This window comes from Quercus lobata, chromosome 6 (genome assembly GCF_001633185.2).
Source record: "Quercus lobata isolate SW786 chromosome 6, ValleyOak3.0 Primary Assembly, whole genome shotgun sequence".
Classification (NCBI taxonomy): Eukaryota; Viridiplantae; Streptophyta; class Magnoliopsida; order Fagales; family Fagaceae; genus Quercus; species Quercus lobata.
Genome location: NC_044909.1, coordinates 25,500,325 through 25,572,413, shown reverse-complemented (window position 1 = coordinate 25,572,413; position 72,089 = coordinate 25,500,325). Strand labels below are relative to the sequence as shown.

Below are 72,089 nucleotides of genomic sequence, written 5' to 3'. Positions count from 1 at the left end.
ATCTGTCGAGGTTTATGAAAAACAAAATTTCAATTCTGTTTTGACTCTAATCCGTGATTATGTGTTTGGGCTTTCTTTTCTCACAACCCTAGACATATAAAAGTATTATTTTAAGGGCCGTCAAAGAGTTCACAAGTTGCACAAGTGTTGAGCAAAGTTTGTTCAAGCAATTTGTGACTGGAGACAAAGTTTTGCTCTAGTTCATCATTCTTGTAAAGTAGTTGCTGTGTTTGTGCACCGTAGGGTTTTGTGACCAAGCATCTTCTTGATCTTCATCGTTGGGATGAACTGAAGAACTTTGCAGCCAACAACCTTCTCTAGTTGGTGATTGAAGTCGTGTACTGGGATCCGCACAATTGGTTAGTCACGTACTCACTACAGAACAAGTCCAATTGGGTATTGAGGTAAGGGTTCAACTGTAGGTTGGTATAAGGCACTAGGGTTCCTTTACTTGTAACCGCTTATTGTGATAATAGTGGAATTTCGGGAGTGGTGATCTTAAAATCACCCAGTGGGGTTTTGCTGTATAGGTTTTCCCCATTTGTAAACAAATCGTCGTGCCAATTTATTTTTTGCTGCATACTTAGTTTAATTGGTGATTACTTAGTTTAATTGGTGATTTGTTTGTGCTACCATGCTTTGCATGTTAATTAACTTAATTAATTCACTTGGCTAAATTAATTGGTTAATTTATCACAAGGGGTCAATTCATTTTTTAGCCTATCAAGTTTTGTTAAAAAAAAGAAAAAAAGAATTTCTTTTGCCTAGCTTGAGGTTTTTGTTTTGAGTTCGTTATACAACTCTTGCTTAAATAATTTCATTGCTTTCATGCTCAATTTATTGCACATGCACGTAGCCACTTAGACACAACTTGTTGTTGAAGGATAAAAGTGATTAGAAAATGTTGAAGATAACAATGTGGAGACTGTAACCCTTGTGAGTTTTGAGCCAATCATTATTTTTGGATGGTTATTTTTTTTTTCTAATCTTAAAGTTCATTTGGAAGTGCGTAACATATTTCCTTTGTTGTAGTCTCATTGTTTTTTCTTTTGGCCAAGAAAAAAAAAATGATTTTATGCCACACTTGAATCTTTTGAAGTCATTGATATTGAATGAACTATACTAGTCCTTGAGAGATGAGATTCGGCCATTTTTGTCTACTTTGAGCCATATATGTGTTTTTCTTTTTTTTGTTACATTATCGCTAATCACCCCATTGAGCCTTTTAATTATCCTTTCTTTCTTAAAGCCCTTATCCATAGTGTTTCAAGATGGAATTTGATCAGCTTGTTTCAATGTAGTGGTTTATGCAAGAATTCAAAGAAGAGAGAAAAAAAAAAAAAGAATTGAAAAAAGAGAAGAAAAAAAAAAAGGAAAAGTGTCAAAGATAAGAAAATAAAAAGGGTTCTCATCAAATTTTGAGAAGTGAAATGGAAGGAAGGAGTACTACTTTGAAGAAGAAGAGGTGAAAAAAAAAATAGTTTAATGGAAATTTCAAAAAGAGTTGACATTCCGATTAATCTTGAAAACACTTCTTATATTTACCTTTTCCCATTTTTATTTCATTCCCATTGCTTTTACCCTACATTATGTCCTAATAAAGTCCTTATTTGATCTTGAAGATTGTGTAGTTCAGATATTGATATGACTGAATAAAAAGTGTGGTATAAATTCTTTTTGGCATCCTTTCATGAGACTACTTGTTCTTTCTTGATTAAGCATTTTTCATGTGATTTATATGTGAGGTGTTTGATTTTGCTTACAGTATTCCGCTCACATATATTGTTGAGAGTGTTACACCCCATTTCAAAGTAATTTCATTTGTTGAGTGATAACACTGGAAAGATTTGAGTTGAAGCATACTTTCAAATAGAGATTCGAGTCAAGTTTATTCTAAAACTGAGAGTATGTTTGGGTTGGCTACCACTTTTCACTCACATTGAGTTTTGATGGCATGAGAAATTTCTTTAGCATTTGTAGTGTTTTTGAACTTAAACTAATCCTCTTTGCAAAAGGCAATTGAAAAAACAAAAATTGTTTGATTTTCTTTGTTTTGTTTATTTTTTAGTATTCATTCTCAGAATTTTGTGGGTATATTCCCTGCAAACCCTCACGAGACTACAACTCGTCCACTAGTGTAAGCTAAGGGTTTAAAGGCTTGTTGCATACGCTAAATGCAATCGAAAATTCCAGCGAAAGTGGATTAGTTCGGATTTGTTTTTAATTTCTTCATTTTATTTTGCTCGAGGACTAGCAAAATGTAGGTTTGGGGGTATTTGATGTGCATGAAATATATATAATAAAATTCTCTCATATTTGCATTTTTTACCATACTTTTATGCTATCTTGTGATTGATTATATATTATCTTTGTTTAATAGGTGATAGGGGTTTTACATGCAAAGTGGAGCTAAGTCAATTACTAACCCAACTTGAAGGACCTGGAGGGCACGAAGTAAAGAAAAGAAAAGCAAGACAAAGAAAGAATAAAGAAGTAGAGTTATGCCAGAAGAAAAGAAATAAATGGAAGGAAGTTTGCTTTGGTAGAGACATCTATTTGTGGGCTTAAGGTCATGAATATCTTTTAGTGGACTTTCTTCTTACTTAGCAGAAATACAAATTAGAGAAGAAGAGAGACTTTTGGGCCATTCGGGTATTGCATGTGAAATCTTGAAGTTAGCGCGTAAAGTAGGGCCATGGAGTCCCTTGCATGTGCGTGGCTTTTGAATTCCTTATTCTGATTGTATTAGGAATATAGCATAGTGTAAGGCAGCTATTTTCATATATAAAGTCTCTAGGTTAGATTGTTTAAGGGGACGGCTACGACTGGAGCGTAGGCAGCAGAACTTGTTTTTTTTCTGTGGCTTTTCTCTAGCACTGTGACTATTTCTTTCTCTATTTTATTTGTCTAGTTTAATGTTTAGTATTTTATTCTTGTGTTTTATTTCAATTACTATAAGTAGCTAAATTTATAATTAGGGTTGAGGATGAAACCTTGTTAAGGATTATTACTAATATTTATATGATTTGATTTTTCCCACAATAGTTGTTCTTTAATGATTTAAATTGTTCTTGCTTCATATCAATTGACTAAGATGAGATTCTAGATATGGGTTCAATCATGTTTTTCTCATGATTTAGGATTTATCTTAATTAATTGAATGCTTGGTTTATTATTTCTTGATTATAAAATTGGATATCTCTTGTGATTTGTTTGGCTACAGATACAATTGATGATTTGATTTTATACTTAAGAAGCGAAGTAGAACATGCTTTAGATATTTAAATAGAAGTTTTAATGATAATATTTTCCATGGTAGCAAGATTGATTTCTAGATTATCATGTAGTGATTGGGAAAAATTAATGATCATAAATATCTGCTGATATGACTTACAAGGTGGATTCCAAAACCTTAATTCCTTTCTCTTGATTGTTTACATCTTTTTATTGTTTTATATCTTTTGCTTAGTTTAATTATTTGCTTATTTTATTTAATTTCAAAACAACCAATTTTTATTAAACTAGATTAAGATTATTTTGGTTAAGATTTAATTAATTTTCCTACGTTCATTCAAGTCCTTGTGGGTTCGACCTCGTTCTTGTGAAACTATACTTTAGTACAGTTCGTACACTTACGAGTACTTTAAAATTTCACAACAGTTGCTGTCTTACAAGAAAGGACTCATCATTTGAGGAAAAGGTCTATCACTCAAGTTTTAGTTCAATGGCAAAGTGAACGTGTGGAGGATGCTACCTGGGAGAGTCTGTACTTGTTGCGACAACAATTCCCTTACCTTGTGGGTAAGGTGCTTTAATGGGGAGGGTATTGTTAGGATTAGTACTGGTATTATACAATTAAGCCAGTGATTGGATGTAAGAGTGAGTGAGTGGCAATTGAAGAGTGATTAGCATAAGAGTGGTAGTTAGTTATAAGTGTACAGCTGGAGTGAGAGAGTTAGTTAGTAGTTAAAAGTTAGTTAAAGGGTAGGAAGATGTATAAAGGTGAGAATTGGTTGTACAGAGGCATGTAATGAGCAAAGTCTAATTTAGTTATATTCTTTTTCTCTATCTCAATTCTTCCTTGGGAGGACTAGTTGGCCTCAAATTCAGCTAGAAACAAAACCATCCTAACTCTGTACTTAACACAAATATAAGCAACAGCCAATTCTAGCAAAACATGAACAGCATGATGGGTGAGATCAATGATCCACAAGACGTACACATGGACTGGAAGAAGGCCAAGCCTTTAGGAGCTCTCAATATGATACTAGGGCAGATTTTTAGTGGTCTCATTCCCATAAGACCACTAAAAATCCATCTTGTGCACTCCCACATTATCCATGAAGACTAGCTATCACAAGCCTAGGATCAGAATTTTGCCAAAAATTAGGGTTGATCCATATAGTTTGCAAGCTCCTTTGTCAAGGCATCTCCAAAGGGTGGGAAGAACCCAACATCTCTCAAGCAAGATCAAACAGCTCAAGTTTCATTAGCATCAGCTTGCCTCAATAGGCTTTACCCTTGAGTCTTCTTTGGCCTTCAGGTAATCTGGGTGTTTCCTTCAAGTACTCCCCCAAGACAAAATCTTCTTTCCCCTTTTTAGGTAGAAAAGGGAGTTCCATCAAATTCACCTAAAAAATCTTCTCGTTTCCTTCGGGTATTCCCCAAGAAAAAAAAAATCTTCTTTTACCTTTAGGTGGATTGGGGTGTCTCCCTTAGGTTCCCCTTAAGAAAAAGATTTTTTTTTTTTTTTCTTTTTACCTCCGAGTAGTCTAGGTGGTTCCTTCAGGTCTTCCTCAGAAAGAACTTTCTCTCACCTTCAGGTCTTCCTAAAAAAAATCCTATCTTTCTCCAAGTATTCTAGGATGTCTTTGGGTATCTTGATATATGGATCCTCACACCCTTCAGTTGAAAATCTCACCGAGTTGTGAAAGTAATTGAGAGACCATGGAAAACGCCACATTGGGGTAGCTTTTTTCACATGGTCTCTCCCCTCCGAATGGACTTCTTTTCAATAGCCTTAACAGCATCGTGAAATTTAGCAAGGACCACAGTCGCAATTTCTTTACAAGACCATCAGAAAATCTTTTATCTTGCTTGAAGCATTCCTTGGAAGCCTGACTTCTACGTTGACAATAAAAAAATTTAAAAAAAAATAAAAAATAAAAAAAGGGCGAACCAAGCCTACATTCAGGGAGAATCATGAACTATCTCCAGTTTTATCGAATCTTGCCATGAGCAAAATATTCATTTAACTTGGACCATTTGCTTCTCAGGAACTTTCAAACAGTATTGGGACCACCTCAATCATGGTGATTCGCTTGACAAATCTCAAATCCATGAGAAATCAGCTCCAGCTACTTCAACAATACAATGTCAAAACTTGCTCGTAATGAGTGCCCACATGTGAACCATGAAGGAAGAGTAAAGGGATTAAATTTGGTCGAATGAAAGCCAAAATGCTTCCAATTTTATCAGGTTTTTCATAGCCCAGACATGTCGCTAACTCCCTTCAATCAATTTCCTTTTTAGGGACATGCTTTAATCAAGCCAAAGAGACATCATTCACATCGCATTCTTCAATGGATAGTGACAACTGAATATCTGAGCATTTGTGATAGAGCCATTCACCTGCTCAACACCCGGGCGATAGTGCCCCATCAAAATTTCAGGGAATTACATTAGCATCCCTTCTTGTCATACTCATATTGCCTTTAATAGGTCTCTAATGTGGCACATTGCCTTGACAGGTCATTTCGATGATTGACATGAAAATGAATTTTGTTACTTGTGCCTCACAAGAATCTTCACCACAGATTAGAAAATCTTCATCCCAAGAACTATGCCAAGCATGGAATCAATCACTTAATGCTTCTTTACAAGGGGAAGACCTCTATCCCCTAAGTGGATCTTTACTAAAGCTTTTGGATATTGCGAGTGCCATCCATTGGAACCCAAGTTTGACCTTGTCACTCATCCCAACATTATCTCAACAAAACCTTCTCCCATCTCGGTTGGCTTAGGTTTGTTGCAATCTTGTACACATTTGTCCAAAAAAAAAAAAAAAAAGAGATTTTTCAAAATAAGATCAAATCATAAATGTTCCAATCAAAAGATCAAATCATGAAAATATGTGTTTTAAAGTGCATGCATCTTCTAAGAGTGGCGAGTCAATGCCAAAACCCCTTTTATGGGAAAAGAGTTGTTTGAGTGAAGTGGTTGTCCCTTACCAGGGATAAGAAGCATGTGATCCCCAAACATTCACCTCATGATATCCCATCTTAACAACTCCACATTCTTGAAACATTCACCACTTTTGCAAAGTGCACATTCAATTCTTGACAATTAACCCCCCTGGGGAGGTCCCACCCAAGATTGGTGTGGACCCTGATTCAGTGAATGACCGTATGTTCAAGCTTCATTAACCAACTTATTAGATTTGAAATGATGGAGGCATTTGTTTCAACTATCCAAACTGTTATATCACTTGATAGACCTTTCGATCCAAAAAGAAAATGTTTTTCAAAAATCACCCGGATTTATAATTTGGCACATAAGCTCCTAAGGCTAAGAAGTAAGCGTTCAAGATGATGAAGAAAGGCATTCATTTCACTACCATCCCGCTTGCAGAGAAATATCCCTTGCTAGCTCAATTAAGCCTACTGAACTCTTTTCTTGATTTAACCCAGCCAAGGATTACCCCCCACACTAGGGCGGGTTAGATGGTTACAAGAACCTTATGCTATTTGAGTCCATCAAAGGAATCCATAATTTAAAAATAAATAAATAAAAGAAAAAAAAAAGAAGAAGGAATAAGAAAGGAGCCCAAATCAAATGACAAAAGTCATGAGCCAATCAAGTGTAATAAAGCCCTATACAAAGAAAGGGCAAAAGAAAAATTCAGCCCAAAAAAATCAAGCAATATGGGCCAAAGAAAATCAAAATGAAAGCCCAAAAAATGAAATGGGCAAAATTGAAGAGATGGACTCAAATTGAGGATATAGCCGAGCATGAGAGGCAACCAAAATGCTTTTGATGAAGTGTAATCCTTTACTTTAGGAAACCCTTCAAAGAATTTCACAGCCAAAATATCCTCATGTGAGCTAAGGAAACCCATATCCTTACATTACAATCCTAAGAAAGTCCTTCCTGATAGAGAGCGACTGCTTAGCCTATGGAGCTTATGCCAAATAATCACCACATGTGAAGATTTTGAGCTTATGCCACGTTACAACCTAATGAAAGACCTCTCTGATCACTGAGGATTGTTTGGTCGTAGCACATTGAACACTTGGTCATTAATGACAGAATCATCCGCTTATGCCAAGGCGTCATGCCTAAAAAAGGGTAGGGTCCTCTCCCAACCCACCCGATGAGTTCAAAAAGCCAAAGCACATCTTTCATGTTTTCCCTACATAGCTTAAAAAGGGACACCCACTCACTTGATAAGCACAAGCACCTTGCTCAAAATCCTTGCTTGCGAGCATGTTCCCTATCCAGGGTAAATGATAACCATCAAGCACGTACACTCACAAACCACATAGGAAACATGGCCTTGATGAGCCCCTCTTGTGGTACATGTGCTTAAATAGATTTTCATGATCATGAATGAATTTCCAAAAAAAATTGAACCTGGTTTTCAAAACCAATTGAAACAGAAGGGAAAAACAATGACCCTCAAAGATTTCAAATGATAAGGATTTTGGATCCTCCAAACTTTTCAAGTCCAAAAACAAATCCTTGAAGGTTATTCATTTCTTCCCAAGGAATTTCCAAAGAAATGAGGTTTAAAGATTGCAATAGCTTATGTAAGCCTCCCTTCATCGTTACTAGGCACCTTCAAAAAGACCTAAACCCGAAAGATTCAAATGCTCAACCCCAGGTTTTGAATACCATGTCAGCATGACTCCCCTAAAACACTTTTCAAGCCTCTCAAACTCATCCCAATAGAGGGTGCTGGAGTCATTGCTTCAGACATGACCCCCAATGCCCAAGGGTTAGCCCTAGTCTCAATCCTGATATTAAGTCAGTTTTATTTCTGATATTTCCAAAACCATAGATGGTATCCCCTTTATCCAGTGCGATTCAAAATATCCACAAAGAGGAGGAGAGATCTCTCCCTATGAGAGCCTGAATAGGCGCCCAGCATGCACAATTCATCAAAACCACACAGAAATCAGCATCGAGGTGATTCTTGTCTAGCTATGATAGAAAGTGTTAGCATTTCCAAGAGGGGGACCTTCCCCAAGATTCGAATCCAGAATTCAACAAATGAAGGAACCCGTTGTGGTATAATCATCCAGTATGAGCTCAAACTCATGTTAAATCTATCTGCCTATCCAGAACCATGCAAAATCCCATACTGGGGTAGCTTATTTTGCGTGGTTTAGCCCATTTTCTGCTTGTCAATCTTAAAGAACTGGTCCACCTCGCTAGGAACTTTTCCTCACATATCAAGAACCACACAAAACCTACACTGGGGCAGTTTATCTTTGTGCGTCCTGTCCAGAACCTACAGATGTCTTGAACCTCATTTTCTAAAAACTCGGTTCACTCGGTGCAGGGGTCGATTTAGCCCCGATAATCAGAATTCACAACAGAAGGACGCTAGAGCCCATTCTCAGCCATGCGGCAACTTTTTTAGCTTATCTTGAGGATGGAGGGAGATGTTTTCTGTGAGTTCATCCCAAGGAACTTGTCTTTGCATTAATAGCCTGCTCGGGTAATAACAGGAGCAACCAATGCATACCTCACGACATGTCTAAGGAGATCTCGTTCAGAATGTCCGCATTCATTTCCCGTGTTTTGGTATGGTCTATAAGGTTGAGGCCATTTTTAGCTAGTCTGCAAGCTTGGAACCCCGCAAAACCCTAAACTAAGGAAGCTTATTTTTCATGGTTCCATTCACTTTGTGCTAATCAGTATGCAATAACGGGTCCATCCCACCAAGAACTTTTCCTGTCATGTCAAAAAACCACACAAAACCTACATTGTGGCAACTTTTATTTTGTGTAGTCCCTCCCTTTTCTGTCTCCCTCAGTGGATTGATCACTATCAGATTGAATCGATAAATCCATGAAGATATGGTGCGATGCAAGTGCTACCAGTATCACACATACAATAGCTACCTTTTGAAAGGTGATTTCCAGGATTATGCATGTAAGTCCTACCTAGAGGCATTGTTTCTTGCATACAGCAACGGTCCTTTTAAAGGCAACATCCAGAATTGTACATATAAGTCCTACTTATAGGCATTGTTTCACACATATAGCAACAGCCTTTTGAAAGGTGATTTCTAGAATTGTACATGTAAGTCCTACTTAGAGGCATTATTTCTTGCATACAGCAGCGACCCTTTTAAAGGTGACATCCAAAATTGTACATGTAAGTCCTACCCAGAGGTATTGTTTCTTGCATACAGCAGCAACCCTTTTAAAGGTGACATCTAGAATTGTACATGTAAGTCCTACCCAGAGGCATTGTTTCATATGCATGATAGCAGCCCTCTCAAAGGCTATTTTTCTGTGGTTGTACATATAAGTCCTAATCAGAGGCATTGTTTCTCACGCACTTTTCTATGGTAATACGGTAGCCTTCTCAAAGGCGGTTTCCAGAATCATACATCAGCCCTCTCAAAGGCACTTTTCCTGAAGTCGTACATCAGCCCTCTCAAAGGCAATTTCTAGAATCATACACGTAAAGTCCTAACAAGAGGCATTGTTGCATGCATACATTGTGAAGTTACACATATGTTCAAGCTTGCCAAGAGGAAATCCACAATATACATACATGACTAGCCCACCATGGGGCAATGTCCATAAGATACATGAAGAATACATACATGCCCACGCGGGGGCTACATCATGCTACAATAGAAAGCTAACCCTACTGGGAACATCATCCCTAAAGGAGTCAATAGTCTCATCATCAGATGGAGTGTTCCCCTAGGACATAGCTTACATGGGGGCCTTCCCCCAATCTCCCTTAGAGCCAGCTCTTTGAGACATAACCTATAAGACAACAAGCAATTCAAACATAAGTGGTAAGCCCATGAGTTAAATGGCAATACAGATGAACTAACACTTTTTCCTAAACATGTTATGCAAGTCTATGTCAAGCATATGATCTCACAAAAGGCATATTATTGCACACATTTCATGGCAGGTGAACTAGCAACAAGCGCCTCTAGACTCGTATGCTACAGTGGATGAACCGACGACAGGCGTCCTCGGGCTCACATTTCATGGCGGGTGAACTAGTGGTAAGCATCTCTAGGCTTGTATCCTATAGTGGGTAAACCAGTGGAAAGCGTCTCTAAACTCACATTTCATAGTGGGATAACTAGCGGCAAGAGTCTCTAGACTCGTATCCTACAGCGGGTGACCAGCGACAAGCATCTCTGGACTCGCATTCTACAGTGGGTGAACCAGCGATAAGCGTCTCTGGACTTGCAATCTATAATGGGTGAATCGATGACAAGCATCCTCGAGTTCACAATCTTCAGTGGATGAACTAGCGACAAGCATCTCTGGACTCGCATCCCATAGTGGGTGAAACAGCAACAAGCGTCTTTGGACTCATAGTCTATAGTGGGTAAATCGACAACAAGCGTCCATGAGCTCACAATCTACAATGGGTGAACCAGCGATAAGCATCCTTGGGCAGACAATCTACAGTGGGTGAACCGGCGACAAGTGTCCTGGGCTCACATTCATTCAAAGAGTTTTCCAAATTCCTAATTTATAGTGAGCAAACTAGCGATTATGCCCTAGAATCACATTTCCACTATTCTCGACAACCAAGTAAGTCCCCTTCCCCATATCCTGCATTTTATTTTCAAATTTTAAATTCCTACATATTCACGCACTCATATATCAAAAATAAAAATACACACATATTTTCCTAAGATAGCATGGCATAAAATGATGGCAAAAAAAAATATATGATTTTGAAAATTCCAAAAATAAAATAACCACTAGCATGCACCTTTAGTAGTATTGCTACTAACATTTTGCAGATAATAACAAGAGAAGAAGGAAAAACAGACACTGGCCTTATGTCCAGAAAGTGTTTCAGAATCAGCAACAGCAGCTCGACCACATCAGGTAAAAACTGGTCTTGATCCATGAACAACCTTTGCACGCAATTTAGGGTTGAAAAAATTTGAAATCACGTTCTTTATCCGACACATCTCATTGCACTCAAGATGTCAGATAAAGAAAGGGCAACTGTTGATACTGTATTTTGTCTACCCTTGATTTGCATACCAGACCCCGAAAAATCCAAAAATATCATTTTCTCTCTACGGGGCCATGAGAACATCTAGAACGATGTGGCGTAACCGTTCGGGCACTAGAGCACCCGAAGTGCATTTTTTTCGGTAAAATGACCAAAACGCCCCTAGTCAACCCCAGGTTTGACCAAAGGTCAAACGAGGTCCAAACTTTCTCAAAAAAAAGAATTTCACATTTTTACTTCAAACCTGATCTTCTCATATATTTTTAGCCACTTTGACCAAGTTTGACCCGAAGTCGATCTTGGGTAGGCCCAAAAACCCTAATTTTGATCCAGCTACCAGAACGGGTTGAAACCAATGCCATTGTGAAGATTATCAAATTCTCATTCCAACGACTATTCATGGGTCGACATCGGAGTTAAAACGGTTGAGATATCGAGAAAATTGTGAAAATCGCGTCTACTAACTTCCTGGAGCCATAACTTTTGATCTAACCATTGGATTTTTGAGTTCCATACCTTTTTAGAAACTAAAAATGAAGATATAACCAACGGTGTCAAGATTAGCCTGATCAGAGGGGGTTTGAGGCTGGCGGCCCTTGAAGGGCCTCCGGCTTGAAAAATGCACCCAAGGCTATAAATAGCCCCAAGCACCCCACAGACAGTGGGGACACACATTTTTCTGAAATTTGCCTTCTGCCTAGCCTATCTACACATTTTTTTCTCTCTTCCAAACACATCAAAGCTTCTTGATTCTTCTCTCTTCACCAAAAACACAAGGTATTGTTCTTATACCCAATCTTGCTTTCCTTGATTCTACACATTGGATTTGAGGTTTAGGGGTGCGGATGTAGCTTTTCTAGCCATCATCCACACCCCTAACCTTCTAAATCTTTTTCTAGCTTTTATTTTGCTTTTATGCCTTAATTACATGATTTATTGCTTTCTTTAGCATGTTTCTTTGCTTTCTTTGTTTTTCTAGCTTAAACCTCCATGCTATTTATGTCTTATGCCATGTTTCATGCTTAGATCTACCGTTTTTACATGCTTATATTTTTGGAGCTACATTCTTACGGTTTTATGCCATGTTTTCCCTAATTTTATGCCTTTTTTTGGTTCTAGGTTGATGATTAGGGTTATGTGCTCATATGCTTGATATCATGTCTATGGTTAGGCCTTGCTTGCTTTTTTTTGGTTCTTTGCATTGTCCATACACCTAGGCTTTGCCATGCTTGATGCCCTTAGTTGGCTTGTGGTTGTGTGGTTACATCCGATGCCCATGAGGCCTTGTTTGGATGCAACCACTTGGGACGCATCGCCATGATGCCGGTTGCTTCATGCATACCTTTCCCCTTTTCCACTCCTTGCGATGATATGCTTGCCATGCTTATTTGTGCCACCCGGTGGCTTTATGTGCATCTTTACGCTCTTGCTTACATGTCCATGCATGAGTCTTGGTTGCTAGTGTGTCGTCCATACTTCAACACAATAAAGCTATGGACATCCGATCCAAACCTACATTTATCCCTCGTGGACACCAAATTTTGGTTGCTTTCTTGTTTGTTTGCCTTTTTGCTTGTTTGCTTGTTATCTTGCTTGTTTTCCTTCTCACTTGTTTGCTCGCATCCTTGTTTCTATGCTTGCCATGTCAATCATGTTTGTTTGCTTTATGCCTTTTCATATGCTCTTCGCACCTTTTCCTTCCATTGTTTCTTTGCTGGTTTCTTGTCTATGCCTTTGCATGTACACATATGGAGCAAAGACGTATGGAGCTAAAGCAAGGTCTCCTAGGTGCAAGCAAAAAGTGCAAGGATGCGAGCATGTTGATATGAGCCAAGCGGCTGCAGTCAGTAGGTTTAGGAGTTTAGCCTCTCCCATTTGGTTATTTGCTCCTTTAAACCCCTCTCTTCCTCCTCCCTTTCTCTCTTAGATGGGTTGTATTAGGTATATCATCCTGTGTACCATTCGTCCTTATTTCTAGAGTATGGTGACCCCTGTTTACTTTCCTGCACTTATATTTTGGGCCATGCTCTAGGGATATAAGCATTTAATTTTTTCTCTATGTGCTTGCATTGTGCATGATGTATGTATATATATATACATGCTCGCCCCTTCCAGTGTGATCGTCACGGTCTGTGTCATCTAAGGCAAGCGATGCCAAATTTCTACTGTGAAAGCAAGGTGACATGTCACCAGATTTTCACCGTGGAAATCTAGCATTTTGCTCGAATGCCATAGGAAAGCATAGATTGGGACCACACCCTTTCAAAAGCCAAACCTCAAAGCCCCCATGTATGAAAATCCCCAAAAACCAATGTCGAAATCATATTTTTTACTATCAATTTCCAAAAATTAAGGTTTAATTGAAACAAAGGACTGTCTTTAGACAGGCGTTATGGGGTACGTAACATCTTCCCCACACATAACCAAACTTCCGGAATCAAGATTTTTTGCCATCCACAGTAGATTAGGAAAAATGTCATTTTTCTTAACCTGGGATTGGTAATAAAATCAACTAGAAACAGGTGACTGATCAGACCTTAGAAAAAACCCAATAATTGGTGGCGACTTCACTTACCTTTGGTAATCACCTAAAATTTGGCCTAGATTCCTGCCATAACGCCAAAGGTAGACCTACCTTACTCCACCGAGAAAGAGAGAAAGCACTCGAAGCTCTGCTCAAACAACACAATATATACACATTTTGAAAAGGGCCCTCTAACGGGGCCCCGCGATGGCAGAGGTGCTTTTTCCACTACCACTCCCAATCGAGGCCGGGCGTCGACAGATGCCTTAGTCTTCCATCTAGTCATGTATTCAGAAAATGTCTCACCTACACCTTCTTTGGTAGTCTCTAAATCCTTTAGAGTCACATCAATCATGGTGTTGAAGATGAATTGGTCCACAAACAACTCCATTAGTTCATTCCACACCTTAGTTTTGCTTGGATCAAGGCTATAGTACCACCTTAATGCACCTCCCGTGAGTGAGAAAGGAAATGCATGCAAAGTTTGCTTCTCATCTAGCCCTTTCATTTCAACAATGCTTAGGTATCTCCTCACATGTTGCTTCGAATCTCCAGTCCCATTAAATTTTTTCGCATCGAAAATCTTAAACATGGGAGGCAATGCAAGAAGAGCCTTTGAGCTTACTCCCCCTATGTTATAGAGGTAATCATCCATTCCTTGTGCCTTGCGGAAGGCAAGTTGTATTTTCTCCATCTTTTCCCTCATAACCATGGTTTCTGCGATGAGCTTCTCAAATTGCTTGCTCCTTTCATATTCCACTCTGTCCTTTTCATCCCATTCTTCATCTTCCTCCTCATCATCATGGATTTCTACATGTGGAGGCTTCTTGAGCTTATACTCTTCCAAACTAGTTAGACACCCTCCCATTCTCTTTAGGGCCTCTCCATGTTCATCCAAAGTCTTAAGGATCTTTTGTGCCATTGGGTCTTCCATGGAGGTAGTTATTGTTTCTTATGGGGGTCGCTTCTTCTTGGTGTGTGTCCTCAATCTTAATCAAGCGCCTTCCTTTATTTTGAATCCAAATGGGAGTGAGGAAGTGTTTTCTTAACTTTGGTGGTGCAATGATGCCTGAAAAGAAGCCCCATTTTCATTATGTTCACATCCCAATTAAAAGGTTCCTTTTGCTTCTAGACGTTCTTAGAAAATTCTTAAATTCATTTTAATGGAGGCCCAATTACAATGTTGCGCCCTTCCCTTTCATGGATTTTTGCCCCTTGTTTCATTAGGCTTTGGTCCATTTACAATAAAGATCTCATCTTACTTTCATAGGCTTTCATTAGAATGCACTTAGAAATTTTCAACCCTTTGTCTCAAACATGGGCTTACAATGTATTTATCACTTTTGGGCTTTTCATTATTATTCATTATTTCATCATTTTTTTTTTCTTGAAATAGCCCTCTAGCTAGAATACTTTGTAGCCTTCCTCTCAAAGTCTATAAAATTCTCATCATTTTGGGCCTAGGCATGCAACAAAGAGACCTAAGATTAGAGACTTTATTTTGGCTTTAAAGGATTTTGGATGCTAAGTCCATAGTGTATTTGTTATCTTAGGCCCAAAGTCCTCTTTTTCAAAAGGGATTTTTCCACTTGGGCCTACGATAGCAATTAAGCTATGGTCTTATGAACCTTTCAAGTTAAGATATGCCTTTGGATTTAGGGACAAGTCTCTTATATGTGAGAACTTCTTTTCTTTTATCCCACGACATCTTAGGGTATACCATAACTTTAGGGCCATCCCTTCCATTTTTATACATTTTATTTGTCCTTTAGAATTAGGTGAACACATGGTATATGGTTGAACAAACAAGAGATATATAAAGGGTATCCTTTATGATAGGGTCCAAGATCTCTCTAGTGTGGGTATGCTCCCAAGGCTAAAGGGATAGATAAGTAGGTCACTCACAACTAGGTCGACTATGATTCCAACTAAGGGCCTAAGTGGACCCTATAGTGGATTGGTAGCAAACCTTTATCGTAATCAAAGCCCATTATAGGCAATGGAACCGATTGTAAGTTGGTGGGATGAACTTCAAAAAACTTGGGCCCAAATGAAGCCTTCCATTTTCCTACTCATCACAAACCAAGGTTAAGGGACAAAAGAGAACAAGTGATGTGTGTGCAAAACAAGAACTGAAATATTTTTTATTGGTTAAGAAACAAGACACATAGGAATTAAACTCTCAATCCCCAGCAGATTTGCCACTATGGGCACAAAGAGGGAGTCACCACCTCGTTTTTTCAATGGTCTAGGAACTATATATATAGCGTCCTTTCAAGGAAGGACCTTTTGATCCTACTACTAGAGATATGGGTTCGGAGTTTAGGTACGCTCTTGGGAAAGTGTTAGGCACCCAAAATCGCCGAAATTTAAGGTTGGCCTCCCATCTAATGGAAATATGCATGTGTGCAGTGGAAAATTAACAGATCTTCTTCATTCGAAATTGATAACATGTGCTATGTAAATTTCAGAATATGAAAACAAGAGAGTGTACCTTGGTGTGATGAATTTCAAAACAAAGATTGTAAGCACTTGGAAATACTTTTAATCTTCACTCCAATTCCACTAACGCCCAAGATGTGTGGTCTCTCAATCAGTAATGTGAATTTGTTCAAGAGAGAATTAGAGAGTGTCCAACACTCACATACACCATTTCATGCAAGTTGTTAGTTACAAAATTTTGTATGTTTCTCTCCTTATAACTGATTATCTAATTGGGCTAGCCTTTTGGGCCTTTCCAATTGGGCTCTAGTATTTGGCTTGGAGTGGGACCAAAAGGGACCAAAAAGACACTAGCTCCAATGGGCCTTGGACTTTTCTGTTAACTCTTGACAAGTACAAAGTTACCATTAACTATATTTAATACCACTATATAAATATAGTTGCACTCTAGACCTTATCTATAAATTATATCCCAAGACTTTATTGTACATGCAACCCCTTCATAAAATATTCGTAGTAATACAAAGTCATAAATGTAAACTGCCACTTTGTAGATTACTACATCTTAATCCTTGAATACCCGGTTTAATACTTTTAAGTTATTCACCATATATTTATGAAATCCAATTTCATAAATATATACTTTAGTAATTTCTTACTAAAGTGGTTAGGCCTAACTCTCTGAATAACTAAACCCATTAAACTTATCTCAAGGGAATATTTTATATCTCCGTTAAGAGACTATGAATTCCATCTTGAGAATATATATTCCATCAACACTAAATGTGGCTGCCCAACATACTGAGGTTTTGACCGTTACTTTAGATCTCACTCCTGATATATCAAAGCAACCTACATTCCATGATCAGGTCCATTATTCTCTCAGGATTAAGAGTTCATGTTAATATAAGTCGTGAGATTTATTATTCAATTGACAGTCGTTACAAGAATAATAAATCTGACGGCGGTCCAGTTCAATATGTCTTAACTCTTAAAACATATCAACATATCAACTAGAAGTCACCACTTCCATGATCAAGACAAATCATCTTAGTTGATATGTTATAGTCTTCGCAGATGAAACACCCAATTTCATCACCGACTACGAACTATATTCTAAGTTTATAAAGAACTTGTGATTTATATCTTCTGTGACTTTTCACATAAACCACATACTATGCATCTCAGGGACTATATGATAATGTCCGAATATTCATGTTACCATTATTTCAGATAATAATAAAACAACTTTATTAATTACAATATTAAGTCATACATCATGTCATACATAATATTATATATAACATCAAATAATAGGATTTAAGGGCACTAATCCTAACACCATCATTGTGTCTTATGCCTTAACCCTATTAAAAGATAGCTCAACACTTATGCCCAAGACTCACACACACGCTAACATGCATCTAGCATACAACATGGCATCTTTCATCCCAAACAAACATACTTATCTATCCACCAAACAAAAGAGAGCCAAACATACAAAAGAAACCCTAGCATTCATCTAAAATAATGCAGCAAGCATATCATCAAAAGTAAGCAAATCATTTTATAAACAAAGCATTAACTTCATATCTCAAAGAAGGATTAAACAAATAACATGCACGTTCATGTGAATGCATGACTTACCCTACTTACCTATGGAATTGATGAATGGGCATGTGAATGAATGACATGGTATCAAAGCTAAGACAAACCCTAATCTAGACATGTGATAGCAAACAAGCATGTGAAAGAGGTAGACAAGAACCTATAGAGCCTATAACATATAAAAAAGGGCTAAACAGAACAAACATGTGAAGGCAGAGACAAACCAAACAAACAAAAATTTAGGGTTTCTGGGTAACAACATCACGCGTGCTAGAACAGGCCTGCATGTGTATAATCAAGCCTGTGTTGGTAGGCAAGATTATGCATACGCAAATCCTTGCCCAGAAAACCTAAAAATGCAAAACCAGAGTAGAACTTTAAAATGAAAATCTAACAACCTAACATGCACAAAACATGAAAAGAACTGAGAAACTAACTTAAACAAACATACACAAACATAAACTATGCAAAAAACAAGATTAAAATGCAGAAAGAAAAAATCAGAAAAGAAAAAGAAATAAAGAGAAAGGGTTAGACCTAATACCTTAAACAAAAGCTTTCCAAGCTTGATTTTGACTGTTCCCCTCAGTCAAGTCTATTCACAAACCAATAAGAAAGTGATTAACAATGTTAAACTAAAAGGATTGAGGCCAGAAAAGGTCCTAATCAAATAAAATTGACTTGAGGGTCTTTTGTGAAAAAACTCCCTTTTGATTCACTAGTTTCTAGTGAATCTTATATTTTCCCGTGGGATTTCTGTGTGTCTTTTCAAAATGTACCAAGTAAGGTTTTTTATAGTTGAAAAAATGGGGTTTAGAACAACTCCCAGACGATGTGGGATTCATTCAAACCTTAGCCATTACTGCAAAAAACTTGCATTTCTTATGCTTTTGAAACCCTAGCTGCGTACGCTAGAATGTGCCTATGTACGAATGCTTTGGCCCACGTACCCAGGCCACGACCTAAGTACGCAGGCCAATGGCCACTTTGTTCATTTTATTTTCAAAAATAGATATTTGCTCATTTAAAATGTTATATTTTCCATTTTAACACTCCTCAAGTCAATTTAATGTCGAGGGCTAAGCTTCGTGTTTGACTTAGGATGATCAATTAAGTAACCTTGTTTGTTTGTATGATATTGTTTATTTGTATGATATTGTATGAAATTTTATTTCAAATGCCATGTTGTTTGTTTATAGATTTCTTTTAACTGTCATTGTGCATGTCGTCAAAAAAATTATGCATGAACCCATTTCAAAAATCTAGTAGTAGTAACCATAGATCACCAGTCTTCCTTAGAACCTAGTTATGGAAAACATTGAAACATTGAATTGCATTGCATATGGAGGTGTAATGTCCTAGCTATGGAAAACATTGAAACAACCAGCCCACCCTACAAAAGTAATGGCCCATAGAACCTATCCCTAAGCTGGTCCATGTTAAAATTGCATTGCATATTATGTGTGTTTGACCATTGTTTGAACCGTGGTGAGCCCAAGTTCAACACTTAGGCCCATCATAATTGTTTGAATGTTTGTGTGTTGTATAAATCTACTTTGTTTTCCTAGAAAGAAAGTATGTCATGTGCATATACAGTTCAACCCTAATCTTGCTAAGCCCAAAGTCCATCAAGCCCAATTCCATTAAGTTCAAGAGATTTTCATTAAGGATTAAGCCTACCAAGGTCCAGTTTACCTACTTTCACAATGGACCAAGAACAAGCAGTCCGACTTTACCTCCTTTCATAAGTAGTCAAGCCATATTTAGGTTATCAGGATCTTTGTTTATCTTAAAGTTTGTTGTTTACTACATATTTCTAATGAGAATATTTGTTGAGGTTTACTATATTTTTGTTGTTTACAAGTTTTGTGCATTTTGTTCATAAATAAAAAGTTTTCAAAAAAAATCCAAAAAAAAAAAAAATCCAAAATTTACCCAAAAAAAAATCGAAAAGGTTTTCAAAAAAATATTGAAAATTAAAAATAAAATAATAAAATAAAATAAAAAACTTTTGAACTAGAGGTATTGGGTCTTCAAGTCATTTCAATTCATTTTCAAAAAAATAAATAAATAAATAAAAAATCTCTAGACTAGGGGCATTGGCCTTCCTAGTAACCTTTTTATAAAAACTTTTTTTGGTTCTTTCAAAAACTCCAAGATTTTCCTAAGCCTTTCTTTCAAAGACTCCAATTTTTTTTTTTCAAAAGCCTTTTTTTCAAGAGAATGCAAGAAAATTCATTTGACAAAACTTTTCTCAAATCATGATGATTAATTGCTTTACCAATCAATTTGTGCTAAAGAGGGATTTAACTTCATTCAATCCATGTAAGAACTTTTACTAAACATTCAAAATATGAAAAGAAAATGTCCTAAAAGGCCATCAAAGAAATTCATCGATTCATCCAAATTTCCCAAAACACACACACTTAATCTCAGTCTCTAAAAATGTTGTCATATCATTGGAGCATTTGAACTCTTATTCCAAGAATAACTTATTAAAAGAGTTCAAGTCACTGTGCTAACAAGAAAGCATCACTAGGGATTGGAGGCCATCTTTGGTAACCTACATTATTCCTCGACACCCATTACAATAATTATCCATTGCTAGCTAACTTGAACCTTTAAACAATTAGCTTGTTTTTCAATGAACCCGCTAAAAACTTAAACCTTGGGTGGGAAAATTAAGTATGCATGCTTAAATCTCAAGTTAAGGAAGGGTTAACCTTATGGATTCAGCACTGCTTGGTAAGTTCCTTGTAGACACTCAATTTTGCACCCATAATTTAATCTTGGAAGTTGACTGAAATGACCATTTCAAGTACCCAAAAAAAAAAAATCATAGTTGCATTACATGCATTAAATCATTCATCACATATCATAAAAATGATCATTGATAGGCCAAAAATGTATTGACCCCTTTAGCAAATTAATTAATTAATTACCCAAGTGAATTAATTAAGTCAATTTAACATGTAATAGCGTGGTAGCACAAACAAATCACCAAATAACTAAATGTAGCAGAAATTAAATTTGACACAGGTGATTTGTTTATGAATGGGAAAAACCACTGAGGCAAAATCCCATCGGGTGAATTTAAGATCACCACTCCCCAAAATCCACTATTATCAAAACAAGCGGTTACAAGTAAAAGGAATCCTAGTACCTAATACCAACTTACAGTTGAACCCTTACCCTAATACCTAATTGGACTTGTATTATAGTGGCAATCTCTTCGCTCAATGCATGACTCCCAATACATGACTAACCAATGATGCACGGATCCCAGTACATGACTAAGACACCAACTTGAGAAGAATTGTTGGCTGCAAAGTTCTTCAATTCATCAATGATGAAGATCAGGAAGCTCTTTGGTCACAAAACCCTTGGCGAAAAGACGCAGTAGCTACTACAGAGAGAAAGATGAACTAGAGCAATTTCTATCTCCAGTCAAACAATATGCATGTAACAACAATTGCAACAACCTTGCATCCACTTGTGACGGCTCTTAAAATAATCCTTATACATGTCTAGGGTTGTGAGAAAAGAAACCCTACACAAATACTCAAGGATATGCATGTAATTAGATTTGGAATTTTTGATTTTGTAATTCTCGACAAATATAGCTTCTGTCAAGCTTCAGCAATAATTCTCGATAGAAAGGATTCTGTCGAGCTTTAATGAGCAGCACATTCTTCACGTGTTTCTTGGTCAGATTTGCATGGCTTTAATACTAAACATGAACACTTGTTTCTTGAAGTACTAAACTCATTCTAGATCTACCCAATTACAAGTAAAGTATGTTTTGTCAAAGGATTAGCCAATTACATCAAATATGTCCCTAACAATCTCCCCCTTTGGCAATCCATGACAAAACCACAAAAAAAAAAAAAAAACAAATGAACCATGAGAGAAGCTGTCAAGCTTGACAAAAGAAGGTTTTTCAAAGAAGGGAAAAACACATAGAGATGAATGCAACAAGCAAGCTACTCAAACATAGATCCAATCAACATATCAAGCTCTCAAAACATCTCTTAACATATACGCAAAGCATTCAAAGATCTAAAACACACACACACACTAAGCAAGTCTAACCAATTTTATATTTCAAAAACAAGTTAAGACAGTTTAGTGAACATATATTAACACATGTATTCCTTGTGATGGCCAAATCATATTGTACCTGCACATGTATCAAAAGTAGCAAAGATTTTGCATGTTATGTGTGAAACATAGCAAGAGTGCATAAGTGTCTCAAATTATGATGATTTAAGATGTGAGAAAAATTAAATATACTCACACACAATCATAACTGTTTGATGGAAACTATCACCTTTAAGGTACATCATATAACTCCCACATCTCCTAAAAACACGCTTACAACCATATTTAAAAGCATTTTGATTTTTTTTGCTTTTATATTCTTTACATATTTTTCTTTTGAGCATAGCATGCATGGGCATATAAGAGAGAGAAGAAGAAGCGCCCAATTATGTAAGCTTAAACATCATAATTTTGCTATGCCGAAGCACGCAGATGTTATACATGATTGGTAGGCTTTAGTGGTAAAATGGTTATTTATGCCTTTCTCTTAAGATTTTCTAGTCCTTCCCATCAAAAAGAGTGATATGAGTGTTAAGATATAAGAGACAATCTTAATCGTACTCATCATAAACACAAACCACAAAACTCACTTGCATAGTTGTGCACTGAGATGCTCATCTAAGCTATAAGAGATACAAAGTTTAGAAAAATTTGTTTCAATGGCCATCCAAGGTATACTAATACCAATATACACAAATGCATACTGTTTTTGTATTTTTATGATTTTTAAATTTTTTTATATGAAAAAAAAAAAAGCAAAAACTAAAAACATCCAAAACAAAAACAGGAAAGAAACACACAAAGCATAAAACTAGATTGACTCAAAACAAGAAAGTAAAAAAAAAACAAGTAATGCATAACCATAAGGAGAGAGGGAGAAAAAAAAAGTGACTAAATCACTTTGAGCCTTTTTCATTCCTCGCCTTGGAAGAATCTTTCCTTTGCGCAAACCTTTGATTCGGAGGTAAGGGGGAAGAATTGAAACTATTCAAGTTCAAAAGGAGCATGAGGGCCTTAAGAAGATCTCCAAGAGGGGCAAGAGATGATGGAAACTGATTCTGATACCCAGATGAGACCATACTATTGCTTTGTTAAGTGGCTAACCACTTATAGCAATTTGGACGAGTATCACTTATAGTCCTAGGGTTTCTAGCCTATTTCTTTTCAACCTTAAGGGGTGCTCCTAAAATAGATTTGTTTTTATCTAAGTTCTCACTAGCTGTTTCAGTTTTAGATTCATTGTTCTCAGAATTAACATTATCAGCAGGTGAGACAAACACAGTTGTGCTAAAGGAGACAATATTAGGAGAAGAGAAATCATACCCCAAACTAGTTTTATCAGAAGCAGCTTTCTGAAAGCTTAGCATCCCATCAAGCTTTGCAATGAAAGTCCTCTCAAATTGAGCTCTAACCTAGAACAATTCCGCTTCAAGATTCTTTGTCCTTTCAATAAGAAAGTTGTCATCGAACCGCAAAGCTCCAATGGTTTGATTTGCTTCATCAACCTTTGTAGAAAGCTCCTCTCGATCTAGCTCCACATCACTCAGCTTCTTAGTGGCCAGCCTATAGAGTTTCTCATGCTTGTCGGAAACCTTGTACAATTTTGCATAGGCTGAATGGATATCATCTTATTCATCCATGTTCTCAACTTAGATACCACCAAGTCCTCTTCATCATCTACTGTTTCTGTAACACCATAAGTAGGATCAACTATGGTAGTGAAGGCACTCAAGACTCCCTCATCATCACTGTCATCTGACTCAATCTCAGACTCGGTGTCACTCAAGGTAGCAGAAAGAGCCTTGCTTTTCCCAATTGTCTTGAGATATGTTTGACATTCTTGTTTCATGTGTCCAAAACCATGACATCCGAAGCACTTTGGTCTGAAGGGAATAGTGTACTAACCGCCATCCTTAGCATCCTTCTTTCCTTTGTCTTGGCTTTTGAATTGAGAAGAATTGGATTGCTTACGGTCCTTATCAAATCCTTTCGCATTGGCATTCTTCATGAACTTCTTGAACTACCTAGTGATGTAGGACTTCATCTTGGAATCTTCATCATCTAAAGACTCATCAATCTCATTACTTTTTTAAGAGCACATTAGCAAAAGGCATGAAGTAAGTATGAACGTGGCCTCTTATCTATGGGAATGGCCAAGTTGGAAAAGTGTGCAAAACCAAGCTAAGGTTGAGTTTGCCAAAGACGCACCACCTAATTGTCGTAGCAAGAGGGATGCCCAGCACAACTTGTAGCAAAGAGGGGAGATCCCCACCCATGGTAGGGAAGACGAGATTGTCAATCTCCAATTCACCCATGATGGCATCAAATTCTTCGATAGTGGGGCATTGTTCTACTCCATTGTAGTGGAAAACATGCCGAGTAGGGACCCAATAGTTAGCAGCATCACAAAGAAGAGGGTGTCATTGGAGAGGATGAGAGAATTTGGGAAAGGGAGAGAATTTCAAATGAGAGAGTATAAGAGGAAAGGATCAGATTGTGAGGAAGAATGAGAGAGAGAGAGAGAGAGGGTTTCGTAGAGAAAAGATGGAAGTAAGAAAGTTAGAGGGAATGTGAAGAGATGAGGGAGATGAAGAGAATGAAAGGAAAAAAAAAAACGGTCAGTAACCGTTGGAGAAAAATGAAGAGGCAGGAATGCATCTAATGGATAAACTACATGTGATAGAAAAATATATGTTTGTATCACATACAAAACATATGCAGTGGAAAAATTAACGGATCTACTTCATTCGCAATTGATAACATTTACTATATAAATTTCAAAATTCAAGAATAAGAAAGTGTACCTTGGTATGGTGAATTTCAAAACCAAAGATCAGAAGTTCTTGAGAACACTTTCAATCTTCACTCCAATTCCACTTGTGCCTAAGAAGTGTGGTCTCTCAATCAGTTTGTTCAAGGGAGAATGAGAGAGTGTCTAACACTCACATACAAAACATTTCATGTTCTTTCAAAAATCTGTATATTTCTCTCCTTACAACTGATTATCTAATTGGGCTAGCCCTTTTGGGCCTTTCCAATTGGGCTTTAATATGTGACTTGGAGTGTAACCAAAAGGGAACAAATAAGACACTAGCTCTAACGGGTCTTAGGCTTTTCTGTCAACTTTTGACAAGTCCAAAGTTACCATTAATTATATTTAATACCACTATATAAATATAATTGCACTTTAGGCCTTATTAATAAATTATATCCCAAGACTTCATTGTACATGCAACCCTTTCATAAAATATTCATAGTAATACAAAGTTATGAATATAGACTGCCACTTTGTAAATTACTACGTCTTAATCCTTGAGTACTTGGTTTAATCCTTTAAGTTATTCATCATATATTTATGAAATCCAATTTCATAAATATATACTTTAGTAACTATTTACTAAAGTAGTTAGGCCTAACATTCTGAATAACAAACTCATTAAACTTATCTCAAGAGAATATTTTGTATCTCTATTAAGATACTATGAATTCCATCTTGAGAATATATGTTCCATCAACACTAAATGTGGCTGCCCAACATACTAAGGTTTTGACCGTTACTTTAGATCTCACTCTTAATATAACAAAGTAACCTACATTTCATGATCAGGTCCATTATTCTCTCAGGATTAAGAGTTCATGTAAAAGGGAGTTGTGAAATTTATTATTCATTTAACAGTCATTAGGAGAATAATAAATCTCACAGCGGTCCAGTTCAATATGTCTTAACTCTTAAAACATACCAACACATCAACTAGAAGTCTCCACTTCCATGATCAAGACAAATCATCGTAGTTGATATGTTATAGTCTTCGCAGATGAAATGCCCAATTTCATCATCGACTACGAACTAAAATTCTGAGTTTACAAAGAACCTGTGATTTTTATTTTCTGTGACTTTTCACATAAATCACATATTATGCATCTCATGGACTATATGATAATGTCCAAATATTCATGTTACCATCATTTTAGATAATAATAAAGCAACTTTATTAATCACAACATTAAGTCATACATAATGTAATACATAATAACATACATAGCATCATACAATAGGATTTTAGAGCACTAATCCTAACAACATGTAGTTTGGGCCCCCACTAAACTATGAGTAGTTTAGTAAAAATAAAATAAAATAAAATTTTCAAATATCCCTATTGGGTTCCCGAAAGGTAATAAATGCAAAAGAAAATTCAAGAATGCATCAAAAATGGATGAAATACCCTCAGACACAAAGACCTTCAAAGCATCCCCAGTGGATTGAAAGTATCAAAAACATCCCACAGTGGATCAGAAGTAGCCAAGGAAACTCCCCCGTGAGTTTAGATCATCAACCAAATCTCCAGTAAAGTACAGTATCATGGAAGGATTTCCCCGCGGGTCCAAGGCACAAAGGCAACCCCCTCGTGAGTTATGAAGAAAACTTCCCCATGGAGTTGATAAAACCCCCTCATGGGTACAATCAACACAAGTTCCCCAGTGAGCCATAAAGAAGAAGAAAAATTTTCCCTAGTAGACCACACACTATCAAAGACTTCCTTGTGGTTCAAAATCACCACCAAACTTCTCAATAAGTTATCTTCCCTAGTGAACTACATACCAAGAAGACTCCCTCGTGAGTCACCAACACACTTCTAAGCAGATCATACCCCCCAATGAGTCTTTCATCATCCCCAGTGGATCTTTCACCCAGGACTTCCTCGTGAGTCGGAACACCAAGGCCAGTTGTGCACGTATCCTACAAGAATTGAATATGCAGGCACGAGCCACCTACCAGTCAAGCAAGTCAGAATATAGAATTTATGCTCATATCCTCTGGGAATTGAACATGTAGGCATAGTAGAAGAGGTAGAGATAGAGACGGAAACCAAGGTCACCCCAAGGCAAGAACCTTACTAGAATAGGTAGAGATAGAGATGGAGAAGACAAGTATTACCTAGAGGTGCAAGCCACTCAGAGAAGTTTGAGGCAAGAGCCCAAGATGGACACCACAGATATGTATCCATTTAAACTCGTAAGAGCACCTTGTTTGTTTGGTTGATGGTTACGGCCATTGGCCTTGTTTGTTTTTCTTTTTAAGTGACTCTAGGATAGTGCATCACTCGTCTTTTACTTACAATTGGCAAAATAGGTTCTGGGATAGTGAACCTTTCATTGCTCATTTCCCTAGCAATAAAGGTGGGAATTTGGACATACGAATCCCACGTGATTCTGTGAAGTTGCACCCTGCCCCATGTATGCGTGTTGTGTGCCATGTGTGTGGATTGAGCCCAAGCTATACGTTGAAACAAAATGTTTTGTCTCTTATTCTTTTAATTTTGTTAGTGAAGCTTAGGAATCAAAATAAGGGCATCTTTAAACACCGCATTTTGTACTCCTTACGACTCAGGCCCCTTGTTCCTTAATGATGCTGAAATTCTAAGGCCCAAGGTTGGTTTAGGGCCAAATCAGATTCTAAATTAACTTGAGAAATGTTAAAATGGAAAATACAACTTTTTATAAGCAAATAAATCTATTTTTTGAAAATAAAGGCCAAGGAAACCCTCAGCCTTCGTACGCATACACACGTATGTGTATGCAGGTCTGATGCATACATACGCAGGCGCGGACCTACGTACGCAGCTAGGGTTCTAGAGAGCTATGAAAGGCAAGTTTTCTGCATTAAAGCTAAGGTTTGGAATGATTTCCACATTGTCTAGGAGCCATTCCAAATCCCTTTTTTTCAAATATATAAAGCCTTACATGGTATATTTCAAAAAGATAGAGAAAATCCTATGGGAAAACACAAGATTCACTAGAAATAGTGAATCAAAGAGGGAGTTTTTCACAAAATATCCTCAAGTCAATATTTTCTAATTGGGACACAAAACATCCTCAAGTCAATATTTTCTAATTGGGGCCTTTTCTAGCCTTGATCTTTGAGTTTTAAGATTACTAATCACTTCCTTGTTTGATTGTGAATAGATTTAATTAAGGAAAACGGTCAAAATCAAGCCTAGGAGCTTCTTCTTTTTTAGGTATTAAGTTCTAAGCTTTTCTTTTCTTCTCTTCATTTTAATTCTGTTTTAATCTGTTTTCTTGCTTTGTTTATACCTTAATATGTTTTTTTAGCCTAAGGTTTAGTAGTTTCTATGTTTTAAAGCATGTTAGGTTGTTAGTTTCTTTAATTTTTGTTTCTGCTTTGTTTTTTGTTTTCTGTTTTAAGTTTCTGGGTTAGGGTTCTTGGGGCACGTCTGCACACGCATAATTCTGTATGCGCATGCAAGCTCAAAGTATGCGTACGCATACAACTAGCCCGCGTATGCAGGCTTATGTATGTGTACACATACTTTAGCCAAGAAATCCTAAACCGAGTTTTTCTGCTTCTGTTTCTTTTACATAATATGCCTCTGTTTTGACATTTTTTTTTTAAATGTTTTTGAGTCTCTATTTCTCTCTTTATTTGTTTGTTTGTCCTTGACATGATTACATTAGGGTTTTCTCTTATGTTTTCTTTGTTTTACTATGAACATGCATATGATATGTCTATTCATTGATGCATAGGTGTTGTGATGTAGTAAGGTAAGTCATGCATTCACATGGACATGTATTTTTTTGTTATAGGAGCTTTATCTTCTTTTGATGGATATGATATGCAAGGCCAAATGCCATGATTTGAATAGGATAATATGTTTGATTGCTACCATGTTTGGTTCTGCATGATTTTTTTGATACCTTAGATGTAATGAGATAGGAACATGCTAGGGTTTATTATGATATGATGCCATGATAGATGTATGCTAGGGTTGATGATGATATGATGCTATGATAGATGCATGTTAGGGTTTTGGGATGATTGATGCCATGTTGTATGCAATGTTGAATATGCCTTTAATAGGATTAAGATGTAAGACACAATGACTGGAATCCGACCCACGAGTCAAACAGTTTTGGGTGCCTAACACTTTCCAAAATCGTACCCAAATTCTGAACCCATACTCTGGTAATAAGACTTAGTCCTTTCATGTAAGGACGCTATTAAATAGTTCCTAGACCTAATCTAGGTGGCAACTCCAATCTTTTTTCCGCCTTAGTCCACTCGGCTGAGGCATACTCCCCCTTTTCCTAAGGAGGAAGCCGCTGCACTGACACATATGATTGAATTAACAAGTTTAAAAATAGAAGAGTACAATCATTATGACAATCAAATTCTTAAAATAAGAGTAAGTCATATGATTAAATTCACAAGGTTAAAAACCAACGAGTACAGTCATTATGGCGATCGTGCTCTTAAAGCAATAGCAAGTCGTATGATTAAATACATAGGGTCAAAAACCAATGAGTATGATCATTAAAGACAGCCAAGTTCTTATAATAAGAACAAGTCATGTGACTAAATTCATAAGGTTGAAAACCCACAAACACAATCATTATAATGATCAAATTCTTAGAACAAGAATAAGTCATATGACTAAATTCACAAGGTTAACAAGTACGATCGTCATAAAGCAAGAGTAACTAATGTTCAGTTAATTTCATAAGGTTAAGAACAAGTGACTATAATCATAGTGACGATTAAAATCCTAACGTCAGGAATAAGTCATTTTGATAAAAATTCATAAAGTTGAAAAACAACAGATTAACTCAGGCTGACGGCCAAAGTCTCATCACAGGAGCAAATATCATATGATCAAAGCTCACAAGGTTTAAAACCAAGGAGCAAAATCATATTGACGATTTAACCCTGCAAAAACTAAGACACATAACCAAACTTGTAAGTATTAAAACTGACGAGTATAGTAACTACAACGAGATTCTCAAAGAAGTCATCAATAAAGCATGCAAGAAACAATATTAGTAAATCAAAAGTATTTCCTAGATTACGAGCATACAAAGCTCCAAATTGTTCACAATAAATAGAAATAAGAGAAATTGTGTTGAACTAAACTCGTCAAAACATAGACGAGAACCAACCCTAAAACAAGGGCAAACAAAAAATAAAGCAAAAATTAAAATTCAAACAGTGGGGTCTACGGCATCAAGGTTAGCAGCTTGATCAACAGGAGGGTCAACAGGGGGTTCGTCCAAAGGAGTAGCTTAGGCATCTTCAAGGCCTTCTCCCTCATCTTCTCTTTCCAGTTTCCCGGTAGCCTTGGCTCCTTCGGCATCTTCATCAGCCATCATCTCTTTACGAATAGCTTCATAATCGAGATCAGAATAATCATCAGCCTTGGAGTGATGCTTCATCGTCCATCGTCGTGGAAGCTCGAAGCTTTTGAAAAATTCATCAAAATTGATGGTCGAAAAAGCATCAAACGCAAGGAAATCAGCCACAGCGTTCTCACGCTCGTCAGAGACCTTCTCCTTTACTAACTAAATCTCCTTGTCCTTTTTGATGACGAGCATCCTCTCTGTCCTCAACTGGTCAGAAATGTCTTTCAGCTTGGCTTTGGCCTCACTCACCTGGTCCATAGCTTTGACCAAGTCCTTCCTCAACCTTGAACCCTTGACCTTAGCTGCTTCTGCCCTAGAGTTGGCCATTGCGACCTTCTCCTTCGTCACAAGATAGTCAGTCGTTAGGCATAATGACTCCCCAAGGACCTGAGGAAAACAAATATAAGTAAAAACAAACAGATACGTACGTATAAAATTATTTAAGAAGAACTCACCTGCACAAGCTTGTGGACATGACGACTAACAAGCTCGTGAGAAGGAACAAAAGACAAAGCCTTAAGCTCATCATCAGAAATGATGTTATGAGCTCATCCAAGTGCGGTAGCCGGATCTATCCACACATTCTCACTCTCCTTCTCCTTTCCTTTACGAGTCCGAGGTGGAGAAGGCAACTCTTCAATCAACATAACCGGAGAAGGGACTGAAGAAGTATGGACGAGGGTGGAGAGGACGATCCCAACGCTACTCCCAGTCTTCTACCCCTTGGCAGGTGGCATGGAAATCTCCGACAAAGGTTGTTTCTTCTTCTCCTTAGCACGAGCATACCTGTCCTGACTAAAATCAATGGCCATGCCTACAAGACAGAATAAATCGTCCATAAGGAAATGACAAAGGACTAAAGAATGACGAGGTAAGATTATATAGCCAAAAACTCACTTCTCTCCACCCTAAGAAGCAACCTCTAGGCATAGTCTGAGGGTTCAGGTCCTAGGTAGTGATTGTATAATGACTGAGGATCCACAAACTTGTCGATCTCCTTAATGCCAAAGAAAAGTCCAAAGCAGCTTGGACCCTTTCTTGATATCGCTCTTCAAATTAGGACAAGCTTTTGCTGTAAAATGAAGAGAGTTAGGACAAGAAAATATTCAAATGATGAAGAAAATCAAAAGAAGGGAAGACACACCAAGTGTGGGAACCTCCCATGTACGCGGCAATGGAGGCAGCTCACCCCAAACCTCGTCAGAAGCAATTTCCCATCCCTTCCCATAGACAAAAAAGTACTTAGATTTCCAGTCATGAAAGGAAGAGGGGAGACCACAAACGACCTTAAAACTCCTATCCCAAGGATAAAATTCAAAATTCCCATAATGAGTCGAAGGCTTTAAATAATAAAGGTATAGAAAATCATTCAGACTAACCATGCTCCCCTTAAGGACAGACATCCAAATCGACATAACGCTCATGACCATCCACCACACGTTTGGGTTGAGCTGACTAAAGGCAATCTTGAAATGGTTTAGTAGCTCGTGAATAAACAGGTGGATGGGAAAACAAAGACCACAAAGAAAATCGGCCTCATAGAAACACACATGGCTATGGGAAAAGGTGCAAGCCCTTTCACCTGGATGATGGAGATATACCTTCGTCTCAACAGAGAATTGGAAATGCTTTCTAAGATTTTTTAGGTGTTTCCACTCCAAGACACACTCCTTGATCAGAGCCTGGAAAGGCTTAGATGAAGAAGAAGTAGATGGTTTGGACATCGTTACATCCTCCTATATACCCACATGGTCATTGCTAGATGACAACCCCATGCCCAGTTCACTCAACCTCTCCTCGACCATCTCCTTCGCCAGGTGGTATCGGATCAGAGAATGATGAATTAGGGGATAAAGCTCAAGTAAAACTAGCCTAAGGGCGCACTCTCGAGACACAAATAAACCCACATGGGGACGGCGACCACTAAAGTACTCAAGAAAGACGCCTAGCCTAGCAAAGAAAAATGAGACTGAAGGAGATCCTAGACTAACAGCAATATGATCAACCATGAATCAAGAGTGTGTAAGAGAGAAAACTCACCAGAGAAATGCAGATGAGAGAAGCAAACTCAGAAGCTTGAAGAAGATAAAAGAAAATACATAAAAGATGAACCCCATATTCGCAAATCCAACCAATGAGTAAACAACACGTAGCCACAACCAGACATATGACATGACATGCATTTAATGCAATGTGAATGGCATCAAAGAATCCTTGTCATACAGAATGCAAACCGTCATTATTCCTACTGTCGTCCAAAAATACAACGAGGGAATAAAGGGGCAACTAATGAGTACTAAAATTACGAGCTCGTCATATAGCTCACAGACCTTCAATCCATAGGCTCATCCATATAAGATGACAAGAATACAATCCACAAGGTTGTCGTATGAGAAGACGACCATATGACATTAATGGCGCAACATTTATAGTTTTGTAACCAACGAGCTCCAACGGCCAGAAAGGCCAATCATGAGCTATTCAAACCTTCATTTAAGCTTAGGCAGACGTTACTCAAACAACCAAAAGAGCCATTAAGAGGCCAACGATGGTTACACTAATAATAAGGTTCTCAACGGCTATATCAAGGCTATAAATAAGCCACCAAACACCATAAACAAGATACACAATTCTAAACACACAGAATTACACTCTTATTCTCTGAGAGATATTGAGAACTCTACTGACTTAATCATCGAAGAATCGTTGGCTAACGCCACTCCAGTGTCTCTCTCTCATCTTTGCAGGGAACTTTTACCTCAACATAAGCTCTGACGAGGTCAACAACTAACGACCATTTTGGGCTTCATCAATAATTATGTATATTTACATGATTACTATTGCAACAATTCAAATTTACACAAATTTATATGCACTAAGGTGGATGACTTTTGGAGTTTAATGAGCAAAATTTATCCTTTATGCCATTATACATTAATTGATATGAGTACTCTTAGAACTAAGAACTGAAAATACATAAAGTTTCTTTGTTCTAAATTATTATACCTGTAAGGACACGATTCGTAACGAACCATAACAGTTTTGGATTCGTACATAAAAAGGCCCAAACAATATCATTTATAGAGTGTGGGTTTGAAAGGCTAGGCCTTGGTCACCAAACGGTGGGTTTTTCGTGGTGTTTATACATGATTAAGTCATTTTCGCCCTAGGAGTCTTTCTCCTGGAGGCGGTCTGGGAGGCTCTAGTTTTTGGCCATTTTTCCCAGCCTCCGCTCTAGATTGCTTACTTTTCCTTTTATACTAGTCTGTATCCATCATCCTTCGTCCACGTGTAGGATCGACTTTTCCCAGACTGATACTTGTCCTATCAGCCCATACCCAGAGTGGTTGGGGGTGGTTGTAAAAGCTGAAGAGTATGGCTCTGTCAGGTGTAGAGTATTGAATGGCAGTAAGGGCAGCTTTCCCTGGTCGTTATACTTTTCAGCGTATCCTTCTCTATTGACCTAGATATTTTAGATTCTCTTCCAAGATGGTCCTATACCGTTTTTGCCCTTCCTTTCGGTGAGATCTCGGACATGCCGAGAACTAAATCGTCCTCGACTGTATCCCAAGGCTATTTTGTACTCGTATTAGCCTGGGCTATAACCTTCCTCGGCTTGGGCCTTGGGCCCCAACAAATAAACGGGCCAGGGCCACAAATTATTGGGCCCCACAATAGCCCCTCAAAACCCTGCTGTCCGACCTCTTGGTTGGAGGGGAGGGTTTTGGTAATACCAAGCCTTCATTACGGCTCGTTTAACTCAGCCTTTCATTAATATTGGTGTTTCTTCATCTGCCCAGGAAACGTACCGGTCTACCAGACATTCCTCTGAATTCATTCATAATGCGTTCCTGCCATTTCGTTATCCAAAACGCGCTTTTAATGATTTCCCTTTACGAGACCTTTTTAAATTCGACAGTTATTGACGGTATGGGGAAGTGGAACGGGTATATTCTTGTTTACAGATTTTCTTGGAAATCTGAGCAGATTAAATACCTTTCGTTTCGCCCTTCATATAAGAAGAAAAAGCAAGAGGTTATTTCTCCTGTACAGAGACTCTTTCAATCCTTCTAAAATCTGAGAATCCTTAGCCTCCTCCAGAGTTTCCCTTATCCGCTTGTTTACATCTCAAACCGTAACAAGTCCAAGATAAGAGTACGAATGAAGAGACCATGCCTTACCCAGAAATGCTACGTTCTTGCAAAGCTAAAGATGGCTCGATCAGGGCAGGGATGGGAGAGACTCAAGATACTTTTCACCCTCCTTTTAGTCAAAATCCGAAGCAGGGGCTCATCGCGCCAAACTTTTAGTGCGGCTGAGCTGGGATCACCCATTATCAGTACCAACTGCTCCCTTATGAGCATATCTAACCTGGACCCAGCGTGTTAGGAGTCAGGACTGACGCAGGGACAAAGTACCCCTGCTTCTTCCTTTCTTCCTTCACTGGTTCCTCCTTTTGCCTCTCTTTCTTCTTCTTTCCACCACCAGATCCATCCTGGTGTTTTTCCTTCTTCCTCTTTTTCTCCTCCTTCTTTCTCTTCATCTCCTCCTTCTTCTTCTGAAGAAGGTCCTTCTCTCAATATGGGCGCTACTGGGGCAGAGTTTGGAAGGACTTCGGAGACGAGTTTAAAAAGACATCTGACTACATATTTGTCATATTGTTGTTGTTTTTTTTATTGTTTTTGTAATCCACCTTCTGTATAGGCTTGTTTAAGCCCTTCTTTGTACGTTGTAATACCTCTATATATTAATAAAAGTCGTTATTGCTTTATTTCACATTTTCTATCTCTTTATTTCCGAAATGGTTATGCCGTGAATAGACATACTATCTTGTGAATTCTTTTTATTTTTACCCTCTGACCGATATCTAGGACCGAAATCCTAGTTAATAAAAAGATCTTACTCTGCGTTTATAGAAACTATCCGACTTAATAATACTGAATCGCATAAATGATATTTAGGGCTGAAACCCATATTGAGAAGAAAAGGAAAGGATATTATGATGAGCATATTGGGGCGGTCTGACACAACACTGCCGACCTGAGAGCACAATATTTAGGGACGAAATCCCTTACCAAGGAAAAAGACGCTATCATGAGCTTACGAGTGCTGTTCGGCACAATAATACTGTTTTGAACAAATGACACTTAGGATCAAAACTCTTGCTAAGGAAAAGATATTGTCATGAATTTAACAGAGTTGTTTAGCACAATAATGCCGACCTGAGAAAACAACACTTACCCCAAAATAGCCGAGATGACAACTGAATGCTCGGTGCAGTATAGGAGGTAGTCATCCGAAAATATATAACCCAGAAATGAACAACCCCTGCAGGCTGCTGAGTAATAAGGCGTTTCGCCAACTGCCTAATGACCTTCATAGCCTTAGTCTTTTTTGGTATGTGGTCCGATGACTAAGCGACTTAGAATTCTTCTTAAGTAGCTGACATTTCCATAGGTTTGAGTCCGAGGACCATGCAATACCCTGATTCTATCCAAAACTCAGTTTTTCTTCCAAGTAGTTGGTTTCCCCATGGGTTTGAGTCCGAGGACCATGCAATACCTTGGTTCTGTCCAAAACTCAGTTTTCTCTTCAAAGTAGTTGGTTTCCCCATAGGTTTGAGTCCGAGGACCATGCAATACCTTGGTTCTATCCAAAACTCAGTTTTCTCTTCTAAGTAGTTGGTTTCTCCATAGGTTTGAGTCCGAGGACCATGCAATACCTTGATTCTGTCCAAAACTCAGTTTTCTCATCTAAGTAGTTGGTTTCCCCATAGGTTTGAGTCCGAGGACCATGCAATACCTTGGTTCTGTCCAAAACTCAGTTTTCTCATCTAAGTAGTTGGTTTCCTCATAAGTTTGAGTCCGAGGACCATGCAATACCTTGGTTCTGTCCAAAACTCAGTTTTCTCTTCTAAGTAGTTGGTTTCTCCATAGGTTTGAGTTCGAGGACCATGCAATACCTTGATTCTGTCCAAAACTCAGTTTTCTCATCTAAGTAGTTGGTTTCCACATAGGTTTGAGTCCGAGGACCATGCAATACCTTGGTTCTGTCCAAAACTCAGTTTTCTCATCTAAATAGTTGGTTTCCCCATAGGTTTGAGTCCGAGGACCATGCAATACCTTGGTTCTGTTCAAAACTCAGTTTTCTCATCTAAGTAGTTGGTTTCCCCATAGGTTTGAGTCCGAGAACCATGCAATACCTTGGTTCTGTCCAAAACTCAGTTTTCTCATCTAAGTAATTGGTTTCCCCATAGGTTTGAGTCCGAGGATCATGCAATACCTTGGTTCTGTCCAAAACTCAGTTTTCTCTTCTAAGTAGTTGGTTTCCCCATAGGTTTGAGTCCAAGGACCATGCAATACCTTGGTTCTGTCCAAAATTCAGTTTTCTCATCTAAGTAGTTGGTTTCCCCATAGGTTTGAGTCTGAGGACCATGCAATACCTTGGTTCTATCCAAAACTCAGTTTTCTCTTCTAAGTAGTTGGTTTCCCCATAGGTTTGAGTCCGAGGACCATGCAATACCTTGGTTCTGTCCAAAACTTAGTTTTCTCATCTAAGTAGTTGGTTTCCCCATAGGTTTGAGTCCGAGGACCATGCAATACCTTGGTTCTGTCCAAAACTCAGTTTTCTCATCTAAGTAGTTGGTTTCCCCATAGGTTTGAGTCCGAGGACTATGCAATACCTTAGTTCTGTCCAAAACTCAGTAAATACTAATAAGTAGTTGGGGGAATTAACCCCTTGGCTATGACATGAGACCTTGGTTTTAGGGTATTGGCTCCTCGGCCGAGCCCTTAGAACCATCGGTGTGGCTGACGCTACAAAGCGTATCCCCTAGTGGAACTTTACGTTAGAACACTATAATCGGTTGTTAGAAATGACAAGGGAACTGTCTTGACCTACCGCCCATGCCAACACACAAGCCTTTCCCACAAACGGCGCCAATTGTAAGGACACGATTCGTAACGAACCGTAACAGTTTTGGGTTCGTACATAAAAAGGCCCAAACAATATCATTTATAGAGTGTGGGTTTGAAAGGCTAGGCCTTGGTCACCAAACGGTGGGTTTTTCGTGGTGTTCATACATGATTAAGTCGTTTTCGCCCTAGGAGTCTTTCTCTTGGAGGTGGGCTGGGAGGCTCTGGTTTTTGGCCATTTTTCCCAATCTCCGCTCTAGATTGCTTACTTCTCCTTTTATACTAGTCTGTATCCCTCATCCTTCGTCCACGTGTAGGATCGACTTTTCCCAGACTGATACTTGTCCCATCAACCCATACCCAGAGTGGTTGAGGGTGGTTGTAAAAGCTGAAGAGTATAGCTCTGTCAGGTGCAGAGTATTGAATGGCAGTAAGGGCAGCTTTCCCTGGTCGTTATACTTTTCAGCGTATCCTTCTCTATTGACCTAGATATTTTAGATTCTCTTCCAAGCTAGTCCTATACCGTTTTTGCCCTTCCTTTCGGTGAGATCTCAGACATGCCGAGGACTAAATCGTCATCGGCTATATCCCAAGGCTATTTTGTACTCGTATTACCGAACCTGGGTTATAACCTTCCTCGGCTCGGACCTTGGGCCCCAACGAATAAACAGGCCAGGGCCACAAATTATTGGGCCCCACAATACCAAACTTTATGTCCTAACAATAGAGTTTGAATATGTGACGCGCAATTATTTATGATTGTTGTAATTTCACTCTAATGCAACACTACGATTGTGATACACTACAATTGTGATGCAATTTTAATTTAATGGGCACCTACTATTGGTAAGTAATAGTTCCATTATGACTTTTAAAAAAAAAAAAAAATGGGGTGAGAATTCCACTACTCGTGCCATGGCCCATGGCCTTTTAATTCGCAAATAAAAATCCTATGACCACATAAAAAATACAATTTTTGCTTCAATTGTCCATGTAATAGACAATAAGTAGTGAAGAAAAAATAATAGATCTATATGAAAGTGATATACAATTAGTCACAATTTACCACTTAGAATAGTTTAAGGTAAAAGTTGCGGCATTTGCAAATATCATTTTGGATTATGAAGCCTAAGAGTGCGTTTTGCATTGATTATTTTTGCCAGGTTATTTTACTATTCAGCTTTTTTTGCTACTATTCATAGGTCTCATTACACTTTTAGGTATTATTCATGGACTCCACTATACTATTTCAACTAACTTGTATTCTTATTTACAGTACTTTCAGCAAAAAAATTTTAGTTTCAGCTAAATAAGCTGTTCCCAAATGGATAATGAATACTCATCTCTGTGTCTTTTTCTTTTTTTTCCCCATTTCTTGTCGTTCTATTTGTAACTTTTATAAAAATATATTTTCTTGTGTCTAAAATTTTCATGAAGTTTATTTTTTGTCCCTAAAATTTTAAAAATTATTTTTTCAACCCTAAAGTTTAAAAAAACTTTACACTTTTTGTCCTACATTAAATAAAAATAAAAATAAAAAAAGAAGAAGAAGAACATACGTATGAACAAGTGGCATAAAATTATTGGTAACATATACGAAGATCTTTTTAAAATTTAGAGCTGATAAAGATTTTTTTTTTTTTTTTCCTATAGTTCACGGATGAAAAAAATTATCATATTAATGTTGTAAAGACAAAAAGTGTAATGTTTTCAAATATTTTTAGACAAAAAAATTTTAAATTTAAGTACAAAAAAAAAAAAAAAAATATGCAGGAATGAATACAATAATTTAGCCAAAAATTTAAATCATAGATAGGTTAGACAAAGGAAAAGTTTGACTCCAAACATGTTTTAAACAATTTTTTTCAAACCCACTACGTGGCAATTAAAAAGACCATTTATGTGTATTTTTAATCACATGATTTTGCCAATGAGTTATGTGACCTTTTTTTTTTTTTTTTTTAGAATACTAAGTATTTTTGACACACACACGGAGAGAGAGGAGAAGCTTTTTTTTTTTTTTTTTTTGAGCGAGAAAGGAGAAGGTCTTAAAGAAACTGATAGTAGTGTATATCCAAAAGAGCCTGAATTATGTGACTTGTTTAAATAATATATATATATATATATATAGTCTTATAAATCATCTTGTAATGAATTAGAAAAGATAGCTCCAAAAATATTTGGGGCCAAATTTTGTTGTGTTAGACAATATCCCCTTACACCCTAAGGATTATATGTTTGATTACTATTTTTTTTTCTTCCATGAAAAGGAAAATAATTTTATTCTTTATAATTAATTGTAAAATTTAACGCATATTTAGTTGATACTTATTCGTTTTTCTTTTTCTTTTTTTTGAGTTGATACTTTTTATTCCTAACCTCTTGGTTAGATTTTATTTTATTTATTTATTTTTAATAGTCTAGGTTAGAAGTTAGAAGTTAGAAGTTAGAAGTCTGATGTCCATGCAAAAAGAAAAAAAAAAAAATTTACCACCAAAAGGGCAATATCGTAAAGAGATATCATTCTGAAGGAAAGCAAGTAGAGGGCGGTGGATATAATAATAAATAAATCTGAAAACCAGAAACGGCAGAACCTAGAGGAAGGAGGCAAATGGTATTTCACCATTTCTACAGCAAAAGCAACAAAAAAGCAAAAAAAGAAAAGAAAAAGACTATCTCTCTCTGATTCTCTTTCTTTTCTGTCTCTCTCTCTTCCTTTACCCAGTAAGCCATTTCTCTCTCTCTCTCTCTCTCTCTTTCTCTCTCTCTCTCTCACAACACAACAATAACATACTGACTCTCTCACTCTACCCTATAACTAGACATATATAGTGTTTGTGGCCATGGCAGCACAACCTCAAAATCAAGTGTTGTTGTTGTTGTTGTTAATGAGCACAATAATAAGCATGGTGGTGGTGGTGGTGGTGGAAGGAGCATCGTGGTGCGTGGCAAGGAGTGATGCAAGCAACCAGGCATTGCAAACAGCCTTAGACTATGCATGTGGGTCTGGTGCTGATTGCACTCCTCTTCAGTCTAATGGCCTTTGTTTCCTTCCTAACACCATCCAAGCACACGCCTCTTATGCTTTCAACAGCTACTTCCAACGAAAGGCCATGGCTCCTGGTTCTTGTGACTTTTCTGCCACTGCCACCATTGCTCAAACCGATCCCAGTAAGTATAATATATGCATGTCCTTTGTCCTTTCTCTCTCTCTCTTTCAAGTTGGATGTTTTATATTTATAATGTGTGTTGTCTTTTTCTTTTTTTAATTTTTATGTGTTGTTGATGTAGGTTATGGATCTTGTGTGTACCCATCTTCAGTAAGGTATGTGCCTTTTTTTTTTCCCTTGATTTATTGGTAATAAGAAACTATTGTTCTTTACATACAGGCATAATAGATTTTTTTTTTTTTTTTTTTTTCTGGGAAGGGGGGGGGGGGGACAGAACATTTTATAGCACAACATTATTTAGTAGGTATGTTACCTTTTTTCCCTTATGTTGGGGGTTTTAAACTTTTAATAATAATAATAATAATAATATATTGAGATTTTATTTGGTGCAAATCGTTTCTTCGGCTTCACGTAAAATGGTTGAGGGATACACTTTCCCTAACAAAATATAAGAAGAATTGATTATTGAGAGATACACTTTCCCTAAATAAAAATTAACATACTTCCTTTAATTTCGCTTTACAAATAGTTTAGCATACATTTATTTACATATAGAATATAAAAGAAGAGAGAAGCGGCCTGCGTGGGTGGGTCTAATTAATTCAAATCAAAAGTAATGCAGATGACTCAAAAAGCAGCACTCTCTTTTAATTTAATTTATTTTTAAGTCTTGGACTTCCCATCTTCTCTGTTAAGGAAAATTCTTAGGTATTATCAGAATATGGATAAATTATGCTCCCTTCTCTTACATTCATGGTATACCCTATTATGAATTTAATAAATAGACCCCACCATGAATGTGAGAGGATGAAACACTATTTTCTGTGCTTTGAGAGTACCTATAAATTACTTGTTTCGGTATTATTTGTAATTATGATTATACTGATTGCCAGTAGTTTAAAACTATAAATATATATATATATATATATATATATATAGGACAAAGTTTAGCTACAAAATTGATTGTAGTTTAAGGCTACAAACTCACTCAATAAAATAAATAATACAACATATTTTGAAAATCTAACCGTTGAATTGCATGTTCTTTACGTCCTTAATACACATGTTAAATATTGTGTCAATCGGATATCATTTACTATATGATCTATAAGCTTATATTTTGTGCATAATTTTAAATTACAAAAACTTGCAATTTAAAAAATGTATTGATGACATAGCTGTTAATCTTTAATTTTCTTGAAATTTTGCAAGTATGAAGAATATAAGAAGAAGATGTAATCCAATGGTGGATTTGTCAAAATTCACATTTAATAAAAAGATATTAAGTAAGTTTGTAACCTAAGGCTACAACCAATTTTGTACCTAAACTTTGTCCATATATATATATATATATATATATATATATATATTTATAGTTAGAGTTGATGCCTTTCCATTTCCAACAACGTCCTCCATCTTCAATCAATTCAATTACACTCCAACTTTTACCGCACTCTTTTTCCTTTTTCACCACACCGGCCCTCTCTCCCAAAATTGTTCATCCTCCTATCCCAAATTCAACTACTCTTTCTAATATTAATAAATATAATTTCTATCTTATCCTATTATTTTATTTAATATTTAAAAAATAAATTTTATTTTTCCTATAGTTTGTGCATTTTTAAATGATTGACAATGCCTTATCTGATATTTCTTTTTAAAAATTTTTTTTTTTTTTTTTTGACAATGCCTTATCTGATATTTCTTCTTCTTTTTTAAAAAAATTTAAATTTTCTAAACATGACATTTTGGGACGCTATTAGTATTATTTTACATTACATGCCAAATTGTGATTATTTTCATATTGCCCCACTACTTTTTCTTTAATATTCACATACCCTCCTACCAGAGTTGTGTAAAGCGTGTGATTTAAATTTTTTTTTTTTTTTTATAGGGAATAGCAATGTCAATGATACTCAAGTGTCCTATGATATTAATGATGCAATAAACTAATTTGACAGTTTTTTCTTTTTTTCTTTTTTTTTAGTAAATATTTCAATTTTTCTTTAAAAGTTTCATATTATGGATAGTAAATATATACCCTAAGGGCATACATTAGCTGAACCCATTATATTATCATGCATCCACATTTTCAAATATGAAACTTGAAACAACCTTCAATTGAATTGAGCAAAGCCTAGTTTTTAACGAATTCTGTCAGGGGATGTGACCTAAGTACACAATGTCACAGGCCCTTTTTATTGTATACTAGCTAGTCTACTCCCATAGTTTTTTCATGAATACATATTATTGTCTTCCTTTTTTGCCTTTTTTTTTTTTTAATTTCATCGATCATAAATTGTTATGTATTTATTTAATTATTTTTAATAAAATGATAAAATTTTAAATTGAAAAAAAAAAATTAAACACATAACATATCATAATTGGTGGAATATAAAATAAAATACAAAAAGTGAGACAAAGAATTAATAATGAGTAAATTTAAAATATAATATTTAAATGAAATAGACTTTAGAAAAGAGAATTTGATGTGAGTGAAAAGGAAAAATTGTTAGCTAAAATGAAAAAGTATGTTCTATTCTAAAATAGAGAGAAAATTTTAGCTAATGTGATGCCAATGCTAGGATTCTAGTATTTTATTTTTATTATTTAGTTTATTAAGCATATTTTTAATTTTAAAGGCTTAAATTTCTCTCTCTCTCTCTCTGGATTGAATTTTATTTTTGTTCAATTTATTTTATTTTTTTTAGTTTAATAAGCTAATAAAAATAAATTCTCACAAACGGAATACAAATATCTCTTGAGTAATCATGATTTTTTTTAGCCAAAAGAAAGTTCCATATAAAGAGTGTTTTTGGGTAGTATACTTGTATTATTGTAGGCAGCGGACCTAAAAAGGAATTTGTGTAGCCCATCCCCTTGTATTATTTCCTATTCCTATAAACCCAGTGAAATATGAAAAGAAAGAAAAAAAAATATCGTAGTGGGATATAAAATCAATTATCTGTAAAACATAAAGATGAATGTTATTTCCACACCTCAGAGTTTGATAGAAACAAATAAAGGTATGGAAATAAGAGCTCTGATAGGAAAATTATTAGGTACTTCCGGAGTACTATAAATGTGTACTTCCTCCTCTCATATGAATGATGGGTCCTACCATGAATTTAATTAGTAGAACCCACCATTCATGTGAGAGGAGGGAGTACGCATTTATGGTACTCCGGGAGTATACAATAATTTTCCATTAGGATATAGTTATAGTAGTAGTAGTAGACCGTAGATCTTAGGGTTTAAAAATATTGTTAGCAAAAAAAAGTAGTATGGTACATAGAGCCTTGACATGCTTGAAATGTGTTCAGATATCAACATTATTATTCTCTCTGACAATAACGTGCGTGATGAAATCAAATTTAACAACAAATACTTTATGGAATCTCACTGGTTTAAAGAAATTAGGGATCATTTCGTAATGTTGTTTGTATTTTTTTAAAATATGTGTGGATAAAAAGTGTGTAAAAATACGTATAATATTATATAAATCTCAATCCAAGACTTTATGTAGTTCTATTTGTATACCGCTTTTATAGGTTTTATAAAAGATGCTTACATTACTTTACATTACCTCTATGTTTTCCACCTAGGAAATATATAAATTAAAAAATAAAAAATAAAAAATTGTTATGGAGACAAGGTTTGGTTGGTGTGTGTGCATTGTACAAGTCGCATAACTCTTAAATGTTTCTGAAATACAGTGAATAGTACTTTCTCCTCTTACATTTATGATGAGGTTCACTGATTAAATTTATGATAGAATATTATAAATATGAGAAAAAATGGTACAATTTCACTATACTCCGAAAATGCCTTTATACTACTTTACTTTACTGGGCGACAAAGATAAATGGGCTTTTTCCCCAATCACAATTTTAAAATACACAATCTGTTGCTAGTTTAGTTGCTACCAAATCTTTTGACCAAACCATCATGATTTGATTTGATTTTGGTTGAGTTCCGTTTTACTTTAGACATGATGAGGTAGCTCGTAGTTTTCAATCAATATCAGGCTCTCAGATGTAGTAGTTGGTTTAGAAGTTCGATATATATATATATATATATGAAACAATATAATATAGTTCAATTTTTTTTTTTTTTTTAAAACAGTTCCATTTTATTTTATATTTATAGGAGTTCTAATTACTAATTAGCAATGCATTGCTATAGTATAGTGTCGTCATGTTCATCCACTCAACTCAATGACACATTCTTTATTCACCAATATTGGACCCAAACATCTTTGTTCATTTTTGTGTTACCAGAGCAGCAATGAGAGGTATAAGTGTGGTACCTACCAAGTGTGTCATTGAGACTGGTGGCTATATGATCTGTTAAAGTCCTAAGATGGCTTTCAGGTTGGTGAGAATAGATACTCTCAAAAAGTCCAGATGCCCCTTATTAAAGTGGCCCAACTAACAATTCTTCGTGCACCTTTCAGATTATAAATGCCCCAAGAGGCATTTACTTGAACTAATCTACAGGAAAAGAGTTTTTAAATATGTATATAATTATTAAGTTAGTTTAATTAGTACATAATTAATGCTTTCATTCAGTCACACAATCACTTCGTTTTCATGACATAATTGCATTGTAGATTAAAAAATAATTATTGTTGATCTTTGTAATAAGAAAATGAGAGGGAAAAATAATTCCATTTTAATGATGAGAATGAGGGAGAGAACCTGTGGCATACAAAAATAGGTAACTTTGAAGATGCTGTTTAGTGGTGATCAGTGTCACTCCAAAGGATCTACTTTTTTTTTTTTTTTTTTAAATGAGAATATTTCATCTGCTCCTAAAATCTAGTAGCCAATGCTATACATATCTTTCACTTCAATGGGCAAGCCATCTATGTGCCATTTCTTGTGTTGAAAAAGGAGAGAGACGCAATAACGAAACTGTTGAGAGTTGTGTCTCCCATTGTCAAACTTAAATTTAATTGAATTGATAATAACAAGTTAAACTTGATCTGAATTGTATATATATTTTTATGAAGATCTTTTTTTTCTTTTTTCTTTTTAAGAAGTGCACACACATATATGGGGGAAGGGGGATGAGATCTGAAGATCTGAATTGTATATAGTAATCAATTTTAATTATTACTTTATTATTTGTCTCCAAATTATCACTGTTGTTTCCATATGATTAAAAAGGAATATCATATTACACTAGATTTTGCGAGAAAATTTTACCATTGAAGCTGTTTAATCCAGGTTAGGGAAAAATTTACCTCTAATCCAATCAATAATTATCACTAATTACTAGAATTATTCAAACTTGCAGCACGGCCGGAGGGACTATTACACCAACAACACAAACTTCAAATAACCCAACTACTCCAACGACGACGACTACAACACCTGCCAACGGTGGTTCTGGTGGACTAACTCCGGGATTGACCCCGCCGTTCCCTGACAATTCTAAAGCATCTTTGGAGTACATGATCTCATCAATCTTAGTGCCTCTCTCCATTCTACTTGTTCTTACCCTTACCTTTCAACCAATGTAGGTGTTCTTAGAAACATTAGAATTGGCAGTGGAGAAGAGGCTTACACAGTTTTGTTAGAAGTTAAGCCTTCTTTGCCTACCACCATTGAGAATTATAAAATACAATTTGATCTTTTGAACTTTTTTATCTACTCATTCAAATTGTTGTTCACTGGCTGGTTATGAGAAGCTTATTTGGCTTGGCGAGTTGGAGCCAAGCTAGGGTTTTAGGTAGGCTTTATTATGGCCCAAAGTTTGTAGGTCTTACAAATTCAATTCAATAGTTCAATTTAATTAGTCTCTTGTTGAAGATTGAGATTGTTTAGAGTATGATGTAGCCCTTCTACCAAGCATTTTCCTTTAATATCTTTACATAGACAATTTTTTTCTTCAACAGCATATTTAAGTGGGATACTACTCATTTCATGTTAATTTCGTCATATAAAAGCATTTACATCGGTCTTTGTAATATAGAATAAGCCCCACATTTTATCCAACCAACCGTCAGAACTTCCCACATCAGTTTATGTATAATTGCATAAATTCATCCATAGTTACAGTAATTAAGTAAATTTATACTAATACTATTCATTTTGCATTTAGTTTTTTATTTTTTTTTTTTTACTTATTTAGAGAACAAAGGAAGAGAGTAGATGGTGGTTATTGGGTGTGAAGAGGGAAACAATTTTTAAAAATCAAGAAAAAATTAATATTTTAATAAAATAGAGTTTAGAATAGATAATTTGATGCAAGTATTTTTGAAAAGTGATTTTGTAAAATAAAAATAATAATAAAAAAAATAGGTTTTTATGTTAAAATGAATATGAATTTTTCCATAACTTGACGTGAATGCCCTAATGATAGAATATTCCATTTTTGTTGTAATTTTCCTAACACATTAACAATATTAGATGGCCAAAGACCAAAAAAATATATTATATTGTGCGTTTTATGAGTAAACAACATTAATAGTACCTCTTTGAAATGGTGGATCATGTTAAAGAAAAAAAAAAAAAAAAAAAGCCTAATAAAACTATCGTGACATTTTCAATATGCAATCCAATGGGTTATATTTTCAAACTTTCGCATAGATTTTTCTGTTTGGAATGGTGGATCACGTTAAAAGAAAAGAAAAAAATAATAATAATAAAACTACCTGGACATTTTCAATATGTAATCCAACGGTTATTGTTTGTTTGTTTAGACCCCTGGAAATATACTTAAATTGTTTAACATAATTAATTAACCAATTTGTTACTTAGGTTTATTATGCAGATCTAGGTTAAACAATAATAAATCATATCATGCAGAGCAGAAAAGTAAAGAAGACAAATGATATGATGACCCAGGAAAACCAATGAAACCGTCCAGCTTCAAGGTAAAAAACCTGGGGAGGATTTAACTTAAAATATTCTTAAGGCAACAAATTCACTATGATAGAATGAAAGTTTTACAATAGATTTTTCCCTAAATCTAAATCTACCTCTTGCAGTACTTACTCACATGAGCACACACAACTCCAAATCCACAGACTACTCTATCTGAATTTGTCACACAAACACCCACGTTTGTGACTCTGAGATCCCATTCAAAACTATAAATCATCAGCTATGTATGATCTTGTAGCAGCAATTTTAGATCTACCAGTTCTAATAATGTGTAGATGGAATTCTGGTAGTGACTTTGAAAGGAGAAGGCATAGTACCTTTTAGATCTCGCAAGAGCACCTCGAAAGTCATAACAAACGTGTCTTAGGGTTTCCTTTAAAAACTAGGAGAATTTGATCTGAAACCCTAATCACTTGATGTGCTTAATGGACTGTTGGGCCGAAATTAAAATCTACAGAAACACATCGGTCGAGCCTTCTTCTTGATCCGTCGAACCTGGCATATTTCGAATTCTTGAACTTGCAACTTCTTTATTCTTGTATTCTGACTTGCAGCACTTTGAGCATTGTCTAATACACCATATAGAATCTAAGATCTATATTTAGACACGTTTATGTTCACGGTTTGCCAATTGTTCTAAATTTTTAGAACCTAACAATCACCCCCTTTGGCAATCCGTGATAAAACTCACATACATAATGCAATGCTTAAATACAAGAACCATATTACAATAAAATGCCCAATTATATCACAAATTCCAATCTAATACTTCTAACCCAAAAGTTGCAAGAAGAGGTAGAAGGTCTTGATCGAAATATACCTGTCTTTCCTGAAACACTCAAAAGAGCACATCACCGCAAGTGTAGAAATAAAGATAGACAAAAAAAAAAAATAACTAATATGTAATAACAGCAAACATGCAAACTAACTCTCCCCCTAAGTTAGATACATAAAATAACTTTTATTTTCTCCCCCTTTCAAAAACAATTTCATCTCCCCCTAAATAAAAAAGTTAAAAACATTTTTTAAATTTCATCTATTTCTCCCCCTTTTTGCCACATATTGACAAAGACAACCCAATCAAGAGTAAATACACAACAAAGGTCAAGAGAAAGTAGAGAATCTGGAAAACACAAAAGATATCAGCTCTATAAAAAATAGAGGCAACTCCCCCCATAAACAGCATAGGTTTTAAAAACAACTTTCCCCCTCTATAAAAATTAGGAAAAACAAAACAAGTTTTGGGGAAAAATAGTGTTAGGGAAAATTTAGGAGGTGGTGTGGACACAAGGTGGGAGTCGCCACCTAGTTTTTGCAATGGTCTAGGAATCATATATATAGCGTCCTCTCAAGGAAGGACCTTTGATCTTACTACCAAAGTATGGATTCGGAGTTTAGGTACGCTCTTAGGAAGGTGTTAGGCACCCAAGATCGCCTAACCCTAAGGTTGGTCTCCCATCATCGTGTCTTATGTCTTAACCCTATTAAAAACTAATTCAATACTTGTATTCTAAAGTCACACACACACTAATCATGCATCTAACACTCAACATGGCATCTTTATCCCTAAACAATCATACTTATCTATTCATAAAGCAAAAGAGAGCCAAACACACATAAGAAACCCTAGCATTCATCTAACATAGCAAAACCCTATCATACATCTAAACAAGGCAGCAGCCCTAAACATGACAGCAACAATATCATCAAGCTAGCAACACATATTATGAACAAGGCATTAACTTCATACACATATTATCAAAGGGGGTTTTAAACAAATAACATGCATGTTCATGTGAATACATGACTAACCTTACTTACCTTTCAACAACTTAGCACCTATGGCATTATGCATGAGCATGTGAATGCATGTTCATGGCATCAAATATAAAACCCTAATCTAAGCATGTTGAAAGACAAACAAGCATGTAAGGCAGAGGCACAAATATGTATGATCATATGAAAAGGCTTTTAAAAAGGAACAAAACATGTGAAACAAACCAAACAAACAACTTAAGGAATTTAGATTAGGATTTCTGGACAAGTGCCTGCATACGCAGGACTTAAACCTGCGTACGCATGCTCATAACATGCATGCATGGGACTTGTTCAAGAACCCTAGTCCAGAAACCCGAAACAAAAAATAGAGCACAAACAAAAACCCTAATTCTAACTATCTAGCATGCTCAGAACACAATAGAACTATAAAACAAACTTAAGCAAACATATAAAACCTAAACTACACAAAGAAATAAGATTAAAACTAAAAAGAAAGACAGAAAAGGAAAAAGGAAAGCAAGAAAGAATACCTTAAAGCAAAAGCTCATAGGCTTAATTTTTTACCGTTCCCCTCAGTCAAATATAACACAATTCAATAAAATAGTGATTAGAAACTTTAAACTCAAAGGATTGGGGCCAGAAAATGTCCCAATCAAATAAAAATGACTTGAAGGTGTTTTATGAAAAACTCCCTTTTGATTCACTATTTTCTAGTGAATCTTAGATTTTTCCAGTGAGATTTCTATAGGTTTTGAAAATGTACCATGTAAAGCTTTTTATAATGGAAAAAATGGGATTTGGAACGGCTCCCAGACAATGTGAGATTCAATCCAAACCTCAGCCATTATTGCAGAAAACTTATCTTTTCCATGTTTCTGAAACCCTAGCTACGTACACAGGATTGTGCCTGCATGCACACGCTTTGGCCCATGTACACAGGCCTCTGCCCTCATACGTGGGCCGAGGGCCACTTTGCTCTTTTATTTCCAAAAATAGATTTTTGTGCATTTAAAAAGTGATATTTTCTCATTTTAACACTTCTCAAATCAGTTTGATATCTAATTGGGCTCTAAACTGGTCTTATGGCCTATTTGGAAGTTTAGAGAGAGAGGAGAGTAGGGGGAGTAAAGGGGAGGAGAGTAGTGAGGAGGGGAGTAGAGGGGAATAATTATCATCTACCTTATTTGAATGTTTTTAAAATTAGTAAGGGAGAAGGGAGTAATTAGCTCTTTCTCTTATTTTAATGTTTTAAAAATTAAGATGGAAATGAGAGGAAATGATTTAAATAAACAAATTTACCCCTATTTGAAAATGGACTTGCAACATTGGTCTATGATTAATTTGTCAGATTAAATAATTATGACTATAGTATGCAATATTTTTTTTGATAATTTTTTTTTATGTGAATTAAATAATCAACATTGGTCTATGATTAAATATTTTTTTTGCTTTTTTATTAGATAATTTTTTCTGCTTTTTTAAAAATTTGAAAAATTGGAATCCAAATATTCAATATATTCTCTGAGTGACAAAATTATATAAAACTTTAAATCAACATTTTTCAACATCTGGATTTTTTTTTTTTTTTTTTGGTTAATTAACATCTGGATTCACTTTGCATAAATTATTCCATTTGCAACAGTAAAATGCTTAATTTAATTCCCAATTTCCGATGACTCTTCAATACTTATTTTGCTATGTGTTGACTCTTCTTGCTTACGTGGCAGCAACTAATAGGACAGTTTTATAATTTACCAAACTGTCGTGTGTGTTAACCAATGAACTCAAATAAACTTTTCTCTCGTAAGCGTTTGGTTTTCGAGAAAGTGCAGGTCGAGAAAATTTTTTTCAAACATTATTTTCTCGAGAAAAAAAAAAAGACAAATTTTCCCCTTTAATCAACATTCTCATTCCATCAAATCTCCGTGACGGAGCTCGATGCCATCTTTAGCTCCCTCGGTTCCTCCTTCTCCGATGAGGACGAGCTCTGTCGCGTCATAGATGAGCTCGACTCCAACCACAACGGCTTCATTTCTCTAACCGAGTTCGCCGCCTTCTGCTGCTCCAGCTTCGAAGATGGCAGAGCCTCCGAGCTCCTGACGCGTTCAAGCTCTACGATCAGGACCAGAATGGCCTCATCTCCGCCTCCGAGCTCCACCTTATCCTAAACTCTTGGGCATGAAATGCTCCGTCAAAGATTGCCACAGGATGATCCAATCTGTCGATTCTGATGGCGATAGAAATGTCAACTTCGAGGAGTTCTAGAAGATGATCCGATCCGCCACTCTAGGTTTTTATTTTCTCTTTTTTGATCCATTTTCCTCTTAATTTTCAAATGTGAATGATGCGCTTGTGGTTGTTTTTCTGTACTATTAACAACGACTTTGTTAATTAATGCTTGTTTCTAGGTAAAATGTTACTTTCTCGGAGAAAATATCCTGTCAAATATTGAAGAATTTCTTTTTAAATAATCAAAGATTATTTTCATAATTGGTTTGTAATTTTGTTAATTTAGAAAGGATAAATTGGGAAATTCAATTGGTCAATAATTTATCTACTCTACTCTCCCTCCAAATCTCTCCAATTTGGGGGAATTAAAAATGAGGGGGTTAGAGGTAGTTGTAACTCCTTCAAACCCCTCTAAACCCCTCCCCCTCCTTCCTTAAAAAACTTCCAAACAAGGTAAATGAATTACTCTCCCTCCCTTTACTCTACTCCCCCTCTATTTTTAAACTTCCAAACAGGCCATTAGGCCTTAAAGTTCAAGCGTCATTGGGAGCCCGAGTCGTAAGAGGTACAAAATGTGGTGTCTACAGGTGGGGAAAAATAAAGAAACACAAACCAAACTTAAAAAAATAAGTTGAAGGTTCATATGAATATAAATATTCCCTCTTTCAATATATGCAAACTTGACACTATGTAACCCATAAGCATGCAAACACCTCAAGCACAATCAGTTAAGACTATACAATATAGATATCAATGATATAAAAATTCAGCATGTAATGTGTTTTCATGTGTCAAGGTATTTTGAACTTAAATCAACCTCAAGAGTAGAGAAAATATTTTCACATTTAGTATCCACCATATCTCAAAAAAATATTTTCTATTTTCAGCAGTTCACACATCAAGAAAAATAGCATATACTAAAATGTACAGAACTCAAAAATCAATTAATCAATATTTAGATCTAGTTGAGTACCCAATTTAGCAAAGTGTATGCGTATTATGTGTGAAAAACAATGAGAGATATAACTGCAAAAATGCAAGATAGATAAATAAAACAATGTAATGCATGTCCTAATCTATATGTACAATGCATGTCCTAATCTATATGTGCAATGAATGTGAATCCTATCACCAATGATGCATGAAAAAACTGTTCGGTCAGGAAGAGTAAGAATCATTCAAATTTGCACTTCATCAATTGAGAGGAATTGAAGAAAATTCCTGGGAAATTTCAATCGATCGAACATCAATCGAACATCAATCAAATCAAGTAGAGACTTTTGGCCTAAAATCTAAACATTTTCAATTGGTCGAAGATACGGTTCAATTGGTCGAACAATGTAAAGTTTAAAACTTTAAAAATTTGGAAATTTTTATGCAGAAAAACAATCTTGAAAAGCAGTTTTTAAGACTCAATGAAGATGCACATGATCCAGAAAAGTTTTAAAAACATGATGCCTCAAATCCTCACTTTAAAATCAATCAAGAAGTTAAAATCTCATAATTAAAACTTCTAACAATTTTTTTTTTTTTTTAAAACTCCCAACCAAAATAAATTAATTTGCATTTACACATCAAATCATATGCAATTAAAGATGGCCAGATTTGTCAATACACAATCATATGTATAGAATTTAGCAAAGATTTGCATAAAGTATGTGCAACTAGTAAGTGTACAAAGTATAGAAAATGTGATATGTAAATAGTAATCAAACAAATTTCCTACATCATCAATCACATTGGTTCGAAAGAGTCTATCACCTAAAGATTTATATCATATAACTCTCACTTCTCTTAGAAAACATGCTTGCAACCATGTAAAAGCATTTTGATTTTTTTTGCATTTTGCTATATCTTTTTCTTTTTCTTTTTCTTTTTCTTTTTGAGCACAATCGATGAAATCATGCATGGGCATATAGGAGATAGAAAAGAAATACCCTTTTTACACTTTTTTTTTAAAGATAACACCTCGTTTTATCTTGCTATGCAAGTGCTACACCTTACCAAGCATCATGATTTGCACACAAGTGTTCATGATTGGTGACTTTCTCCTAGGATTTTCTAGTCCTTATGATCAAAATATGTGACATCACCAAGATCGTTTGTTTAAAGACTATAAACAACTCATACAATTAAGCACTAAATAGCAAAAACTAGCAAAGTGCATAAAGTACCTCATCAAGGCTAAGCAAGGTACACAGTCATGAATGCAAAGTTTCATTGGCTAACCTTAATTACACACTTAGTTGTGTGCAATACAAAAAATAAATAAAAATCTTTTTGTGTTTTTAAATTATGACCAAAAATAAAATAAAAAACACACATTATGCTAAATGAATAAAATGCAACAACAATGCAAGACAGTGCTCAATTAAGTTATAGAGGGTACACAAACAAGAAATATCAATTCCTTAATTAACCCATGAGTACACGTACAATCTAGTACATACTCATACAAAATCAAAAATAGCTCATGCACTCAATTATGCAATACATAATTTCTATGTTTCTCCATAATATCAAGCATGTTCTAAGTCGAAAGAGAGATATTATAATTCATGTAATCCTCAAGAAAAATAAAACTAGATACAAAATAAAATATTTTTGTCTTTTTGAAATTTTTCAATGTTTTAGGATTTTTATTTATTTTTAATAACCAAAACAACTTAAGAAAATAAAATAACAAAAAACTGAAAGAAAACATGTCCACAAATAATTAAAAGAATTAAATCAAGGACAAGTAAACAACACTCACCTTAACAAATCTTTTCTCACCCACATAGCACAAGTTTTTGGCTTTGTAGGTGAAGAACCATGAGAAGCAAAGTGTATTTGAAGGATTACAAACTTCTTTTGAGAGAAATTGAAATCCTACAATTTCCTTTCACAAGTCAACAAACTTAAATTTTTCAAAAGCATATGAAACAATTTTTCTAGACTTGTAGCAGGAGATATATCATCACATATCCTAGAATGAAACACAAAATGCTTAAATTTCAATTTATGACTTTTAGGACAAATGTGACCATAAACACCACAAAAGTGACAGACATGAAAAAATTTAGGATTGTTAAGGACACATTTTGTGTAATTGGCTAATCTTTTGACAAAACACACTTTACTTGTATTTTAGTAGATTTAAGATATGTTTAATACTTCAAGAAACATGTTGTTTAAGTCTAGTATTAAAGCCATGAAGGTTGAACCAAGAAACAAGTGAAGAAAAGCTGTTCACTAAAGCTGGACAAATAGCTCGACACCTGCGGATAGATTGCTCGACAGCTGCTCAACACCTCTCGACATCTAGGCTATCTATCGAACTCCTCAATTGATTGTTATCGCAATCTTGACACCTCTTGACAGCTGGTGGATCGATCGAGAAAGCTCCTATCTCCTCGACAGCTCCTCGATAGCTTCTCGATAGCTGTATCTGTCGAAGTTTAAAGCTCGACACCTCCCGATCGATCGAGGTTACGGGAATTCAGATTTTCAAATCTGATTTTCGGCTCATGATGACATGTATGTGTAGGGTTTCTTTTCTCACAACCCTAGACCTATATAAGGCTTATTTTAGAGGTCTTCACATAAGAGAATACAAGGAGAACATATGCAAAAGATGACTAATGCCTTATTCTCTCTGAAAGAAGCTACTGCGTCTTTTGCGCCTTAGGGTTTTGTAACCAAGTGCTTTTTGATCTTCATTGTTGATGAAGTGAAGAACTTTGCAGCCAACATTCTTCTTCCTCAAGTTGGTGAGTAAGTCACGTACTGGGATTCGTGCAAAGGAGTTAGTCACATACTGGGATCCGTGCAACAAAAAGGATGGCGTTCATATATTAAAGAGTTCAGAGGTTCTAAAGCAGTAGAAGGTTTTTGCTTTGAGTTCATCTACGGGGATTGTAGAGTCTAAGGACAAAGGTTTTGTACTAGATCTGAAACTTCTCTTTACTATAGTGGATTGCTTTTCGGGAAAGTTTCCCCCCCCCCTAAGTTTTTTACTGTGAAACTAGTTTGTTTCATTAGTTTTCCTGGGTCATTATACCTTGTCTTATTTATTTTTCCGCTGCATGATTTTGACATGATATTGATGTTTGTTTGTTTTAACAAGTTTTATTGATAATAAATTTAATTAACAACTTGGATTTAAAACTTGTTAATTCTATCAACCGGGGTCTAAATTTCCCAACAAGGAACATCAGTGGTGAGTACTAGAATTACAAGTTCGTCATTTAGCTGACAAACTTTCAATCCTCAAGCTCGTCCATGTAAGATGACAAGCATAAAATCCACAAGGTACAGCATAAATGGTGAAACCATTAATAGTTTTGAAATTGACGAGCTCCAATGGTTAGAAAGGTCAGTCATGAGCTATTCAAACCTCCATTTAAGCTCAGACAAACATTACTCAAACAACCAAAAGAGCCATTAAGAGGCCAACTATGGTTACAATAATAATAAGGCTCCCAACAGCTATATCAAGGCTATAAATAAGCCACCAAAAACCGGAAGCAAGGTATACAATTCTAAACACAAAGAATTACCTTCTTATTCTCTGAAGATATTGAAAATTCTACTGACTTAATCATTGGAAAACCGTTGGCTAATGCCACTTTGGTGTCTTTCTCTTTCATCTTTGCAGGGAACTTTACCTCATCACAAGCTCCGACGAGGCTATCGACTGACGACCATTTTTGGCTTCATCAATCAGTATTCCTAGAAGAAGATCTAGTCATAGATTTTGGTTTTTTGTCTTAACAAAGAACAATTTGGTCTAATGTGACCCACAACACCACAAAAGTGACAAGTAGGCATAAAAACAGAGTTCTTTTACACTCTAGCAATAGGTTTAGAAATTTCAACGTCTACATCAAAACTTTTACCTTTGTCTAACCTAGCAAAATAATCATTTTCTTTATGATTCCTCTTAAAATGAGGAATATAAACTTTTTCATGTGTAGGCTTAAGAGGAACAAAAACAAATCTGTCATCAACAACAGGCTCGTTACTAGTCAAATTTTCAAGTTTAGCTTTAGACTTAGCTAACTCTGGTTTCAAGCTTTTCATCTTGAGAGGAAAATTGATTTCTCAAAAATTCATTATTTTTATTAGATTCATCCAGTCTCACAATCAATTCCTCTTTTTCAAGATTAGCCAATTTTAACTCTTCCTTAAATTTCTTAGTAATTTTCATAGATTTACATAATTCCTTACAAAGATTTTCACAAGCATCAACAAAATCGATAGAAGCATTAGTGTCCTTTTTATTCAAATCATCACAGCCAAAAGCAGTAAGACACTTAAAATTATCCATGATAGCAAGGATCAAAAATTTCACTCAAGACGTTAATCCAATCAAAGTGAACCAGCTCTGATACCACTTGTTTATTTGTTTAGACCCCTAGAAATATACTCAGATTGTTTAACCTAATTAATTAACCAAGTTTTTACTTAGGTTTTTATTATACAGATCTAGGTTAAACAATAATAAATCATATCATGCACAGTGAAAAAATAATGAAGACATGTGATATGATGACCTAGGAAAACCAATGAAATCGTCCAGTTTCAAGGTAAAAAATCTGGGGAGGATTTAACCTAAACTATCCTCAAGGCAACAAATTCACTATGATAGAATGGAAGTTTTACAATAGATTTTTCCCTAAATCTAAAGCTACCTCTTGTAATACTTACTCATGTGAGCACACGCAACTCAAATTCACGGACTCTTCTATCTGAATTTGTCACACATAAACGCCCATATTTGTGACTTTGAGATCCCACTCAAAACTTTAAATTATTAGCTATGTATGATATTGTAGCAACAACTTCAGATCTACCGATTCTAATAAGGTGTAGATGGAATTCTAATAGTGACTTTGAAAGGAGAATGCACAGTACCTTTTATATCTCACAAGAGCACCTTAAAAGTCATAAATACTAGGAGAATTAGATCTGAAACTCTAATCACTTGATAGGGTTAATGGACTCTTGGGCTGAAATTAAATTCTGCAAAAACGCATCTTGATCGGTCAAGCCTTCTTCTTGATTGATCGAACCTGGCATGTTTCGAATTCTTGAACCTGTAACTTCTTTATTCTTGTATTTTGACTTGCAGCACCTTGAGCATTGTCTAATATTCCCTATAGAAACGAAGATCTATATCTAGACAAGTTTGTGTTCACGGTTTGCCAATTGTTCTAAACTTTTAGAACCTAACAGTTATATTTTCAAAATTCACATTCACTAAAAAGATATAGAAGGAGTTTAAAGGGTCATTACATGGAAGAATCTTTTAAGGGTGGCCCTAAGGTGGGCGCAAGAGATTTTGAATCCAAGATCTCATGAATATCATGAGTCTTTAGAAACCACTAAGCCAACCCATTAAGGTTGCAGCTATATTTTCAATATAGAAAATATGTTGGAAAAGATAAAGATTAATTTTCAATTAGTATTTCTAGGTTCAATTATAAGTTTATAACTCAAACCAATTTTGTAACGGACAAAGTTTACCTCAAAACCAATTTGAAAGAATGTCCTCCAACCCAATACATGATAATTTATAAAACCATCCACGTATATTATTTAAATCGGGTACTACTTACACTATACTATTCAAATTTTGTTACTTTCCTGTTTGGTTCTTGAGAAACTATAGGACAATTCCTTGAACATACTTCAAAAATTCATTTTATAAAATTAGAATTTTGTGCTTGTCTTTTCATTTAAAAGTAAATGACCTTGGATATAGTTTTGTTAGGGCTTATCTTCTAAATTCTAAAATTTTCCTTTAGATAGATTTGTAATTTAAGAGTCAATGAGGGATTATTTTTGTATTATAGGGTATTGAATTATGAATGTTCTGTATTTCATGAAGGCCTGGTGCATCATTTGGGATACTGCTTGGTGTAGTAACACTTCCGTGGTTATGCTTTTAAAGTTGATATAGCTATCACTAGCATTCTCTTTGCATAAGTTCTACTTGAAGGTACCACCCCACTTTAATCCCTTTTAAAGTTAATCAAAGTTAATCATGTTGGTGGGTTATAGATTGACCCTAGTTAATTAATTCAATTACCCAAGTTGATTAATTATGTCAAATTACATGCAAATTGTAGAAGTACCAACAAATTACCAAATAAATTATGTGCAATGGAAATTAAATAGACACGATGATTTCTTGACGAATGGAAAAAACTTCTTGCAAGGCAAAAACCCCACCAAGTGAATTTCAGGTCACCACTCCCAAGAATCTATTAATCAATAATCAAGCGGTTACAAGTATGAGAAATCTTACCACTACCCTGGTCTATCCCAAAATACCAACCTACAGTTGAACCATACCCAATTGGAATTGATCTTGTAGTAGACTTCTTCGTTTTGCATGAATCTCCAATTTGTGACTAACTCCTTTACACGGACCCTAGTACATGATTAACTCCAACAACTTGATTGATTGTTGTTGGCTACAAAGTTCTTCATTTCATAGACATTGAAAATTGGGAAGCACGTGGTTACAAAATCCTAAGGCACACAAATGTAGTAGCTTCTCACAGAGTATATGAGTTCTGAGTCTCTGTTTTCATACTTAATGACTTTTAAAATAAGCGTTATATGTGACTAGAGTTGTAGAGAGAGAAACCCTAATCATTCAAGTCATCATGGGCCGAAATTCAGATCTGAGAATTCTGAATTTGTAAGATAGCTTGACTGTCAAGCTCTTTCATTAAATCTCAATAGCACTTAGTGTCGAGCATTAATGAAACAGCTTTTCTTCACTTGTTTCTTGGATCAATTTTCATGTCTTTAATGATACCACTTGTAAAGTAAACTTCACACACATGTTGTTACATTAAACCCAATTTAGATCTACCCAATTACAAGTAAAGTGAGTTTTGTCAAAGGATTAGCCAATACATAGAAAATATGACCATAAAAAATCATAATTTTTTTTTTTTTGAGAAAAATTTAATCACAACATGAACATACGTATTTCATAAATTAGTGTAGCTGAAATATGAATGTTACAATAGATAAGTAGAAATACCATAAAAGATCAAATTTGAAATGAGACAATTTGCTTAAAAGTACAAGTATTCTCTATTGATTAAAAAATGAATGAATGGATTAAGTGTTGTCATGTAGTATTTGTTTTAAATGTTGCAATTGCTTAGTTGGGCTGAACAGAGACATTTGGTATACCACATGGCATAACGGAAGGGAATTATGGAATTGACTTCTGCAATTATATAGTATATTGTTGGGGGTTTATGCCCTAAAATCCAATTTGTTGGAATGTCATAAATAATTAAATTGTTTCATTATATGAGACTATTTATAGATAAACTAATGGGACATTATCTTAGTCCATGAGATGCATAGTATGTGATTTATATGATTTAGTCACAGAAGATATAGATCACAATGTTAGGACATATGTGTTTCACTTGTTAAGAACATATGTCATGATTTTATGTAATTGGCTTATCTTTTGACAAAACGCGTTTTACTTGTATTTGGGTAGATTTAGGATGTTTTAAATACTTCAAGAAATCTTGTTTCAAGATCAAGTATTGAAACTTTCAAGTCTGTTCAAGAAAACAAGTTCAGAGTGCAAAATCATTAAAGCTCGATAGCTGGTCGACAGCTGCATCTATCGAGCTTAAGGAAGTTATTCTTCATTCAGTGTGCTCGACACCTGCTCGACACCTACTATCTGTCGAGGTTTAAGATTTTCAGAATTTCAATCTGATTTTCTTGGGATCCGTGAATGTGTCTTTGGGCCTTCTTTTCTCCTAAACCTAGACATATAAAAGGATCAGTTTAAGAGCCATCAAAGTGTTCACAAGTTGCACAAGCTTTAAGCAAACTCTGTTCAAGAAAATTGTGGCCGGAGACGAAGTTCTTGCCCTAATTCATCTCTTTCTCTTGAAGAAGTTGCTGTGTATGTGCACCGTAGGGTTTTGTGACTAAGCATCTTCTTGATCTTCATCGTGTGGATGAACTGAAAAACTTTGCAACCAACAACCTTCTTAGTTGGTGATTAAAGTCGCGTACTGGGATCCGCACAATTGGTTAGTCACGTACTGGGAGTCGTGCATCTAAAAGGGAAACTGTCACTACAGAATAAGTCCAATTGGGTATTGGGGTAAGAGTTCAACTGTAGGTTGGTAAGGTACTTGGATTCCTTTACTTGTAACCGCTTGTTGTGATAATAGTGGAGTTTCGGGAGTGGTGACCTAAAAATCACCCGGGGGGGTTTTTATCGTTAGGTTTTCCCCATTCGTAAACAAATCACCGTGTCTTTTATTTTCCGCTGCGTATTTAGTTTATTGGTGATTTATTTGTGCTACCACGCTTTGCATGATAAATTGATTAATTAATAACTTGATTAATTAATTAATTTCTATCACAAGGGGTTATTCAATTTGTGGCCTATCACACAAGTTTTTTGTAAACTTAGAATTTTAATTCGTAGTCGGTGATGAAATTGAGCATTACATATGCGAAGACTATAACATATCAACTAAAATGATTTGTCTTGATCATGGAAGTGGAGACTTCTAATTGATATGTTTTAAAAGTTAAAACATATAGAACTGGACCACTGTGAGATTTATTATTTTCCTAACGACTGTCAAATGAATAATAAATCTCACGACTTTTATTTACATCAACTCTAAATCCTGAGAGAATAATGAACTTAATCATGAGGTGTAGGTTGCTTTGATATATCAGGAGTGAGATCTAAAGTTACAATCAAAATCTCAGTATATTGGGCAACCGCATTTAATATTGATGAAACATATATTTTCAAGATAGAATTCATAATCTTTTAATGGAGATATAAAATATTCTCTTGAGATAAGTTTAATGGGTTTGGTTATTAAGAGTGTTGAGCCCAACCACTTTAGTAAGGAGTTTCTAATGTATATATTTATTGTACGGCACCGAGATCCCAAAACCATGCAGGCCCTGGGCCCAGGCCCATGCAGGCCCCGCCCAGGCCCATACCGGCCTTGGGCACAGGCCCAGCAGAAAGGTCCAATTACCCTGCGCCCTTCTTGAAACTGCCTTAGTGTACAAACCGTTCCCGGTCAAGTATATGAGCCGTGCCCGGGAAAATGTGATATGCACGGGAAACTGAGTTGCCGAACATAATCGGTCAAGATGGAACCAAGTTCCAAGATCATAAATGCTGCACCGCCCTCTCACCTAAACATCCACTTTAACCAGATAATATTGGATCTTCAGTAGCACTAACGGTGACTGTAATCATAATCCCCCCACTAACCTTGGCTATAAATAGAAGAAAGTTGGGAGAAAGAGGGGTTCAGAAAAATTGAGAGAAAACAGTCAAGTGAGAGAATATCAACTGAGTATTACTTTGAGTCTCTCTGCCGAGAACGACCCATAGTAGGAAATCCTTAAACCCACTACAAATAAATTGTGAGCCCAAGTGATCTAAAGCCCAGAAGTCTTATACTTGGTTCCTACATTTATGAAATTGGATTTCATAAATATATGATGAATAACTTAAAGGATTAAACTGAGCACTTAAGAATTAAGATGTAGTGATCTTCAAAATGGCAGTCTACATTCATGAGTATTATTACAAATATTTTATGAAGGGGTTTTGCATGTATAATAAAGTCTTGGGATATAATTTATTAATAAGACCTAGAGTACAATTATATTCACATAGTGGTATTAAATATAATTAATGATAACTTTGGACTTGTCAAGAGTTGATAGAAAAGCCCAAGACTCATTGGAGCTAGAGTCTTATTTGTTTCCTTTGGTTCCATCCCAACCCACAAACTAAAGCCCAATTGGGTAGGCCCAAAAGGCTAACCCAATTAAATAATCAGTTTTTTATTTAATAAGAGTTATTAAATAAAGTAACTACCAAGGGTAGTTAGAATGTAAGTATGATTAAAAAGAAGAGAAAATAGTTTTTCTCTATAGATTTTTGGGAATACACTTTTCCAAAGGAAAATCAACGTACAAAAGAACTAATTGAGAGACTACTCATCTTGGGCACTATGTGGAATTGGGATGAAAATTGAAGATATTCTCAAGTCTTGTTTTGAACTTCACTGCATCAAGGTACACTTTCTATTTTTTATTCTAGAATTCAAGGTTACATGTTATCTCTCATGAATGAAGTAGATCCATGTTTGTTGCTTCCGCTATGTGTTTTGTATGAGACGCAAAACCAGATTTTCTAACATGTATATGTCACGTAAATAATAGAGTAATAGACTGTGTGACTAAAATGACACGTGGATGATTTATTTGAAAAGTGTCTAAGCAATCATTTGTCATGAGATCAAACCAAAAAATTACTTCCGGAAAAGTGCAAACAAATTCTTTTTTTTTTTTCCTTCAAAGTTCCACCATGCAAACTGCAAATAAATTTTAAAACCATTAAGAGAGAGATATGTCAAGATCTATAAATATTTGTTTGTAAGTTTTAATGATATTACATTCTCTTTAAGCATTACAAAATATATTTTATTATACTTTATATTATTAATTAAGGCTGCTTGACTTTTATCCTTACTCTCCAGAAAACGTTACTTTGGTGCCAAAGGAATGCGTTTGGAATGATGTCTGAAAGTTTATTAGTCGGAAACTGATTAAAGTATAATTGTATCTTCAAAAATTGAGTTTTATAAAAGTTGTACATAAGCATATAAGCTAAATTAGTGTATAATCCTATACATATACACAAGTTTTTTTTAAAAAAAATCACAATTATACTTGTATATAAGTTCAAATTATACCTAGTATTAAAGTTAGAACTTACACATTTTTTAAACCATGAATTTCTAAAATATGTAATGATTTTGTCATATTATATATACAAGTCGCTAACCAGTGCAACGCACGGGAATAAATACATGATGAGTTTTAGAGAAAAAACAAACTATTATTTTTTAGTTGGAGTGGTAAGCAAAATTGCATGAAATTAAAAAAAAAAAAAATTGATATTGAAAAAAATAGCACAAAGTTTTATTAGTTAAGCAGAAGAAAGGTTTCTTAAAATATATATATACACCAAAAGATACCTATTGAAATATCATAACCCTTCAAATTGGATATATCGAAAAATGTCTATTGAAATGTCATAACCCTTCATATTGGATATATATTAAAGGTATCGAAAATGTATTCATTGACCAAAAAATATACCTATTGAATGAAAATGTGTCTATTGACCGAAAATGTGTCTATTGAAATGTCATAATCTTTTGGTTATAAATAGTGGTTTATATTCATTTGGTAACTTCTTCTCTTTCATCTTTCTTAGAAATACAAAAAACCTATGGGTCTTCTTCGAAATTGTTATTTATGGAATGAGAAAAGGTATCAAACCTCCGAACTTGATTTGGAACTTTGCTAGCTGGTGAAGTCCTGGGTTCTGAAATTATTCAGCAAATAGAGGAACGCTTATTTGGAGAAATTGTTTTAGTGCGCAAAGGAATGGAAATTTCGGAGAGACAGAACAAGAGAAGGGTATAGACTGAAAAAGATAAGAAAAGGTTGTTGTTTGGTCTTTTATAGACAAATCTAATTCTTTAATCTTGATCTGGAACGTTGGAATTTTTTTTTTTTTTTTAAGAAATAATTACAACACGCTTCTAAACTCGCAGTTCGAACCTTTTCCCCCCTAGACCCCTAAGAACTTTGTACATAGGGAGGTGTCAATTTAGCTATAAGGTCTTTGACTGGAACGTTGGAAGTTGGAACAATGGCATATAGCAATAGTTAATAAAGTTTCAAACCTTTGACCTGGTCTTAGTTATCTTACGTGCCAAGCCCCATCAAACTATATCCTACCTTTTTCGTTGTCCCTTTTCATTTCTTATCCTAACATAAGTGACACAAGGTCACACACAAAAAATACAAATTAATAGATTAGAAGTTAATAAACATCTGATTCATTAAAAAATAAAATATTAATAAACGTTTACAATATTTATTTGAAAATGATCATTTTCAGATTAAAATGTTTTGTACTTTTAAGATTAGGACAAAGTTTGGTTACAAATTTGGAGGGAAAATGGACATTTACTCATAATTTACAAACTATGTAGTAAAATACTTCTGTTTTGAAATTATTTAGCAAAATGCCCCTATTTTTTAAACTTGATTTTAACAAAATCGAGTTATGTAAAACTCGATATCCTCAAAATCGAGTTATATGTATATTTTTAAGTGGAACTAGACATTAGCCATGTCAAGTTTCACTCAAATTTTCAAAAAAAATTCAAGTGGCAAAATATGCATAGAACTCGACATTACTAATGTCGAGTTTCACCTGTAACTCGATTTTGTTAAATTGGAGTTCAAAAAATAAGGACATTTTACTAAATAGTTTCAAAACAAAGGTATTTTACTGCATAATTTATAAATTAGGAACAAATGCCCATTTTTCCCACAGACTTGGTTGTACGCGTCAATGACTACAACTTCACTGAATCAATAAGTAACCATTTAGCAACTCTTGTGTGGAGGCAAGCATCCACATTGCTGGAGCAATATTTTTTAGTTTTTAGCAATTCAAAAAGCTACTTTATTTATTTTAACACCTTACTTTACAATTCACTCAACATCAATGGTTCAATTTTAACAACCACTTCATTTAAATAATCTTTCTTTATTCTTTTTTTTATTCTTTGTTTCCAAAGGTCATATTTTCAAATTACCAAGAAAAAGAGAAAGACAAAAAAAAAAAGGAAAGAAAGAGAAACAGTGAACTGCCAAAGAAAGAAAGAAATATGAAACAGGAAAAAACGAAATTACCAAAAAAGAGAGAGAGAGAGAGAGAGAGAGAGAGAGAGAGAGAGAGAAAGGAGAAACAGTGCACTGCCAAAGAAAGAAAGAAGTACGAAAAAAAAAAAGTAAGGGGGAAGAAAACAATATTATAATTGGTGGTGCCATTAAAATAGTATATTTTGGTTTAACTCTAGAGTTACAATGTACAACTATAGATGGACCACCCTGTAGCTCAAGCGTTAGAAGTTTTACATATAGCTCCACTGATGCAACATTCTATTTGTTTACCGGATCATTTTATTTTATTTTTTTTTTTTTGAGAGAAAGTTTCAACTTATGGCGTCCGCTCCTGATGATAGCTTTTTATCATCAGACCAAGACACCAATCAGTTTTTGATATAGACGGGAATTGAACCCCAAATCTCTTACACAACCATCAGATATTACTCCTCTAAATTCTCGAAAATTTGGGCAATTGATTTTTTTGTAAGTCAGTTCTTTTTTGTTAAATAGTGAAAAGGTCTACGAATCAAGCCACACCAACAACATCAACAATAATACTGAATGATTTTGTTAAACACCTTATGAATGCTTTTCTTCTCAATGACAATTTTTTGTTTGAATATGTACATCTTATGTGAAACGATGAATAGATACTGAAATTTAAATGGCAAAATGAAAAATGCACAACTGTTCAGCATTTTTAAATATATACTTGGCATAAATTTGTGTAGCCACGTAGTACAATAGGGAATGGTCAACAAAAAGTCAAACGTTTCGCTTATATATATATACTAGTCGCTAACCCGTGCAATGCACGGGAAAACTATTAGAAAATAATAAAGCATGCATATATTAAAAGACAATTTAAGTTCATGTGTGCTTGCAAGGGATACATACCTAAATAGTTCTTGCGGTAGAAATAAAAGTCTTATCTTTGAGATAAAGAACTGATGTAAACAAACTAACCTTACATAAAACAAATTTAAAATAAATAAAAAAACATAAAACTAATGTCACGGGAAATTTAGCCACATAGTAGTAATATATAAATCTCTTAAAACCTAAACCTAAACTTAAACCTAAACGTAAGGACTAAATATTTATGTGCCTTCTCTTGCTTTCCTGATGTATTTGGTTAAAAACATAAAACTGATGTCACAGGAAATTCAGCCACATAGTAGTAATATATAAATCTCTTAAAACCTAAACCTAAACCTAAACTTAAACGTAAGGACTAAATATATAAACGAACTAACCTTACAAAAACTGAACTTTATAAGCTAAAATCTATACCGTGAGTTGTAGATCTTGAATGTTATACCGTGCGTTTAGGGCTTCCTACATCTGGAGAGAGAGAGTTTGCAGAAACCAAAGAAAATCTCTCTATAGCTTAAGAAACACAATATACTAAAATCAAAGAGATAAAATTTTTAGAGGACAAAATATTATAGATAATTTAAAAGAAAACTAATAGATGATAGAGAAACGAAATTTTCAGCTAAAATCTATAATAGATGATAGAGATAAAATTATTTATAATATATATAAACAAAACTAACCTTACAAAAGCTGAACTTTATAAGCTAAAATCTATACCGTGCATTGTAGATCTTGAATGCTTTAGGGCTTCCTACATCTGGAGAGAGAGAGTTTGCAGAAACCGTGGCTTTATATTTCTTAACTTGAGAGAGGGGTAAGGTTGCTAGGGTTTTGTAGATCTTGAATGGTTTAGGGCTTCCTACGTCTGGAGAGAGAGAGAGTTTGCAGAAACCGTGGTTTTATATTTCTTAACTTGAGAGAGGAGTAAGGTTGCTAGGGTTTTGAGAAGTTATAATTTTTATTTATTTTTTATTTTTTAAATATTGTGCTGACGTGGAAAATTGTGGTGCCAGCAAAGGCTTCGATTTTATATATATATATAGACTACTCGTAAACCCGTGCGATGCACGGGAAAGCTATTGATAACTTCCCTAATATGGAAAAAAAAATATCAATATCATGGTATAATTTATATACCAAACCAATAAAATCTATCACTTACAAAGTAATAAGATCTATCACATGTATTGAGATATTGTGATAGCCAAGAGCTTACAATTTGATAATAGTTACAATTTAAGAGGAAAAAAAAATACTAATACCAATAATGATAAGTCCAAATCCAATATAATTTGATATTTTTTTTCTATCACTAATAATTTGTTATACCTAAAATTTATGCTAAAGATGACATTAATAATTATTCTCAATACCTAAAAATCAAATGTAATATGAACAATATATATAAAAAATAAAGAAATGGTTAACAAACTTGGAGCAATAGTAATTAAATTTGTAGTTGTTTATCTAAAAATAAGAGTAGGACTTGCAAAATAAGTATTTTAAGTTATTAATATAAAAGGGAAATAATGTAGACAATCCAATATGAGTCAACCTATTTTATAATTTTTTTATAAAAAAAAAATCTAAACAATTGAAGAGACGTGAAGGTGGGAAAGTAGTTTGTAAAAAAAAGTTTTAAATTCCTTCTGCATTTCAATTTGTGAACCTAATTTCACTTTCCTCTCTTTTTTTCTTCTATTTTTTTTCCTTCTCCACGGTTTTTAAATTCTCTCATCTCTATTTTTTTTTTACTCCTATTTGGAATTGTTCTTATACACACTTTTTTTTTTTTTTTTTAAATTTTCCAGTGCCTTATCTTTTATTTTCCCAATCCTACATGGCTACATCAATATAGCTTCTCCCTTCTCTCTCTTCCTCACTCTCTCTTCTTAGTTTCACTCACAAAAACAATAAAAATGTTATGTTTTTTTACAAAAAAATTCTTGCACTCCTTTTTTCTTTTTCTTTTTTTTTTTTTGGTTAAAAGATTTCGTAGAAGTATTCATCTTATTGTTATTTTCAGACCCGAACAACTAAATAAACTCTAAAAAAGAAGGATTAAGATTTTTGAAATTAGACCGAAGTCAAATCAAAGTTGAACCATGATAACATCATAATTAATTGAAAATATAAATAAATATATTAAATTAGTACAAATAGAAAAATTAATTAAAATAGTCCAATTAAATATAGAGAGATATATTTCGTTACATAATATTGGTCAAAATCCATATAATTTTTAAGATATTTGAACTAATATGTCAATATCAAACCCAAATCTGTACCTAATAATAATAATAATAATAACAATAACAACTACAATTTTTTTAGAATATTATAATCATAACGTGAACCTAAAAATAATGAAAAAGAAAAGAAAAAGAAGAAGAATACGTTGACAAAAAAAGAATAAGAGAGAGAACATGATAGATGATACATACATATCATTATCACGTGGGGGAGGGACTGAAAATTGAAATGAAATATAGTCTGACACTTTCAACTCCCACCATTCAATTTTCCACAAGTTAGTCATGTAGAGGTAAGGACGAAACAAAAAAGGGTAAGAAGAAGAAAGCACAAATCAAATTTGAATAAATGAAGAATTCAATCCTTACAGCAGGTAGCCTTCTTCTTCTTCTTCTTCTTCTTCTTTGTTTTCTTCTTCCTCATCTTTGAAACAAAACCATCAACGTTTGACAGATTTCATGGTGGTTGAAGCTTCAACAATGGTTATAAGATGTTATGAGCCTGTAAAATACCATTTTTATATAAAATAAAAATCGTCCCCTTTTTTTCGTAGAACAGATCCTTTGTCATCCTTCTCTTATAGAACTACTCTTTTCTAAAATGATCTAAGTAAGAACATAGTGGGCATTTCAATGGCAGAAATAATCTTTTTGGTCTTTTAAAAAAAAATTCAATGTATTTATTGTTTTGGGTTTAAGATGGGTGCGATTTGGCAATTTCTTTTAGTGGAGTTTTTCCCATACTTCAGAAAATAGAATCAATTAATTTTTTTAAGTGATTTTCACTTATTCCTTTGAGTTTATAATACAAATACTGTTGTACTACGTTAATCTGTACCCAATTTTTATTTCCCATACATTTGAGAAAAGGGTATCTGACCTTTAAACTTGTTTTGGCTTCGTTGGCTGGTGTTACAAAAAAGAGAAGTCTGCTGCAAATGGTAAATCTCGGAGAGAAGGAGAGAGTGAGGAAAAAAGAGCGTACAATGAGAAAGACATAAAAAAGAAGGTGAAGTTTTATTTATAATTACTACTCCAAGAAGAGACCGAACGTTGTGTCTCTTTGTAGCAATAGGCAGTTTTTGTTTTTATTTTTATTTTTATGGTGAACGTTTCAATTTTATAACTACCAACTGGTACGGTGCAACTAAACAACAACGGTAGCAGAAAATAATACTGAAACAGTTTGTTTAAGTGTCAAACGAAAAGGTATATTTTTTTGTGTTTTTAATAGTAAACATGGCATAAATTTAGGTAGTCACGTGGTGTAATGAGACGTGGTCAACAAAAAGTCAAATATTTCGGCTATTAGTTATTACTAATGTTTAACCCACGCAATGCGCAAAATCATTTTACATATTAAATAACGTAGTATATTTAAGCATATAGTGTCCAATATCCCCTAAATTTTTAGAAATTAGTTTCTTCAAATCACTCGTGTGTACTTCCCTATTATGAGAGATTAAAAAAAAAAAAAATCTGATTATAAGCAATTAAAACTTACATGACAATTAAAATTCTCTAACCTCATGGTTTATTTCATTGTGGTTCCTACCACAATGAAATAAACCATGAGGTTAGAGAATTTTACAACCAAAAAGTTTAAAAGAGAAAAATGGCTACTGGTTTGTGAAACAGAAAGTCAGAAAAATATTAGTCAAATAATAATGCATAATCAATAGTACATGGGAATATCAAATTCTAAAACCAAACCAATATATAACCCTTAAAAGGGACATTGCAAAAGAAAAAAAAGTTGTAGTGCATAATCAAGCCACAATATATAAACAAAACAGAATTCCACCTACAACAAATAAAATGCATAATCAATAGTAGATGGGAATCTCAAATTCTAAAACCAAACCAATTCATAAGTCATAACCCATAAAAACAACATTGAATCTTAATCTTGACCCTAAATTTCAATTGCAAAAAAAAAATAATAATAAAATAAAAATCACAATCCCGAAAAAGCTACAATGATACAGAGAAAATTTGTTAACAACAAACCTTGTAGTGATAAACAAAATAGATATATTAGATTATACACACACCCAAGTTATGGAATTCATGAAACTTTTCACCCATTATTATGTAATCATCTATTCATAAAATAAATAAATAAAAGTAAATCATCTATAAGTACTCAAATCCAAAACACTAAGACATACACAATAAAAACAATAATACCGTAGATTATTCTTTTGAAGGTAGTCACATATATTTTTTGCTTTATTTCAATAATCTATAGGAAGTGAATGTATCACTATTGCAGATACTTAATTTTGCTTTATTCATTATTGTGGAATTGACTAATCTCTGTGTTATTTACACTAAATGTATCACTTTTTGTAAATATAGGACTTCGAGTCCATTTTTTGTTGTAACATCTCTCAAGCCCATAGATATTAGAACCAAGTAGCCTAAAGCTAAACTGTTTTTGTCAGTCCTACTCAAACTGTGGAAGCTTTCCCTCCAAAAAGTAGCTAAGATGGGAATTCTACATCTAGGAACTTGCAAGATGGAAAAGCACATGGAACCTGTCCTTATTTTAACTCTAAAACTATAAAAGAGCAAGGTTCCTATACAGTTGTAGATTCCACATAACACAACCAATCAGCTTTGACCTGAGGAAGAAAAAAATATATAGATAAGAGAAAGATTGGGGAGAGAAAAACAAGTTATCACAATGAACCAACTGCAAATTATCTACCACATCAAGCATCAGTGCTACATAATGAAATATTGCAGATACTTAATTTTTTTTAGTATTCTCCTCAAGAAAATTCCAAATCTTCATTAAAGTAGAAGAGCCCAACAATCTAACATACATCATCCAAAATACGAAACCTATCAAACTCTAAGATGCATACTATAAGCCAATTAACAATGTGTCTGTTACCAAACCAAACCACCTTTCAAACCCAAGAAAAACCAGAATAAAAGGCTTCCAATCAGACAGACCAAGGGTACATACAAAAAATGCACATAACTCTATAGTGGTGGAGAAGTCACTAAGAAAGTCCTCACAAATTTCGTACACAATCATAAAGTAATCCCATTTCTATCTTAACAAAAAATACTCCAATGCTAAATAACAAAATGATACCAAAAAGTATAAAAATATACCTTAATATAAAAACATAACTTAATGCTTATTCCAGTGGCAAAAGCCTTAAAAAATGGACTCAGTACCAGGGGGGAGGATGAATACTATCAATGAAATTTTAAACTCTATCCCTAGTAACATACCAACCCCTTTTATCAGCAACATTTTCAAACCAATCTTTGACAACGCATGATTGCCAAAGTTTGCACATTGCCTTACTATCTGATTTTTTTTTTTTTTTTTAATAATTCTACTATTTAAGCCAGATGACTAAAGCAACCTTTACATAATATTCGGTACATTTATTTATCTTCACTCTCTAAAAAAGTCATTTGATTCATCTAAAGGTTGAGACTATATAACATTATTGGTCATTTACGTATTAGAAGACAATCAAAACTTACATAGTTGTTTGTCTTTTAAATATTTTCAAAGAAATTTACACTTAGCTCAATATACTTCACCTACTTTTTTCTGGAAAATGTCATCCAATAATGTAACATGACATTATTTATAAATAGCAAACCTAAAGCCAAACAATATATTGATTATTAAATCCTTTCTATAAAATAGACATATATGTGACATGTCAATTTCTAACAGATTATATACCATCCCAAACCCAATAAAATGGCACATTTATTCATGACCAATCTACTGTTAGATCCTTAAAAAAATAATAATAAATAAAAAAATAAATAATAAATAATAAATAATAAAAACTGCTATAAAAAATATGGGAAAGTAAGCAAAGAAAGAGAAAGAAATACAGAAAGAAAATATGTGCCAAAAACATAAGAAAAAGAGAAGGGTTGTCATGCCAACAACTGGCTGCTCTTTCATTTCCTAGTAAGTTTTCATTTTAATTTTTTGTACTCTTCCCTCACCTTAACTAATTAGTCACATAATAAATAATCTTCATTTTGATGTTGGCCATATGCTTAATTTGAAAATAATAGTCTGACTGTGTTAA

At 34.9% G+C, this 72,089-nt stretch overlaps 1 protein-coding gene across 1 annotated transcript; it reads left to right on the top strand.

The window, feature by feature from the left end:
• Window positions 1–39,757: 39,757 nt before the first annotated feature.
• LOC115950936 (PLASMODESMATA CALLOSE-BINDING PROTEIN 3) lies at window positions 39,758–45,996 on the top strand. The gene is made up of 3 exons (XM_031068216.1): window positions 39,758–40,191; window positions 40,312–40,345; window positions 45,492–45,996. The coding sequence occupies exons 1-3, from the start codon at window positions 39,864–39,866 to the stop codon at window positions 45,715–45,717; spliced, it is 588 nt and encodes a 195-aa protein (XP_030924076.1). The 5' UTR covers window positions 39,758–39,863; the 3' UTR covers window positions 45,718–45,996.
• Window positions 45,997–72,089: the final 26,093 nt, after the last annotated feature.

What these genes read in the sequence shown, in the direction of transcription:
- LOC115950936 (XM_031068216.1), top strand. Translation starts at nt 39,864, where the DNA reads ATGGCAGCACAACCTCAAAATCAAGTGTTGTTGTTGTTGTTGTTAATG. An exon ending in CATTGCTCAAACCGATCCCA is followed by an intron (nt 40,192 to 40,311) that starts GTAAGTATAATA and finishes TTGTTGATGTAG; the next exon opens with GTTATGGATCTTGTGTGTAC. An exon ending in GTGTACCCATCTTCAGTAAG is followed by an intron (nt 40,346 to 45,491) that starts GTATGTGCCTTT and finishes TCAAACTTGCAG; the next exon opens with CACGGCCGGAGGGACTATTA.